The 72,089-nt window shown below is 34.5% G+C and overlaps 3 protein-coding genes across 3 annotated transcripts in view; 2 read left to right on the top strand and 1 right to left on the bottom strand.

Annotated features, from left to right (window-relative positions):
* The first annotated feature begins 35,373 nt into the window (after positions 1 to 35,373).
* On the top strand, positions 35,374 to 35,802 carry LOC123642711 (keratin-associated protein 6-3-like). Its single transcript, XM_045558102.1, has one exon. It carries the CDS (start codon positions 35,401 to 35,403, stop codon positions 35,722 to 35,724), a length of 324 nt encoding a protein of 107 aa, XP_045414058.1. The 5' UTR covers positions 35,374 to 35,400; the 3' UTR covers positions 35,725 to 35,802.
* Positions 35,803 to 46,793: 10,991 nt separating this feature from the next.
* LOC123650777 (keratin-associated protein 6-1-like) lies at positions 46,794 to 56,095 on the top strand. Its single transcript, XM_045569917.1, has 3 exons — positions 46,794 to 46,827; positions 46,879 to 47,022; positions 55,986 to 56,095. The coding sequence occupies exons 1-3, from the start codon at positions 46,794 to 46,796 to the stop codon at positions 56,093 to 56,095; spliced, it is 288 nt and encodes a 95-aa protein (XP_045425873.1).
* A 7,073-nt stretch (positions 56,096 to 63,168) lies between these two features.
* LOC123650719 (shematrin-like protein 2) overlaps positions 63,169 to 72,089 on the bottom strand; it is a 19,561-nt gene continuing 10,640 nt past the window's right edge. The window contains exon 2 of the mRNA XM_045569789.1: positions 63,169 to 63,477. Coding sequence (XP_045425745.1) covers positions 63,169 to 63,477 — 309 coding nt within the window. The remainder of the gene's footprint in view (positions 63,478 to 72,089) is intronic.

The raw sequence follows: 72,089 nt of genomic DNA, 5'->3' as shown, positions 1-72,089 counted from the left end.
AACAACCTGGGGTTCTTCTTTCAACAGTACAAGTAGAGGTGTGGAAAATCCTCCATCCATTCTCCCACTTGGTTCCTTAGTGTTGACAGTTGTTCTAGGGATCTGAAGTCTTGGAAAAGATAGTCTCTTGCTTGTAGTCTTTTGACCTCCCACTGAACCCCATACGAATGGGTCTGGAACATTTTCCTTTGGTCTGGGTCTGGAAGATTTTCCTTACCAAGAGATAATGAGCCTACAAAGTTGGTGCTGGGCTTATCACCTAGTATGGAATATCTTTCCCTGTTTCAAGCTAAGTGTATGCTCCTTTGTTCTGCCCAAGCTGTTAAGTGAATAGCTCTCAGGCAAGGCACACTCTCAGCTTTCAATTATTTCAGACTCCATGAAGGAGAGAGAGGGCTTTTTCTACTGTGGCTCCAGAAGGATGGATATAGTCTAATTGCCCCATGTCAGCAGCCTGGGACACACTAGCCACGATGGATTGGCACATACTATTGGAGATGATCATGCTGTCTCTACATGAGGAAAAGTATTGCTCCATCCAGTGCTTGACGGTGTTGTGTTTCCCTTGGCAACTTCGATACCAAGATGCAGCAGCAGAAGTGTTTGGACTTCTATTTCTGGTGTCTGGCATAGTGATGATCTTTGCTATCCTCCAGGTGGTGGGAGTACTCCTCTGGCATTAGTAAGTGATGCACAGTTTTCTGATCAACCCAGAATGAGGTTTCCCTACAAGACAGCTGAGAATGGACACAGGGAACTCATAATTACATATCCAAATTTTGAATTCTGTTCAGAGGGCACCTGGAGGAAGCTGGTGGAGGAGAGAACACTTCTCACTAATGAAAGAGCTTAAATTCTCTTCTAGAAGAGTCTATGAATAAGGTTAGACTTTAAGATGAACATTTAAATTCAGTATTTGAAGTATTTTTCACTTACATAGGCTGGAAATTAGATGGAAGAAGCAGAAGAGGTTGGTGTGTAATGTTCCATTCTGAGTACCCCACAGAGAGCATGTAAAGAGACAACCACTGCCTTTCGGGCAAAAGAACAAGATCTGTGCACCAAGACCCAGGAGATAGTTTATATTCCTACTTTCTCACATTCTGGTAAAGTAAAATATGAAATTCCAGGGAAGCATGAAATGTTCAACATTATTCATTATCATTAATTCATTTATTCAAAAATATTTATTAAGCAGCAACTCTTCTGGCTGCAGGGCTATGATCCCTTAATGATATTGTGTGGAATAGTATATTTCTTGTTATTCATCACTTGAGGATGTGTCAATTAGGCAAGCACTTTTGAGAAAAATCCACCGTTTCAGAGGAAAAGTTGGAGAAGAATATTTTGAATCAGGTGCTGAGATAATGAAATAGGGTTTCCTAAAATGTGAAGGAAACACATTTCCTGCATTATGCTATTAAAAGTTTTCCTAATATGAATATTTTTCAAAATATCTGGATTGCTTCCAGGCATATGTGCTGATATCTGAGAATATTGTCTGGACTGTGCATGGGATTTTCAGAGACATTGCTCCTAGCTGGATGTTTTATGAATGGAGATTATTTTTCTTTTATGTATTGGCTTGGAGAAGAAAGCTGTAAAGAGAATAATTGAGAAAAGAAGTTTTATTTTCTTCAAATTAGAAGTTGGAAGTATAATTTCAAGTTTATCAATCAACATTTATGTGTACATACTGAAGTAAAACTCAACGGAAATCAAGTAGGTGGAGGGGGAGAGGGGGATGGGTGAATTTACACCTAACAGAGACAATGCACACTATCTGGGTGAAGGACACACTTAGAACTTTGACTCAAATTGTATAAAAGCAAACTATGTAACCAAAACATGTGTACCCCCAAAATATTCTGAAATTAAAAAAAGAAGCTAGAAGTACAAGGTTAATACCCCTAATGTAAGTGAGAACAGTAATATAGCTTGCTGAAACCTTTTTTTCCAAGAGGGGAACTAGATGGCTTTTTTGGGTAGACCTCATCACTAAAATGAGAACAGACTCATCAAGAATGCAGGTACCATACCTGGGGTATGTGTTGTTTTTTTTTTTTTTTTGCTGTTGAATTGAGAGCAGCACCAAGTATGGGAGGCAGAATAAACCACTTATACCTACCTGAAGGCACAGATCTGAATGATAAAACCTAAATGTGGGTTGAGCAAAGCAGCCCTAGCATATGTTAACAGGAGATGGGACTGCTATCGTGTGAAATGACATTTAACTTGTTCATTTATGAATTAAAATTGAACTTAAATTTTTCCCATATGAAAGATATTGATTGAAAATAGAAAAGAATATTGAAGACAAAACTTGCCTATAATTTTTGACACATTTTTGGGTATTTATTTGAATGAGAAGTATACCAGATCTGAACTTTGTGTGTTTTTCAGGTTAACCTCAGTGAATTTATCAGAATTCGTATAGAGAATGGAATTACTCATGTGAAAAATCTTGGAAGCGGAATCAAGAAATCAAGGTGAAGGAGTCCAGTAGGCTGAGCTGCTCTGGACATTCCTTGGTAGAATCTGTAGTGCCTGCATCTGCTGAAGCAAGATGGGCAGAAGCTGTGTCCTTACCTACCGTACCCACAGCCATGGCCACAGCCACGGCCCAGGCTGCTAGAAAGATTGTTGTAATAGCACTTGGTATCAGGAGTAGACATTTTGATATTGGAAAGTAGACCCCAAAACTGGGGTCCAGCCTGAAGGCCATATGGGTTTTGGCTTTGCACAGAAAAGAATTCAAGAGCCAGCTGACAGAGGAAGGCAAAAGCAAGTTTACTGAAGTAACAAAGAAACAGAAGGAAGTCTTGCTCCATAGGCAGAGCAGCGGCATCTCTCAGAACAACAGAGTGTAGACTTTGTGAGTTTCTGGGGTTTTAATTTATACTTTTTATGTAATTTTATGTTAAGTGGAGAGAGGATTGTTCTTAAGATTTCTGGGAAAGAAGTGAGGAGTTCCTGGAACCAAAGGTTCCTCCTCTTTTTGAACTATGTAAATTAACTTCCAGGAGTTGCCATGGCATTTTTTAAACACTCATGACACTGGTGGGATTTTCTTTTAGTATGCTAACACCTTATAAGCAGGGCATAATGAGTGTTGTTTTTCATGGCAATCTTAGTTCAAGCTGGTTTTGGCCGGCTTCTGCACCACCTCCTGTTTTATCAGAAAACTTGGTTCAGATTTTGTAACTCTTTTTTTGAGCAGGGCTTGCTGGTTCTGTATCTCAGTTTTAGTTGTGGATCAGGGAATTATTTTCCTCAATTTGAATGTTACTATCTGCAAGTAGGATTTTATGTACCTACTGTAGTGTATGAGGCAGGGTGGCTTCATATTTCATAGTAAAGCTTTATGACATGTTTCAATAAGTAGAGATGTCCTTGTAGCAAACATAACTATCTTGTCTGGAATTCAATAATTATGTTACATGCCCTTAATTAGAGATGCTTCTTATATTTTAGGGGTCTCATCAGTCTATATTTTGTAATTAAAGTCTATGCTCAGTTTCCTTGAAATGTTATCAATATTCAAGCTCTTTAATCCAATTTTCTTTTTTTATGATAATGATTTTCATTGACTAATCAGATATGCAGTTGAGGAACTGGGACTATACCTATTTGAGTAAGGAAGTGATAAAAATGGGAAGTTATCTGAACCAAAATTATCTTTTAACTTACATAATTCTTCTCCTTCGGGCAAACAACTCTTCAACCCAAATAATGTTTTCCACTGATTACTGATAGTGAGCTGACTACATTTACATTAAAATGGTAATATAAAGCCACATTTTTTAAATTTTGATAATTTTATTTATTTATTAGCATAACTGAGTGTTTCTATTAATATATGAGGTGAACGTAAGCATTTATTTAGAAATCCATACACTGGTATGAGATCTCCTTCCATGTCTTACCTCTTGTATTTCTATATTTTTGACTTGGTTTTAAAGTTGTCCTTGGGCTTCTCCAGGAAGGTGTTCTGAAAATAGTGGCAGAGAAGTATTTGACATAGTCAGAGTGGTGATTAAAGAATGGGGAGTAAAGAGTATTTGGTGCAAGTAAGTGAAGATTCCACACATGTAAGTATTAGGTCATTAAATATAAAATGTCCAATATTGAATAAAAAGTTTATTATATCTCAAACAAGAAGCAGTATAATTAATCAAAGTATGTGCTTTAACTATTGACACAGTTTTGCCATCTTAAGAGTAGCTTGTTTATGCTAGCAGTGAAGAAGCCTGGAGAGTGAGTGGCAATGAAATCTTGAAAGGTGTTTTCCACAGCTTGTTGAGAATTGAATATTTTTCCTTGCAAGAAGTGGTCTAAACCCTGGAAGAAGTGGTAGTCAGTTGGTGCAAGGTTGGGTGAATACGGTGGATGGCAGAGAGTTTCCATGTCCAGCCTCTGTAGTTTGAGCAGCTTTGTTTGTGGGATATGTGGTCTAGCATAGTCTTGCAAGAGGATTGACCTGTCTCTGTTGTCAAATCTCAGCTGTTTAATCATAAGCATCCTCATCATTTCACCCAATTTGTTGCAGTAGTCATCCACTGTAATCTACTGACTAGATTTCATGAAGCTGTAGTGGATAATACCAGTGCTGGACCACCAAACAGTCACCATTAGCTGTTTGTGATGAATATTCGGATTCAGACAATGTTTTGGCACTTCATCTTTATCCAACCATTGTACCCAATTCTTGCAATTGTCAAAAACATCCATTTTTCATCACACATAACTATAACGTAGAAATGGGTTGCCTTTATGAAGTGACAACAAACTTCACAGTGAAAATACTAAACATGAAAACACATCATATTTGCAAAAGATTAATTTATTGAAAGTATTTAGAAATCAAAGGGAAAATTTTGTTGCATTTTAAAAGACATTCTTTCTCATCTTGCACAACAGAACCGGAGAAATGATGAGATCTGTAGTTCTTTCATAATAACTTAGATTTAGATTTTTGCTATTTTGAAGAGACAGGAACAGATGAAAAGGACCAGCATCAAAATCCAGGTTTCACAGGCGAAGAAATCAAATGGGCTCTAGAATTTTTCAGTAGAATCCATATGACCAATATCTTCCATAGCAAGATGGACGGTAGAAGCCATATCCGTAGCCGGGATAACCACAGCCATAGCCACAGCCAAGCCCACCATAGCCATAGCCTCCATAATAGTTGCCATAGTAGATCATGGTGTCAGGAATGTATGGTCCAGGTGTAAAAGAGGAAGACAGTTTCTTGAGTTTGAACACCCTCATCTTCACCAGGTCTTTTATACTTCCTCAGTAGTAGGTGTGGCAAATCACAGGCAATGTTGCTGTCATTACACATTATTTTGTGTTAACCACGAACGCCACCAACAGCAAAGCTCTCATAAATTTCTTACTTCATTAGGCATAGTGAAGCCTTCATAGCCAAGATTCCTCTACTGTGTGTCAAGATTTTCACAAAGTACATGCTTTGTATGACGGAATTTTTACTTGTTATTATAATTCTTCCTTTTTGAGAACTCACATTTAAATTTCATGAATAGGTTTTATGCTTGCAATTGTCAAAAAAATCCATTTTTCATCACACACAAAGTATAGTGTAGAAATGGGTTGCCTTTATGTCGAGACAGCAAAGAAAGGCAAGCTTTGAGATTTCTCTGCTGATGCTTGTTTAATTCATGTGGCACTCATCTTTTCAGCTTATGTACCTTGCTCATTTGTTTCAAATGGTCCAATATTGTTGGAATAGTAACACCAAACCTTGCTGCTAAATTACGCATAGGCTGAGATGGATTCGCTTCCACTACAGTTTTCAGGTCATTATTATCCACCTTGGTCTCAGGTCAACCACTGGCATTTTTAAGATTAAAATCACCAAAATGGAACTTATCAAACCATCGGCGTACTGTGCGTTCATTAGCCACATTCTTCCCAAATACTTTGTTGATATGTTGAGCTGTCTGCACTGCATTGGTTCCATGTCTGAACTCATATTAAAAAATAACATGTACTTTTGGCTTATCCATGGTTTCACAAAAATTGCCCCCCAATTTTTTTTGAAAGATAATTACAAGCCAAGCCATGCATTTGAAAGAATGAGGATGTACTTTCACAACAAAAATACAACAAGAAATGTCAAAGTGAAATGTCAGAGATATCAACTGGCAAACTTAATACTTAAGGAAATAGGACATTTCATACTTAATAACCTACTAAACTTGATGTAGAGGACTCTCTACTTTAACTCTTAGTTTAAGTATTTAAATTTAATAGCTCTGGGTGGTTTTACTGACATTCTTGGACCCAATAGATGTTATGTAAAAGAAAATTGAAGCTTAGTATCTCTCTTGTTGCCTAAAGAAAATCACACGCTAATACATAGTAATAATTATGTGGACAAACATGTTATGTATATAGATATATACACACATAACATTTTAAAAAGTATGTATGTTGCATACTAAAAATAATTTTATAATACATAATTATATCATGTATTAAAAGAATTAAATTCTATTTATCACAATGTTTTAATGACTCATCTGAAATGCTCATTATAGTACTAAGGTGGTTACCAATATTGTTTGCCTAACTTGATGTACTCTATTTGTAATAAACATAAGTAATTGCTTTGTTGTTTCTCTTCTCTCCTTTCAATATAATAATTCATTTTTTGCTGGGCATTCTCATCTCAGAAAAAAGTCTACATTTCATAGGCTTCATTGGAACAAGATGTAGTCAAGTGATAAAGTTCTTACCAATGGATATAATTTGAGGCATTATATAAAAGCTTTCTGGAATCTTCCTTAATATTCAATTTGTATGGAGCCTTTACCATCATCTGTGTATATTCCTTGATCCTCTTGCCTAGGATGGGAATGCCACCATCTTTGACTATGAAGATAAAGATCCCATCTTGAAAATGACGAAGTAATGATCTAGAATGAGTCTGGGTTACTGGGGACTACAAACCAGCTATAGGTAATTTAACTCTAGATTTTGTTTACACGAGAGAGAAACAAATTCTTAATATGTATACTATTTCTGATACTTGCAATAAATTCTACTCCTAACCAATACAACAATATAGAAAAGGAGATGAGAAAATTCTACTAGGAACCAAATTTTAGACAATGTTTCCACTTAAAAATTAAATATATCCCTAAGAACAATGGAAGCAAAAATAAGAAAAGGAAACCTCTGGGCTGTATTATTCTCTTTGAAAGAATGTCAGTTATTCTCTGGAGATTAATTGTCACTAGGAAGTGAATTCAAAATGGGAGCAGTCACTTGATTTCTTATGTTTGAGGTACTGATGAATGACTTAGTCACATTTTTTTCCAAATCTTGTTAGAATATCCACCTATCATCGAACTGTGCTTTTTAAAAATAACACACAGATAACCAAAGAGCATAGTGTTATTTCCTAATTAAATAACTCCCATTTTTGATACTTAAACCAAAATATTTCAGCTACGCTTCTTCCTGGGAGTGACCTACTACCATGGCGTGATGGTGAGGAGAGTTAGTTTTTGTTTGCTATAGTGATTCTCAAACTCTTGGACCATAAAAATATATTGAGAATCTCAAAATCTATTATTTATGTGTTACATTTATTGATATTTAACTGTTTTAGAAGTAAAAACTGATGATTTTTTAATATATGAATTAATTCATTTCAAAATGGCAATCATAAATCTAGCTTATTAATAGCAATGTCATATTTTTAGAAAAACAAATATTTTTAAACTAAAAGATTATTAGGAATACTGAAATGTTTTACATTTTAGTCAATCTCTTTAATGTCTGGCTTACTGGAAGATAGCTTCTCAAATATAAGATATCTTCCAGTAAGCCATCTGAGAAGCTATCTCATATCTTTTCATTCAATCTGTTGTGATAACATGTACCTAAATAGCATATATCTGGAAAACTCTACTGTTTATTCATTAACATATAGGAGTAAAAAAGGGAAATATGTTGTAAAAATAATTTTGACCTTATGGTGCTTTTGAAAGGATCTTTTGTTCCAGGAGGTGTCCCCAGACCACACTTTCAGAAACCCTGGTTTAGAGAGTGATCTTCAAACCTTTCCAGTAGGAAAACCAATACTGCAAATATTTTGAGCCAGCATCCCCAATTTGAAATTTAACAATTTATTTATGTATTTTGTACATGTATTAATTACTAATGAATAATCATTAAACATAAAACATATAAAATTATTTGTAATAGTAAATATATTTTGATAGGTATGCTTTAATATTTTAGAAAATTTTGGTTTAAGAACTTGCAATACATAAGATTTGGAGCTGTGGTTCTAAATTCAGTTTATTTTAATTATTGGAGAAAAGTTATATTGTTTGCTACATTCACCAAATCATGATACTGACTTCTAATCCCATCATTTCATTGTTTAATTTGTTTTTAATTTGGCTGATAAATTTACATCTTCCTTGATGTCAACAGTTTATTTTTACAGATTAATTGAGTGGTTTTGTTTTTGTACGAATCTGGTCAAAACATCCTAAACTCTTTCATTTGGAAAAAATTTAAAATCCAATTAGAATATTCTGTTATCAGGTTTAAATATCACATAAATATCAGAGTTTTATAGATAGTACATCTGTATAAAATTTAGTAATGTCACAACAGAAACAATCTAAAATATCCATGTACAAAATGTACTCTTCCAACACAGCAGTGTGCCTGGAATACTTTAGAAGCTATGTGTTGAATGAAAGAATGAATGAATGAATATAAAATGGGCTTCATAATCAAAAAGGTCTATCAAAAAGAGACTTACTAAAAAGACAACCTGATTCTGAGGAATGGCACAGCACTCCCTGTATCCCATTTTAGGCTGAATACAGGATCTATACCAACAGTATCAGGCAACCGAGAGGATTTTTTTGTGATGAAGCTATTGGAAAGCAGACAACTTTGAAGACTCACAGAACCATCACTTAAAATGTGTATATGCTTCTCTTTGCTCTGGGAAAACTAGGACAGCCAGCCAGCAACATGCAGATATAAGATTTAGATGTGTTTTGAACTCTCTTGCTTGTCAATTAAAGAGGAGAAGGCAAATTTATATGAGAAGTAAGCAATCAACTATGTCCTTATGGAAGCTCAGCTTTAAATAGTATGAGACATACATAGGGGGACAGAAATAGAAAAAAGAATGGAGGAAATAGTGTCAACCCCTTGGGATAGTAATTACACATGGGTTTCCATTTTACAATCATCCACATGCAAACTTCACAGTGAAAATAATAAACATGAAAACACATCATATTTGCAAACAGATTAATTTATTGAAAGTACTCAGAAATCAAAGGGAAAATTTTGTTGCATTTTAAAAGACATTCTTTCTCATCTTGCACAATAGAACTGGAGAAACGATGACATCTGTAGTTCTTTCATAATAGCCTAGATTTAGATTTTTGCAATTTTGAAGAGACAGATCAGATGAACAGGACCAGCATCAAAATCCAGGTTTCACAGGTGAAGAAATCGAACGGGCTCTAGAATTTTTCAGTAGAATCCATATGACCAATATCTTCCATAGCAAGATGGATGGTAGAAGCCATATCCGTAGCTGGGATAACCACAGCCATAGCCACAGCCAAGCCCGCCATATCTGTAGCCGGGATAACCACAGCCAAGCCCACCATAGCCATAGCCACCATAATAGTTGCCGTAGTAGATCATGGTTTCAGGAATGTATGGTCCAGGTGTAAAAGACAAAGACAGTTTCTTGAGTTTGAACATCCTCATCTTCACCAGGTCTTTTATACTTCCTCAGTAGTAGGTGTGGCAAATCACAGGCAATGTTGCTGTCATTACACATTATTTTGTGTTAACCACGAACGCCACCAACAGCAAAGCTCTTATAAATTTCTTACTTCATTAGGCATGGTGAAGCCTTCATAACCAAGATTTCTCTAGTGTGTGTCAAGATTTTCACAAAGTATGTGTTTTGTATGATGGAATTTTTACTTGGTATTATAATTCTTCCTTTTTGAGAACTCACATTTAAATTTCATGAATAGGTTCTATGAAATTACAGAAACTATGCAAACCACAAATGATTCAAATTGTTTCTGATTTATTAATATCCTCAGATTCATCTACTAGTTGCATTTGAGGAAGTCAGTCTGTATAGCTTTGGGGAAATAGAAGTGCCTAAGGGGCAAGTATGAGCTAAAAAGTATGAGCTCTGTAATATTGTCCAATATATCTTCAGCTATAAAGCAATTTACTTTACTTTAATTACATAATCCAGATAAAATTTTTATAAGATATAACTTTACAAGTGTACAAATATCCTTTATTATAACAAATTCTATCTTGATTCATCATTTCCACTTGGTGGCAAAACATTTATTCTTGTTCTTTCCAGGTAAACATAACAAAATCCAATGACTCTCTCATTGTCAATATTAAAATACAATTCCAGTAAAGATGTTACCATTCCCTCTTCTCCTCCTGAGGGACATCAATGTGCAGTGGTATGCCATTGATTCTGAGGTAGTAGCTTTATCTACTCTATACTGGCATCTGAGGACGGCACAAGGCATATTGCCATTTTCCATTGTCAAATAAAAAAAATTCTGCTCAGTCCATTTCCTAGTATTCAGTGCTACATCCTTGGGCTCTATAACCAGAAAAGCTTTTGGTTGTGGAAGGGAAACCAGTGAGTCTGCACTGAGATCTACCTGGATGGGCACCAGTCATTTTATCTCTACCTGCTTGTGTTAAGTCTGTTGTGGAACTCAGTGGGACTTGCTGCTTCTCAGTAAAACCAGAAGGTGCCTTTCTCTATTTGTAGATGCACAGTCTTGAAGCAAGATTTCTCTTCCTTTAGTTTCAATGAGGCAAGGCTCCTAAATGAGGATTTAACCATGTTTGAATTCTCTTGTTAAATTCATCAACCCTCCACTGAAGTTTATATCCAGGAAAACAGTTATAGGATGCAAAAATAATAGTAACAGCAAACTTTATTCTAGTACCCACTCTGAGCCAAACACTATTTTGTTTGATGTGTATTAACTGATTTGAGTCTTAAAATTGCCTTCTGTGGTACCTATTATTATTACTAACTCATTTGCAGATAGGGCAACTGAGGCACACAATTCATATTGATTACACAGATATAAGTGATAGAGGTAAAACTTGAGCCTAGAAAGCTGATTCTAGAAATTTTACTCATATCTAGTAGTTCTACCATCTCCTTGGTTATTGGCAAAAATATCCTAGGATGCATGAAGAAATAGCTTTGCCAACATTATTGTTTTTAATTTTTAAAAATTCCTATATTCACCATTAAGCTAGAATACAAACATAAGGAATGTCTAAAGTTAAAGAAAACTCTTTCACAAAAATGCCAGTTTTATAAATAAAATGAGGTCTCATAAATTCCCATAGTTTGACTAGGGCTTCATGATATAAATTATATAAATTTTGATAAAAATATTTGCTGTTTTAAAGAGTCATTAAAAAAAATTGATGTGACAAAGAAAAGTCTAGTTTGCTCAACACCTGATATATCAGAATTTCAAACTATTGGCTTTTTTTCAATAGTCTTAGGAAGCTAAGTGACATTTTTTGGCTTTTAGTAGTCAACCATCTCTCGTGTAGAAATAAAGATAAACCATAAAGAAAAAAAATGGGTTTAGGGCAGCAGGGAAGAGAGGGAGACACTCAAGCTAAAGGGAGATCACCATGATCTGTTGAATGTCAGCAAAAACACAGTAAAATTATTGACTGCCCACAGCTGGTAAAGTTTATCTACTAAAATGCTATTTCCGGCTATAAAGAGTGGATAGAAAATGGTAATTTGAATGTGTGGTGTGAATAGGGTTTTAAAGATAAGACAATTAATGCTCATTAGGGACCCACGAATGATTCAGATGTGGCTAAACAATAGGAAGTGTCCTCAAGGCCACAGGGCCATGATTTAACCAAGAGTCAACAAATTACACTGGTCCTGCAAATTAGCCAATGGCATGACACCTGTGGTGGTTCTCACCCACACTGAAGGAGTATAAAAGGCCCTCTGTAGAGGAACTGTCCAGACTGAAGTCACCTACCCTCCTCCTTCTCCACCCAAGGACAACCTCAACAACCAACACCATGTGTGGCAGCTACTATGGAAACTACTATGGCGGCCATGGCTATGGCTGCTGTGGCTATGGAGGCCTGGGCTGTGGCTACGGAGGCCTGGGATATGGTTGTGGCTCCTGCTATGGCTGTGGCTTCCGCAGACTGGGCTGTGGCTATGGCTGTGGCTATGGCTATGGCTCCCGCTCTCTCTGTGGCTGCGGCTATGGCTGCGGCTCAGGCTATGGCTCTGGCTTTGGCTACTACTATTAAAGACACCACAGGAGACTCTCACCTTGTATCCTGTGACATTAGGGTTCATCAATTCTGAACCCCACATATTTTGAGCCTCAGGGTTAGTTGATGATTATCTCACATCATAGGTTTCTGATGTCCTTTTTTTGAAGACTTGCCCTCCAGTGGCCTCTGAATTGAACATTTCCAACCTCTCCTTTCCTGGATTTTGCTCATGAAAATGAAAAGAATATGAAATCCATCTCATGAACTCCTATTTGGTCTCTTATCAAGATGATATTGTCACAGGTCTGGTATTTTAATTTTCATACAGTAACTTATTCTCTGTTTTCTTAATAAACTTGTTCAACCTGGTGATATTATCCTGGCTTCTCTTTCATTTAATATCTACTAGCCAATCTGCATGTGACTTACTGAGTGCCCTACCTCACTCTCTTAGTTGAGAAAAAAAAAAAGGGCCCCATCAGTTCAGAGGAGTGAGAGGGAGTTGGGTCTCACGCCCACTCAACTGGATTGGGAGCTTGGGCTGTCCTTCTCTTTCCATACAAGAAACTTGGTGCAGTGGTGGTTTGTCTACTCCTTGCCCTGGTATATCTCCAGGTGTTTGGTGACTACTTCCTGGACTACTGTTGGAACTGGTGCTTGTGCTTATCTTTGGGGACCTGAGTACATGCTTGTCTAGTCCAGTTCTGCCCAGCTTTGCCCTCACAGAGGCTGAATGCAAAAGAAAAACCACTTTGCTTTTCATAGTCCAGCCCATCACCTGGGACACTGGAGAGCTCCTCTTAGTAAACAAAGATCAGGAATAAACTTGACTGCTACCACTGCAGCTGTCTCTTACCTGCAAGTGGCACCTACTGGCCTGGAGGTCAACCTGCATAAGCCAATACAAAATCTGCTGATACAAGTACACAGTACTTGAGAGTGATACAAGCTTATCATGACCTCCACCAGCTCACCTTCTTTGGAGGTCATAAGCCTACTCATATCCCCATCCACTGGTACTATGATTGGCATTTGAGAAAGCCACCACACCAAGGCTATCTATAGCCAAAGTATTCATAAGAGTCTTTGCCATTGAACATGCCCAGAAGCAAAACCAAACAGCTTTACTCAACATACATTATAGTCACATTCTCAAGGAAATAAAAGTCCCATCAAAACAAAAGTAAATTCAAAAATAAGAAGTGATAGTTTCTCCAGATGAGAATACATAAGAGTAACAATATTGAAAGTATGAAAAACTAAAGTGTTATGACAGCTCCAAATGGTTACACTAACTCTTCAGCAATGGATCCTAACCAAAATGAAATTTTTGAAATGCCAGTAAACATTTCAAATTATTAATTTTAAAGAAGCTCAAGGAGATTCAACAGACACCTGAAAACCAATACAAAGAAATCAGAAAATCAACTCAGGATATGAATGAGAAATTTACCAAGAATAGAAATCTTAAAGCAAACAAAAAAACCAAAGCACATCTTCTGGGAATGAAAAATTAATTGAAGGAACTACAAAATGTTGTTGAAGAGAGAATTTAAAAACTTAAAGACAGGTCTTTTGAATTAATCCAGTCAGACAACAATAAAGAAAAAAAAATACAAAGGCATGAACAAAGCTTTTGAGAAGTATGGGACTACGTAAGTGTCTAACTTATGAATTATTGTTATTCCCAAGGGTAGAAAAAAAAGCAAAAAATTTGGAAAACACATTTAAGGAAATAATTGATAAAATATTCTAATCTTGCAAGAGATTTTGATGTCCATATACAGGAAGCCCTGCAAACACCAGAGAAATATACTGTTAAGACTTTCTTCACCACAACCTATCAAACTGCCTAATGTCAACATGCAGGAAAAAAAATCCCAAAACCAGCAAGGGAAGAGCATCTAGTCTTCCATAAACAAAAACCATCAGAAAAACAGTGAATAACTTTTTTATTTTTATTTTTATTTTTTTGAGACAGAGTGTTGCTCTGACACCTGGGCTAGAATGCAGTAGCATCATTGTATCTTACTGCAACCCCAAACTCCTAGGCTCAAACCATCCTCCTGTCTTAGCCTCCCCAGTGGCTGGGATTATAGGCACATACCACATGCTTGGCTATTTCCTATTTTTTTTCTTGTAGAGATAGGGTCTTGCTCTTGCTCAGGCTAGTCTCAAACTCCTGGCCTCAAGCAATCCTCCCAACTCAGCCTCCCAAAATGCCAGGATTACAGGTATGAACCACCATGCCCAGCAAATGGGGAACTTCTCAGCATAAACCTTACAAGCCAGGAGATATTGGGAACTTATCTTTGGAATTTTTAAAGAAAAAAAATTGTTAATAACAGATCTTGTATCCTACCGAAATAAGTTTCATTAACAAAGGAAAAATAAAGTCTTTTCCAGACTAGCAGATGCTGAGAGAATTAGTTACCAGTAGAAATACCCTACAAGAAATGCACAAAGAAGTTCTAAACATGGAAACAAAAGGTCCATACTTACCATCATAAAAACACACAAAAGTATAAAACTCATAGGTCTTATCAAATAATTACACAAAAGAGAGAAATCATATGGGAATATGATAGAACTCCACCTAATTATAAAGACAAAGATAAGCAGGAAGGAGGAAAAATAAGGAAACAAAGAAACCCTCCCAGTAAACTAAATAACAATTAACATTATAACAGGAAAAAACCCTCACATATCAATGTTCACCTTGAATATAAATGGTTTAAATGCTTCACTTAAAAGACATAGATAAAAAAGAAAATGAATCAACTAACTATATGCTGCTTACAAAAAATTCGCCTTACTAGTAATGACAGTGATAGATTGAAGGTAAAGCAATGGAAAAAGATATTCCATGTATATAGAAACTAAAAGCAAGCAGGAATAACTATACTTATATCAGATAAAACAGACTTTAAATCAAAAATAGTAAAAAAAAAAGACAGAGAAGTTCATTATATAATGGAAAAGGGTCAATTCAACAAGAGAATATAAAAATCCTATAATCCTACATATATATGCACTCAACACTGTAGCATACATATTCATAAAACAAATATTACTAGACCCAAAGAAAGAGATAAATATAATAGGCAGATACAGCAATACAATAAGAATGAGGGGCTTCAAAACCCAACTCAAAGCACTAGACAAAGCATCTAGACAGAAAATCAACAAAGAAGCCCTGGACTTAAAATTGACTTTAGACCAAATGTTCCTAAAGGATAGTTACAGAATTTTCTATCCAACAATCACAGAATACACATTCCTCTCATCAGAACATGGTACATTTTCCAGGATAGACCATATGTTAGGCCATAAAACAACCCTTAATAAATTTTAAAACATCAAAATCATATCAAGTATCTTCTCAAACAACAGCAGAAAAAGCTAGAAACCAATACCAAGAGGAATTATCAAAACTATAAAAATACATGGAAATTAAACAATGGCACCTGACTAATCTTTGGGTCAATGATAAAATTAATATGGAAACTAAAAAAGTTCTTGAAAAGAATGAAAATGGCGACACAACATACCAAAACCTCTATCATACAGCAAAAGCAATGCTAAGAAGAAAGTTTATAGTGTTAAATACCTGCTTCCAGAAAGTCAGCCAGGTGGGGTGGCTCATGCCTGTATTTCCAACACTTTGGGAGGCTAAGGTGGGAGGATTTCTTGAGGCCAGGAATTCAAGACCAGCCTGGGCAACATAATGAGATCCAATCACTACAAAAAATATGAAAAGTAAGCTGGGCATGGTGGTGGGTACCTGTAGTCCTAGCTAATTAGGAAGACTGAATATAAATTTCATAGAGAGAATGAATTTACAATATCTCTCTTGAGATCAATTATCATTACTTTTCTAGGGAACTCTTCCAGGGAAAACAGATAAGTGACCTCTTCTAATCTTGTACATATGCTAATAATGGGACATTCTAATAAATAGGCCAATGGTTTTTTGCTAAGAGAAGAGTACTTATCCATGAGATACATTCAGAAAAATAGTGCTACATTAAAGACAACAATAAACAGAGACTATGGACTATAACTTAAGGCTTATTGGAAAATATGTAAACTAAACAACCATCTCAGGAATGAAATGGATTTTGCTCATAAACTAAAGTCCTTCTCTCTGATAACCTGTGAAACACACACAAAAAAGAAACATTATATATTACTATAGACATAATAGAACTTAAGAAATACAGTAATGGAAAACATTGAAAGCTGTTCACAATCTTTCAATCTCCTTTCTGCTCTTCCTGTACATTTGTTTTCTTGTACCATTGAACTCCTCAACTATGTGTAAAACTTGACACTGGGTAAAATTTCTGATTTGATAAGTTTAATTTATGGTAGTTAATTGTAATAATTAAGATAATATAGTATTGGCATGAGGAAAATCAGATAAATCAATGGAAGTGAAGAGTCCAAAAATAGATATATGCATATATATAGGAATCAATGGGTTATGGGTAAATATTCCTGGACAGTTTAATGATGTCAGAACAAGTAAACATTCATGTAGAAAAGCCATGTTACTTCACACAATGCAGAAAAATTAACTTAAAAAATAGCATAACCAATAAAAAAGATAAAACTCTAAAATCACTAGAAGAAAATATAAGAAAGCATTTTCACAATTTTGTGTTAGGCACAGATTTCTTAGGATAAAACATAATTAAATATAGAAGAAAGTGGAAAAATTGGACTTCAAGAAAAAAAAACAAAAGCATTTGCTATTTCAAAGAAACTATCAAAAACTGAAATGGTAAGTCACAAACTGATAGAAAAAAATATATATATTGGAAAGGATCTCTATCAAAAATATCTTGATAACAATGTAACTAAAAAAATCAGAAGAAATACAATTCATCAAAAGAGCACAAAAGACTTCAATAGGTACTTTACAAAAGAAATGTGCGTGGCCATTGGGCACGTGAAAAAATTGCCCAACATTTTGAGTCATCAACTTAAAACCAAAATGAGATACTACTAAGCACTTTACAGAATGACTAAAATTCAAAAGAATGATAATACTAAGTGTTACGAGAATGTGGAGGAATTGGCACCTTCATATATTGATTATGGAATATAAATTGTACATCTTCTTTGCAAAAAAATTTTGACAATTTCTTTTAAGGTTAATCATACTTTTATCACATGACACAGCGATCTACTCCATGTACCCACACCACAAAAATGAAAGAATGTGTTCATCATATCCATATTTACTCTAATAGAACATTGAGAAAATGCTTCAGGACGTTGGTCTGGGCAAGGACTTCTTGAGTAGTACACTCAAAGCACAGGCAGCCCAACCAAAATTGGACAAATTGAATCACATCAAGCTAAAAAGTTTCTGCACAACAAAGGAAACAATCAATAAAGAGAAGAAACAACCCACAGAATGGGAGAAAATATTTGCAATCTACCCATCTGACAAGGGATTAATAGGAGGATATATGAGGAGCTCCAACAATTAAATAGGAAAACAAATCCACATAATACAATTAAAAATGGGCAAAGGATTTGAATAGACAATTCTCTTTTTTAAAATTTTTTTTTATTTCAGCATAGCATGGGGGTACAAATGTTTATGTTACGTATATTGCCCTTGCCCCACTGAGTTGAATAGACAATTCTCAAAAGAAGACATGAAAATGTCCAACATCATTGAAATAATGCTCACATCATTAGTCATCAGACAAATGCAAATCAAAGCTACAATAAGGTATCTCATCCCACTTAAAATGGCTTTTATCAAAAAGACAGGCAAACAAACACCATGTGTACTCACTATTAAATTGGAACTAAATGATCAACACTTATGTGTATATATAGTAGTAAAATTCAATGGGAATCAAGCAGGTGGGAGGGGGTAGGAGTGGATGGATAAATTCATGCCTAACGGGTACAATGCACACTATCTGGGTGATGGACACAAGCATATAATTTTGATTCAGACTGTACAAAAATAATTCATGTAACCAAAATGTTTTCTGAAATAAACAAAACAAAACGGAACAAAAAATAAGCAATAATGAGTGCTGGAGAGGATGTGGAGAAAGGTGAACCCTCATACATTATTGGTGGGATATAAATTAGTGCAATCACTATGGAGAACAGTATGGAAGTTCCTCAAAAAACTGAAAATAGAGGTACCATATGACCCAGCAGTCCCATTGCTGGGTATATATCCAAAGGAGGGAATTCAGTATATTGAAAAGATATCTGCACTTCCATGTTTATTGCATCACTAGTCACAATAGCCAAGATATGGAATTAACCTAATGTTCATAAACAGATTAATGGATAAAGAAATTGTGGTACATATACACATTGGAACATTATATAGCCACAAAAAGAATGAAATTTTGCCATTTGCAACAACATGGATAGAACTGGAGAACATTATGTTAAATGAAATAAGCCAAGCACAGAAAGATAAATCTCACATGTTCTCTCTCATATGTGGGAGATAAATATTAAAAGAAATTGATCTCATGGAGACAGAGAGTAGAATGATGGTTACCATAGGCTGGGAAATGTAATGTGCATGTGTTGGGGGGATAAGGTAGGTTAATGGATACAAAAGTATAGTTAGATAGTTAGATAGAATGAACAATATTTAACAGCACAATGAAGTAACTATAATCAACAATAAGTTAGGCTATATTTTAAAATAACTATTAATACAAGAATGGAATTGGATTGTTCCTTACACAAAGAAATGATAAATGCCTGAGGTGATAGATATCCTGATTACCCTGATTTGATTAGTTCACATTGCATGCCTATATCAAAACATCACTAACTAACTAACTAAATACATAAGTAAATAAATAAATAAAATTTTAAAAAGTCAGAAACAGGTAAATGGATAAATCACTTATTATTTAATCTATTCAATGAGATGCTTCTCAGCAATAATAAAGAAGGGACTACATATACACACAAAAATAAGAATAAACCATGAGAATATACTATATTATTACATTTGCTGGATGTTTTAGAAACAACCAAAGCAATCTGTTGTGGTACAAATCACATCAGTGGTTGCATGTGGACTGGTTTTGGGTGGGGATTGCCTTTTAAGATGCAACAGAGAAACCTGGGGAAAGAAAAATTTTCTTTATCTTGATTGTGGTGGTGCTCACACAGTTATACACTTATATATTAATATATATATTATAGTTATATATTATAGAGTTATACAGTTATATATTAATTGCCAATGTTCAGCAAAATATGCTCACAAAGTGCATTTTATTTTATGTAAACAATATATCAATAAAGTTAATTTTTAAAATAATAGTATTTTCTTAAATGGATAAGCCACTGTATATATACTTAATGTATAATGTGTATATATATACATGTTATATGTGTCTATATATGTTATTTTTATTTCTTGTTAACACTGCTTTAGAATGAGTTCCTATTTAAAATAGCTATAATTAATGGCAATTGACTATACATGTTTATAAAATTTAATAATCCTAAAAATGCAATATAACATCCATTTTCCTCTATGTCATTACATAGTATCAACCATTTTTACTTTTACCCAATCAGTAGATTAAAAATATATTATGATTTAATATCAGTATATTTTATTACTAGAGAGAATAGAAACTTTTGAACACAATTGTTTATTTGTATATAATGTTTTGTAAATTTTACATATTAGAGAGGTTGTCTATTTCAATTAGATGACATAAATGACTTTTACCATCTAGGTTTCCTTTTAGTCTTTGTAATTGACTTTTGCAATGAAGAAAAGTATTAACATTTTTATAAGATAAAATCAATCAAGAAATTATATCAGTGGGATTTTACCTTTTCAATATACAGGTCATTCCAATTCAAGATTTTTACCATTATTAATATTCATCTTTTTATGTTTATATATCTATTACTCCTGACTATCATAGTTGTTATTGGAATAAAAATATGTATGTGTGGAGATATATGTAGAACCATACAAATATAAATACAGACACATATATACACACAAATCTTTCTCAAAATGCTAAGCAGTTTTTCCAACATAATTTTCCAAAATGTTCATCTATTTTTTTCTCAGAGTTTCAATACTGTTTAAGGTATTTATTTCTTTGTCCTATAATAGTAGTATAATTTTTATCCTATTTGTTTCATTTCAATTTTTATTTTTTATTTATTTTTAACATGCAAAGAGAGCACTAATCTTACATATGCAACTTAATGAATTTTTATAGATGTACATGTAACCATCAACCAAAGATATAAAACATTTCCATCACCCAGAAGATTCCATTGTGCCCTTTCTTGGCCCATATCCTCCCACCTGGTGGAACCACTGTTCTCATTTTTATCACTGATAATTTATTTTGCCTGTTATTGAACTTTGTGTAATTTCATATAAATAAAAACATATGGTGTGAATATTTTGTACTAATATGCATAATTTGTATCATTTTTGATACAAAAATTTTGGTTTACTGACTTAAGGTCCTGTGTTGCAAACTGCTGAAATAAGTGCATTGATAACTTAATAATTATAAAATGCTGTGCAAAATGATAATGGCTGTCATCATTCTATAGTGCTGGCTTGTATCATGAGTCAGAATTGTGTGCAGGATGAAACACAAATGACTTTCAATCCTGCATAATTTCACCAATAATCCTTCAGATTTACCTTTTGGACAGTTGATTTAATTTAGTGTGACTGCAAAGATGTTACAATGTTTAACTTATAAACTCATTAATTGATTAAATGGGATGATGTATGTGAATAATGAGCAAAGATCAATATATATTTCAGTAAAAGAAATCATTTCCCTCTTCTCTTCATGTTTTCCCAGAGGAATGATCACCAACTTCTCTGCCCAGTCACTGGTTGGACAAGTCATATGCAGCACTGCATAATGGATTGATCTTTTCACATCATGGAGGAAGGACTAGACAGCAATACAAGGTTCCCACTTCTGTTTGCTTTCAGAAAGCCTGTACTTGGGGGCTGGGGAGATGCTTGGCCAGTTTCGTGTTGATCTATAAAGTGTCATACCTAGGTTGATCATTGGTAGGTCCACTACATTTAAGAGTAGTGAATGAAAGAATAGTAACTATGATTTCTTTATATTTCATAGTCATTGCTATTACCACTATTAACTAATAATTAATAAATAGAGTAAAGATGAGAAGTCATCACAGGGAGCTTCACTGAAAGTCAATGAGGCTACCTGAATTGAGACCATATTACTCAGCATTCATTTGGGCCAGATATGTACTTTGCATGATGTTATCCCACTTAAGTTAACACTGTTTATAAGTAGTAACAGGAATTTTTCCAGATGACCAGAGTTAGACAAACCCAAAAGACTCACTGAGACAGACCTCAAAATGAGATAATCCTTGCTGCGAGAATATAGGACTATCAGACACATCAACCAATTGCATATAGAGGATTCTTATCTATAGGGGTGAGTGAAAAAGTCAGAATACTCCATGCAGTGATGGAATTATATCTGTCCAGAAGCACATGATTAAATGTAGACCTTTAGGACAGAGAAAATTGCAGTAGAAAATAGAAAGGCTGATGAGCAACATTGCTACAGTTTTTTGCCCATTACCTGGGTCAAACATTGAATTTTCCTAAAATGAGGCAAGTATTACATCAATGTAGACCATAGTATTTTTGGAACTACAGATAAAAATACTTTTACATATATAGTGGTTGGAAAAAACATTAGTCATGCCTTGCCTGTTTTGCTACATCATTAGCTAATGTAGTCACAAGGGCAATAATTTCTCTCTTTCTCTCTCTCTTTTTCCCTCACATACATACACACAAAGTACTCATAAGTGATGAAGAGAAATGAATAACTATGATAAGCAGCACATACTGTGAAAGTGATTAGCTTTATTGGAGAGCAAAATTAGAAAGTTTCCTACATGAAAATTGTTAATATTAGATGTAGAAAAATATAAATGTAACAAAATATCAAAAGATTTTTCTTGTAAGTGCTTTGGAAAATCCACCAATTCAATGCAAACACAAGCTATGGAAGTCAATGATTGGACTTAGTCAAATTTGGGTAGAAAATAATGAATCTCTAAATGTATAATTGACCCTGTTGATATACTTAGTACCTTACAAAATAATAACTCAAAGTGAACAGAAATCAGAATCTTAGTAGTAGTCAAAAGACAAGGTATCTTCCATAACAGCATGGACGGTAGCCAGTGCATCAATGTCCACCATATCCAGAGCTGTAACCACATCCATAGCCACAGCCACAGCCCAGGCTACCGTAATAGTTGCGGCAGTAGCACATGGTATCAAGAATGGAAGGTTCAGCTGAGGCAGATAGTCAGCTTCTGAAGTTTGAATTGCCTAATCTGCACAGGCAATTCAATACTTTACAAACTGAGTGGTGAGGCAAAACACAGTCTACATTGGACTCATTCTCCAAACAAATTGTCATTTAGATTAAATAAAATAAAAAACCTTAAAAAAATCCTAACTTGTATGCATTAACAAAATTGCTGTGTGTCAGTATGTCTATAAATAAAATCATGAGCCTTAAGAAGATGCCCATGTCTAAGTTTTGTGGTCTCTTTTGACTTAAAATCCCAAATTTAAATTTGATGACTAGCCCCCATGTGATTACATAACATTTATATTCCTTGCCTCTTGATTTTTTTTTCCTTTTTCAATATACTTCTCTTTCTCTATAAATATAGTCTCAGAACAAAAGAGTAGCCTGGGGTGTTTAGGAAAGTATGGAAATATAGTAAAAAAGCCAGTAGAATCTTTGGATTTATTTGTAAATATGTCAGTACATTTTATTTTTGTTTCAGTCTTTTGCTTATTCTATTGGAATAACAATTTCATCCCTAGTATATACTTAGTTTATATTCTTAGAGTGGTAAAATTTTACATCTTCCATCATTTTCACCTTGCTTTATTAGTAATTGTGATATTCTTTTCATATCTGGGAAAGCTTTCTATTAGCAATTTCCTCTGTGCCAAACCAAAATGAATGTGCACACAGAGACAAAAGCAAATCTGAGATTCCTTCTTGGTGTCCAGTTACTCAAGAAGAAACAAGGTTTTTGTTCCACATATATATTATACATAAACACTTATTCATACTTTTGTATTTTTTTCCGTATTTGATAAAGCATCCAAATTCCCCACTATCAAAATCTTGTAGAACTTACCATCTTCATGAAGATTTTTCTGAATCTCTGGATCTCCATCTCTAGTGACCTCCTAAACATCTCAGAATGCATTTCTCTTCTATTCTTACTGACTCTTGGATTTCTCTTCTCCAATAGGAATTTGTAGTAACCTACCATGTCTCAAAATTCATGTTTTTCTGTACTAGTACATAATAGATAGTCACTTACTTTAGCTTCTCATTATATTTAATGAATTTCCTTACTTTATAATTTATAACATTGAAAATTTCAAAAAAGATTAAAATGACTTCAATAAGGAGAGTAGAACATATAGTCAGAGAGAGATACGGAATTATACACAGTATTTTATGAACTTTAGTGAATGTATACCACCGTAACAATCAGAAAGAGACATCCATGCTGAAACCAGAAAAAATTACCATGATAAATTAATCCAGTAGTTCATATATGATCCAAAAGTATCCCAGAGTGTATGGATTGATCCCCAGGTACCCCATTCATAGAACAAAGGTCTGATTATTCTATACAAAATTTGAGTGTAGAAAGTTAGAGTATCTTATTTGTTTATTTTTTCACTTTTTCATCAAATCTTTATGAAGAAACTATTGTCTCAGGCACTGTTGTAAGAAATGCAGATGGAGCAGATGAACGAAACAGGCAAAGTCTCTACTTTCTGGAGGTTACAATTGAGATAGAAAGGATAAGGGGACAGATTTTTAAAAAGTGAATAAAATAGATCCTAATAGTGAACAATGCTGTGAGGATAATCAAACTCAGTGAGTTACATTAAATTCAAAAAGTTACTGAAGGTGACTAATTAACATAAGGTGGCCATAAAAGGTGACTCTGGGGTGGTAACATTTGAAGTGAATTGGAAGAGAAGGAAAACATTCCTGGTGTTATTTTAAGAAAGGGGAATCAATAAGTGCAAAGGCCAGGGCTTTATGGTGAGAAGAAACTTGGTGCATTCAAGAAGCTGAAAAGCCAGTGAGGTTTGAGTATTATAGATAAGTGGCGGAGTGTTGTAGGAGATGAAATCAGAACAATAGGTAGGGACCAGCACATTTATGGTCTCATGGTCAGGGCCTTCTCAGCACAATGGAAGGCCCTAGGGTGATCTTTTTTTTCAGGGGCATGCCATGCTCTGATTCACGTTATATGTTAAAATAGAAAAATAGAACAGGATAGATCAGGGTTATGGGGAATCATGGGCTGTGTGTTGGCCACATGAGGTTCCTGAAGATAATCAGTGCCCAAATTGAGGTGATAAATAGTGGTACACACATTCAAAATTCAGGACTGGACATATAACTTGGGATTAGTGAAGAGAAGGTATTTAGATTGAGATCTATTAAAAAGGTGCTTGAATAGAGACTCTAAAAGAGATCAACACTGAGCCCTAGACACTCCCTCATTTTGAGGTCAAACTCTACAAATAGACGCAAGCAAAGAAGAATGGAGAGAAGCAGCTTGTGAGGTTGGTGGCAAATGAAACAGGTGTGCTGTGAAGGATTCCAGAAAAGTACAGCATAGGTTTGAAGAGAGAAGTAGTCAGTTGTGCTGATTGTTTCTGTGAATTGCACAAATGAAGACAGAGAAGTAATCTGCAGAGGTTCTCAGCCCTTCTTTAAATTTTATGTCCTTGATAATTTTTGAAAGTACAGGCTGCTTGTTTTGTTAGAATGCCCCAAACCTTAGATTTCTCTGTTGATTCTTCACAAGCAGATTTGGGTTATATTTTTTGGCAGAAATAGCACTGAAGTGATGTTGCTTGCCTGTTAGTGCGTCATATCATGAAGCATATGATGTTGGTTCATCAAAATTTTGGTAATGTGAACTTTAGTCATTAGGTGTTTACCAGGTTTTTATAGTGTTACTATTTTCCCTAATTGTGGGAGATTCTTTGAGATGATGTAATATCCCATTCCTTATCAAATCTTCACTTGTAAGTTTAGAATTCATTGATCATTTTCTCACTCCTAATTCACACTATACTCATTGATATTCAACTTACTAAAAAAGAGCTCCCACTCTCCTGCATTTACTTATTTATTATTTAATTTATTTATATTAGTATAACTCATGAATACTTATTTTATTCAATGTGTTATAATCTCTGGGGAAATTGATTTATATGCCCAATTATCCCAGGTTTGTCCACAGAGTGCTCCTTCCAATTTTTTGCCATATCTTTATCAGTCTTTAATCACATTTTTACTTTCTGTACAGTTTTCCAAAATCATCTTGTACTTTCCATACTTCAGCACCATTAGTTTTGGTGCTGGGAACATTTTGATATAAGATAAGCTATGATGTGCACAAATATTTAAATTTCAACCACATTATTTACTTAATTTAAAAAAAAACACAAATTGGACTCCCATTTTGCCTACTATATAATATTAACAAGTAGAACTTACATAGTCTGAAAGAATGTATTGCTCTTACACTACTGTAACTAGTTGTCATGAAATCTATTTATCTTTTATTAATGGCGGATGGATGGATGGATGGATTTGCTGAATTATCAGTGTGAAATGTCAGGCCAATTCACTTTCTCTAAGAAAAAAATTACAGTGATAAGGTGAAGATCTGTTAATACTGTTTCTATCAAGAAGGAAACTGGATACAATTTTGTGCCAATTATGTATTCATACATTTTGTTTACCAATAAAAACCCTCCAAGCATACATATATATAGGAAAGAAGCATTTTGATTGAATTAGAAATGGATTCATTTATCTGTCTGGTTGTATTGAAATCCTGTTTTCTTACTTAAATTTCCTATCAAGGCAGAAGAAGTGAGTAAATTCTGTGTCTTCACACCTTCTGATCAATAGGGGTGGTTGATTAAAATGCAGGATCTTCCACGTTACCTTCTGGACTTGAGTCTCATCACTGTTGCCTGAGCCACCCTGACACTCCACCATTTGACCTGGGACTGAAACAAGAGTTAAAAATCTTTCATAGAGGGGAGTATAACTGTGCAAGGTCAGGGAAAAAATATTATTTGTGTTTGAAAGCAAGTCAGTTGAAATGGTTGAGAATGCTCCCTGTTTACTTTTTATTGGTTATAGAACACTAAAGACTTGGTATGAAAAGTAGCTTTAATCTGTGTCTGTACCATGTTATTAAAGGGCATCGATTAGGTAAAGTAAGCTTGTTTAATGCCTTAAGGCATTAGCCTGTGCTCTTGAAAAAACACACACTAATTCTATTAGTCATAAAATTAGCCATTGGCATGACACCTGTGGTGGGTCCCACCCACGCTGAGGACATATAAAAGGACCTTCGCAGGGAGAACTGTCCAGACTGAAGTCACCTACCCTCCTTCTCCACCCAAGGACAACCTCAACCACCAACATCATGTGTGGCAGCTACTACGGAAACTACTATGGCGGTCGTGGCTATGGCTGCTGTGGCTATGGAGGCCTGGGCTATGGCTCCAGAGGCCTGGGCTGTGGCTATGGAGGCCTGGGCTGTGGCTATGGCTCCTGCTATGGCTGTGGCTTCCGCAGACTGGGCTGTGGCTATGGCTGTGGCTATGGCTATGGCTCCCGTTCTCTCTGTGGCTGTGGCTATGGCTGTGGCTCAGGCTATGGCTCTGGATTTGGCTACTACTATTGAGGACACCACAGGAGACTCTCGCCCTCTGCATCTGTGACATTGGGATTCACCAGTTCTGAACCCCACATGTTCTGTGCCTTTCCCTTAGGTTATGATTATCCTGCAATGGAAGTTTAATATAGTCTATTGTTAACCTACCATCTAATGTATAAATTCCTTGAATTTCCATCATGGAGTGGGATAAGGTGAAATTCACCTGTCAGGTATTCTCTCATCTGAATGATGGTGTCACAACAATTGCCTTGGTGACTTTCATGTTGGAACTTGTTTCTCTTTTGACCCAATAAACTTATTTAAATGAGATCAACCCTGATGTCAGTGTTTGTCACTTAATATCCAAAACTTCTTACTGACAGTGTTTTGTGTTGGTTTGCAAAAAAGCTAACAATTACATTCCTTGCCAGATATTTTCTCTTCTTATTTCTAGGTATGTTTCTTTACCAATTCAAAATTTAGTTGTCTTACGAAAGTAACTTTTCTTGTGTAAGTTTCACTTTCCTCCTCTGCTACTGAGGAAATAATATATGTTGTGCTGGGTAACTCTCAACACTAAATCAAGTGCATATTATTTATGTGTTGAGTTAAGCATTGCCTGGTATATGATACATAATAAAGAAAAAATTCAATTTTCCCAAACTTCACATACATATCTCTTAAAAAATAAATACTTGTTGCTCTAATTCTCCACTTTTAATCTTTCATTTTAAAGGAACTATTTTTTTTTGTGAGAGATATAATCTAAGGGACAGTTTTATAAGCTAGTATATACTAAGCTAGTAATAGATTATAAAACTATTTGGCCCACATGGTGGGCCATAGTGATTACATAAAAACACTATTTCAGATATAGACTGAGATGCTTTGACCTCACAAGGCTGCAATTCAAAATGTTAGATCAGGCTGTCGTTGCATCCAAGGTCTCACTGGGAAGCATCCACTTCCAAGCTCATGTCGCTGTTAGCAGAATTCAGTTCCTTGCAGTTGTAAGACTAAAAAGTGCATTTTCTTGCTAGCAGTTCATTGCAGCCCCTTACAGGCTGTCTCCTGGGGGCCAACCTCAACTCCAAAATGATGCTCACAGTTTCTTGTCAGGTAGGTTCGCAGACATAGTTCACTATTTTCCTAAAGGAGGGAGAGAGACTCCAGCAAAACAGGTGCTACAAGCATACCTAACATAATTATACAATCATTTACACATAATCCTACACATTCTCCGTGTTCTATTAGATAAAAGTGAGTCACGAGTTTCACCCACATGTACAGGGAGGTCCTCACACAAGGACATTGATGTCAGGAGGCAGGAGTCATGGGGCATGCTAAGAGTCTGCCCACTGCACATTGAACCCTATACACCAGTGCTCCCTTATCTGTGATTTCTCTTTCCATTGTTTCAGTTACCCATGGTCAACTGTGGTCTGAAAACATTAAGATATTTTGAGAGAGAGAGAGAGAGAGAGAGAGGGAAACAGAGAGAGAGAGAGATCATATTTACATTACTTTTATTACAGTGTACCTGTGTAATTGTTCTACTTTGTTATTAGTTATTGTTAATCTCTTACTATGCCTATTTCATCACATGTAGGTTTGTATAGAAAAACACATAGTGTATATAGGGTTCAGTATTTTCATGGTTTCAGGCATCCCCTAGGGGCTTGGAACATGCACCTTCTGGATAAGGGAGACTGCTGTGCATCCTTCCTGATGGGAATTAGGGACTTGTCTTTCATTTTCAGTGCTCTTCCACAAGTTATAGAATAATGGGATTATTTTGCCTTTGAAACTTTGGTAGTATTCTCTTGAGAAATCATCTGCATCTACGCTTTTCTGTTAGTAATTTTCTTCATTATTTCTAAGGAAATTGGTGTGTTTGTGGTTTCTAAATCCAGCAGTGTCCATTTTGGTCAATTTCCTGCACTTCCCTAGGAAATTATGCATTTTATCTAGAGTTTCAAATTTATATAGCGAGAGCTCTGAAAAGTAGTCTCATATAATATTTATTTCAAATTTCTTCTGTTTTAATGTTTATTTCCCCCCTTGCTATTAATATTTATTCTGTCTATGGTTCTCCCTTTTTTCTTGATTCTGTTAGCAGGTAGTTTATAAGTTTTGTTAATTTTTTCAAATAATAGCATTTTGGGTCATTATGTAATTCTATTTTCTCCATTCTCTCCCTCATTAATATTTGCTTTTCTGTTTATTATTTCAATCCTTGTGCTTTATTTGGTTTACTTAGTTGTCCTTTATGAAATTTTTTAAACTGAAAAATTAATGTTTTTTTCATTTTTACTGATAAATCATTCAGTTCTATGAAATTTTTTTCTCTACCTACTTTAAATATTCCTCATAGGCTTTGTTATAGGTAATTTTCATTACCGTTAACTATAAAAATATATAATTACATTTGTGTGTGTTCTTTAACTCAATAATTTTTTTTAAGATAAGACTTCTTACTTTCCAAGACAAAAGGCTTTTTTGTTCTTTGTTCTTTTTAGTAATTATTAGTTTTGTTGTGTGACATCAAAGAGTATTTTTTTTCCCATTATTTCTACTTTATAAAATTTACTAATTTTTTCTGTGTGACATAATATAGGATTTTTTTTTTGGGTGGATGTTCTGTGGGAGCTTGAGAAAAAAGATCTATTCTCTATTTTCATGGTATGATGGTCAATATTTATAAATAAGAACCACCTTATTGACCATATTGTTTAGGGCTTATGTCTGTTTACTTATGTTTCCCACTTGACCTATCTTGTTTTGAGAATGCTGTTCAAAGTCTCTTATTATTCATGTTTCTATTTATGTCTCCCAGAAACATGTATCTACATCTTAATAAAGAGAGTTTTTGTGTTATTTGGTGCATAAATATTCATAATTATAATGTGTATCTTGTGATTTGTATGGCTTTTGCTTGAAAAGTTCTCTTCTTTATCACTTTTAGTGCTTTTTGTCCTAAATTATATTTGTCTGATATCAGGGCTTATGTCTGATTCAATTAAAGTTGGATGCATAGCAAATTTCAAGTATAAAATACATTGTTATTATTATCTATAGTAACTGTGCTCTACATTAGGTCTCTTGAACTTATTCATCTTATAACTGAAAGTTCATACCCTTGGACCAACATTTTCCATTTCCTCCAAACTCCAGTCCTGGTAACCATCATTTTACTCTCTGTTTCTATGAGTTTGCTAACAGAGTAGATCTTAGAGTGTTCTTATAACATGAAAAAACAAAAGGTAACTAAACTACGTGAGGTTACGGATATATTAACTAGATTGATGTGGCCATCATTTCACAATGTATACGTATATTAATTCATCACATTGTGTGTATTAAATACATACATTTTTATTTGCCAATCATACCTCAATAAAGCTGGAAAAATACATAAATTTGGACTCTTTAGCAAAAGTAGATTCTTTTTGGGTCCCGTCTTTGAGGTTTGTTCTTAACCCAGGAAGGCTCTTCTTAGATGTCTTTTCTGGTTCTTTCTGGTAAACATGTTGGCCTACGGCTTAGCTGGCTGCTTTCAGGGAAAAACCAGTTTCCTCTTAATTGCTTATTACCAAAATTGCCATTATTTCAAGTATACCCTTAAGCTTAAATTTGCTATATACTCATCTAAATAAACTAGTTCATTTGAGGGAGAATTAGAGCCTTCTGTTCTTATTGCTTGCTTTTTGTCTGTGCAAAACTTCTGAGCAACTATGCCAGAACTGGGGGTAGGGATAATTGCCTGCTTGTTCTCTCACAGAGATTCATTAGCATCGCTGGCAGTCTCTGGGCTTGGGCAGTAGCCTCTGGTTTTTTAAGCTTGCGACACCTATAATGAAATGTTTCTCTTATAAATGACCTAGGATGGTGGGGAGGATAATAGAACCTTAAGATAGTTGGTCTCTTGTCCCATGGGTATCCTTGGCACTGCAAGTGGGAACTGGGTGGAGTAAGGGAGCCAGATACTTCTTGAACACATTCACTTGGAAATTAGCCACTGCAACACAGAACTAAGGAGCTTGTGATATGCTAACAACCTGCAGAGAAAGGAGAGGTACTATAGTCCTTGAACTGAGAAGAGAGGAAGCACTGTAACCTTGGCCTCCATTAGCCAGAGTGGAGTTTCTGTCATGTTGAGCTGGAGGAGGAATGAAAAGAGCCAATTATGGCTCAAGTGAATCAAGACTCTCACTAAACCAAGACTTATAGATTTTCTTGAATAAATATTTCTTTATTTGCTATGTGTCTGATGAGGACATGATATCTGATAACCACTTTTCTGAACATGGTACTTCATTGAATCAAAAGTCACAGCTTTTATCATGCTTCCACTCTGGCTTTTTTGACCCGGCTGAGACAGGTCCTTCTGGTGACCTGCCTCTTCAGATGCCTGTCCAATATGGAAAGACAAAGCCAAGTCTACTAGTCAAGAGCTTTCTTCAGTCTCTTTCCCTTCAGTATCACTGCCTGCCAATACCTGGAGCTGTTAGGGTGGCGCAGCTCTATGTGTTGTCTGTTTTCACTTGATGGAGCATTGAAAAATTCTACATTATTGTTTCATCTAGATATCTTAAAAATCATGTATTTGGGGGCTAGCTAAGAGTTTAGCCAACATCATACTTTGATAGCTGTTAATACAATAATATTGTATGAATATTTTATCAATTGTAGGGACCCCAAATTCTAACATTAGTCACTGAAAGTTTTGAAGAGATTATTACCTTATATTTTATCAGTGTTGATGTTATGATTAATACTTGCTAATAATAAAGTGAATAAAGAAAAAAGTTATTACAAACAGCTTCACTTAACATGAACCAGTCTAACAAAATCAAGGCTGTGCTTTTCAGTCTATATTTTGGATCAGACTTGTGTTTTCATGAATTTGGTCTACTCAAGCCAATGCTTTGTTAAGAATGGTAAAAGGTTTTTGGCCTGAAGGCAAGCAGACATTGGCCCTGGTTAAAGGTTCACAGAAACATACTTAAATTTGGTGGTTGTTCTGTGGCAACATGGGAATGACAGCCAGGATGTGCAGCCACCATGCACAGGATGAATTTGAGAATACATTTTGCCAGTGAGTAAATAGAAATAGCTATAATATAGGATTTAAAGAAAAAATACAGTTCCCCAGAGTCGTAAATTCAATGGCTAAGTATCAAGAAAAAAGTATAATGTATGTAAAAAACAATAAAGTGATGAGAAATGGGGTACTGTTTTCACCAATGACCTTAGTCAAACACTGGATAATCCTGAAGATGAGGCTTTGGCAAGACCAAGCTAGATTATAGTACCTTTTGGATCTGCTCATGAAAATACATTTTATTAAAGTACTGGTTGAATAGAGCTGTTGGTGAGACTTAATACAACCACATCATCAAGCATAGATTACCAAAAAGGGTCAGCAACCTCACAAAGGTGCTCAAGCACACACAGATACATTCACAAATAATCTAGAGAATCTAGATAGATAAAATATAAGTATGAAGATGTTGTAGGTTTGCAAAAAATGATTACCTTTAATGAAAAATGAATTTAGATATTTTCCCAAATGAAAATAATTAAGACTGTACTTAATAATATACTAGTTCTTTTGGATAGATGCCCTGTAAAGGGATTGCTGGATCAAATGTTAGTTCTACTTGTAGCTCTTTGAGGTGTCTCCATATTGCTTTCCACAGAGGTTGTACTAGTTTGCAGTCCCACCAGCTGGAATCCATTCTACTAAATGAAATATCACAAGAATGGAAACACAAGCACAACATGTACTCACCATCAAATTGGTATTAACCAATCAACACTTAAGAGTACATATGGTAATAACATTCATCGGGTGTCAGGCAGGTGGGAGGGGGGAGGAGGAGATGGGTACCATTAGGGTACACATCTAATGGGTGCGGTAAGCACCGTCTGGGGGATAGACACACTTGAAGCTCTGACTCGGGTGGGGCAAAGGCAATATACATAACCTAAACATCTGTACCCCTGTAATATGCTGAAATAAAAAAAAAGAAATAATAATATACTAGTAACACATCAAAGGTTCTTTGTTTGTGGGTTGGTTTGAATAAATTGTTAAAACTTCCAGATAATTGATCAAAGAATTTCTAAGGTGGCATTGTAAGCTTAGTTTTTGTTATCATTGTTTGAAAACATAGTGCTTCATAAGAGAATGACCTAAATACATCAGCAATTTGAATTTCTCAGAAGCCAGAAGACCAATATCTGCCATAGCAGTATGAGCAGTAACAGGCATATCTGTAGGTTCCATAGCCACAGCCCAGGCCTCCACAGTAGTTGTAGAAGCTCATGGTGTCAGCAAAGGTAGGCTCAGCTGTACAGCAAGGTCAGATTCTAGAGTTTTAAGTTCTTAATATTCACAGAGTCTTAAATACCAACTGAGTGGCATGTGAAGCAAACCACAGGCACTGTCGGATTCAAATTCCAAACTAATTGGCATTAAAGCTATCTAAAATGTTCCTCATATATCCAAGACAACTTTGCTGTGTGTCAGGATGCCTGCACTGAAATCATGTGCTTTTAATAAGAGATTATCCTCCTACTTTGATGACTTGTTTATTCCAGATGTCAAATTTGAATGATATTACCAGCTATCAAGAGATTGTATAACCCATACAGTTTTTGCTTTCTGAAAATCATTGTTGTTTTACTTAATAACATCCTTCTTCCTATCTGCATATATGCAGACTTGGAAATAAAAAAAATGTAACTTCAAAAAGGTAAGGAAGGATAGAAAGGTGTGGAAGAGAAGACACGGTGCCAAGATTCACTTGTAAAATGTTGAATGAGAAAGTTGTTTACCATCTTTTTGTGGAGCAATATATTCATTTTAGTTTATACTACACATATACATGTGTCATTATTTCATACATGATCCCAAAACATGGCAGAGACCTTGATGTTTAAACTTACTGACTCTGAATACATAGACAGGGAAAGACTTATACTATTAGAAACTTAAGTTTTAAAACAATTCCAGAATTATGCAAAGATTGATTGACGTCATGACTCCCTGATACAACACACTGCAAGAGTCTGATCTCTTGTGATATTCTCTCCCACAACATGTAACTTCAATCTAGCTATGAGAAAACTTTAGACAAATCCAAACTTGGGAATATTCTACAAAATATCTGACTCTTTAAAAATGTCCAGACAATGAAAGTTAAAAAAAGACTGAGAAACTGTTAGCAGTTGGAGAAGATTAAAGAGCTAGAACAACCAAAGGTAATGTGAATTGGATCCTGGAACAGAGAAAAGGGCATTAATAGAAAAAAATGGTAAAGTCAAGTCTGTGATTTAGTTAAGGATATTGTACAAAGTTAATTTATTTGGTTAGATAAGTGGATTATGGTTATGAAAGATATTAACATTGAGGGATATTGAGTGATGGGTATATGGAAATTTTCTGTACTATTTTGACAACTTTCTATAGGTCTAAAATTACTGTAAGATAAGAAGTTAAAAAAGAATATAAAACTACCCTTCCATTTCATTGATTTGGTCATTTATTACTTATTTCATTCATTAAGAGAATAAGGTACATTTTCTTTCTTCCATAGAGGTTGAACATAAATGAGAATTAGACTCATTGGTGTAAGTAGGAAAGAAGAATAAATTTTGGTCAAACCTGATTCTCTAGAATTTTTGATTAGCTGAATTATTAGCAACATGTGGTTTCAGTATAGAAAAGACACTAAATCCCTAAACGAAGTAATTATTTGGATAAAGAGGGAGAGAAGAAAAATCCAAGTCAAAAGAATGCTAGTCTTTGTGAAATCTTAAACAAAAAAGAGCAAAATTAGTGGGGTCCAAGAGCAAATAAGATTGTGACTAATCAGAGTCTTCCTTCTTGATATAAAGGATAGTTATAGAAGGTTAGAATGAAAGTCTAGTTTGAGACAGGATTGTATAAATGTGAACATGTGAGTGGCTCCTCTTAATCCCTCAGTCAGAGGAAGGAAATCTAAATGGAGTGGTCAAAGAAAACAAGTTTTCTTAATATCTCTGAGGCTTTGTCTTATTCTTGAGGATCAACAACCTAATTACATTAGTCACAAAATTAGCCAATGGCATGGCCCTTGTGGTGGGCCACACCCACACTGAGGGCATATAAAGTGACCTTTGCAGGGAGAATTATCCAGATTGAAGTCACCTACACTCCTACTCCACCCAAGGACAACCTCAACCACCAACACCATGTGTGGCAGCTACTACGGAAACTACTATGGCGGTCGTGGCTATGGCTGCTGTGGCTACAGAGGCCTGGGCTATGGCTATGGAGGCCTGGGCTGTGGCTATGGAGGCCTGGACTGTGGCTACGGAGGCCTGGGCTGTGGCTATGGAGGCCTGGGCTATGGCTACGGAGGCCTGGGCTGTGGCTATGGCTCCTGCTATGGCTGTGGCTTCCGCAGACTGGGCTGTGGCTATGGCTGTGGCTATGGCTATGGCTCCCGCTCTCTCTGTGGCTGTGGCTATGGCTGTGGCTCAGGCTATGGCTCTGGCTTTGGCTACTACTATTGAGGACACCACGGAGACTCTCTCCCTCTGCATCTGTGACATTGGGATTCACCAGTTCTGAAATCCACATGTTCTGTGCCTCGGGTTTAGGTGATGATTATTTCACATCACAGGTTTCTGATGTGATTTTATTGAAGACTTGCCCTCCAGTGCTCTCTGGATCTGATATTTATATAACTTTTCCTTTCCTGAATTTAACTCATGAAAATTAAGAGAATGTGAATTTCATCTGGTGTGGTCTCTTATCAAGATGATGCTGTCACAGACGTTGCCTTTTGATATTCATGCAGAAGCTTATTCTATGATTTCCTAATAAACTTATTAAATCTGGTATAACCACCTTATTTTCTTTTCATTTAATATAGTTTTATTTTTAGCATTTTTTACTATGTATATTATCCTGAAAATATTCCAACATAACACGTATTATCACTGCTTGTAGAAAACCAAGTATAGTTTATTTGTCGACTCTGCACATTAAAAACAATTTCTGTCATACTTGTTTTATGTTGCTTATGTAATTCATATGTCAAAACTCTATATAAATAATGTATATTTATAATCTAAATAATAAAGATTAAGTAGCATCCATGAACTATTTACAATAGAGAAAACATTGTGCCAGGTCCTTAACAGACATTATCTCACATGACCCTCAGAATGAGTCTATGCCATGTTAAAATTATTATCCCTATTTTAAAGCACAATAAAAGTGAAGAGAAATGAAGCAACTTTCTCATGGCATATTTAGCATGGCAAAAGATGTTTCATACCCACTTGTTTGTTTTCTGTTTGTATATTTATATAAAATATTTATTTTTTGCATTTTTTCTTTTGCTATAAGTTTAGTTGTTAGTATCATTCAATATTATTGACTAATATTAAAATTATCTGAAGATTATTTTTAGCCCTCCCCCTATAAAAATTGTCCATTACATTTTTCCCTACTCCTTTAATTTCTGTTTGCTACTTTATTGGTGAAATTCTAAGTCTCTCACATTAGACACTCATAATCATTTATTCACATCTCTCACTTTCTTGGCATAACACTTTTTTTTTTTTTTGAGACAGTCTCCCTCTGTCGCTTGAGTAGAGTACAGTGGCATCATCATAGCTCATCGCAACCCCAAACTCTTGGGCTTAAGTGATCTTCCTGCCTCAGCCTCCTGAGCAGCTGGGACTACAGGTGCACACAACCACACCTGGCTAAATTTTCTATTTTTAGTAGAGACAAAGTCTCGCTCTTGCTCGGGCTGGTCTTCAACTCCAGAGCTCAAGCAATCCTCCTGCCTTGGGCTCTCAGAGTGCTAGGATTACAGGTGTGAGCCACCACATCTGACTTTCTTGGCATCACCTTTTTATTCTTTTGCTCCAAATTCAAGGAGAGAATTTCTCAATCTCTTTCCCCCATTTCATCTCTTGTCAAATTTTCTGCCTTCAATTTTTTTCCTTTAAATCAACTTTACCATGACAAATATATACTTCCTTATTTTATTTTAGCTTATTATGTTTTAATTTTTGAGAGAGAGCCTTGCTCTGTTGTCCCAGTACAGTAGTGACATCACAGCTCACTGCAACCACAAACTGCTGGGCTCAAACTATCCTCCTGCCTCAGCCTCCTAAGTAGCTGAGACTACAGTCACATGTCACCATGCCCGTCTAATTTTTTATATTTTGTAGGCATGGGGTTTTGCTATGTTGCTCAGGTTTTGGTCTCAAACTTCTGGCCTCAAGCTATCCTCTTTAGGACTCTCAAAGTGCTAGGATTACAGGCATGAGCCATCATGCTTGGCCTTACTCTTTGTAGATTTTGCCATTTGCTTGTATGTTTGTCATAGCATTATGCATTCCATTCCTCTTAAATGTTATGAATTCTGTAATTTAAAATATGTATTAAAGGGTTTTCCTTCTTTGCAATAGTACTTTTTTAAAAGGTGAAGCCATTGTGAGTCTGTAGATTGGTCCTTTGATTTTTGTAGCTTGTTATTTTCATATGGTTTTGTCTTTAAAATAAATGACCTAGTACTTAGGATAAATATTTGTTCCATCAGTTCTTATATGTTCATATTAAAATCTTTCACACACAGACAACTAAAAGATGCTTAGATTTCTAAATTTATTTTGCCTATTTAGCAATATTCTTTATTTTTAAGGGTGATCATATAGTGTGAGCAAATGGAGGTAGTCATTTCCAACATCATGGAAATTATCTTGTTGTCCATGTTTATTGTGGCAGTCATACTGAGCTATGCTATGTGTTAGTGATGTTCTATTTCAAATTCCTTCAATCTTCTCCATAAGTGAATTTTTCTTTCTTATATAGAATCCTAAGCTATTAATTATTTTTTCTCATCCAGTCTTATTGTCAATATGATAAGAATAAATAATCTCAAGATTTTTTTTTAATTTAATGTATTAGTATTTATTTTATTCTATATTTAGGCCTATTGTATGTATTATAATTTATTTTCTAATATTATAATAATTTTTAGGCTTATTATTCTAAGTCTTTTAAACCACTTTATTGAGGTATGATTGACATACAAAAGCTACACAGATTTAATACATATAACTTGATGAGTTTGGAGATAAGTATAAATCTGTGAAAGCATCATCAAAATTTGTGTCCTGAATATATCCATCATCTCCAAAAGTTTCATCCTGCACTCTTTATTTTTTTTTTTTTTTTATTTTTATTTTTTTTTTTGAGACAGAGTCTCACTTTGTTGCCCAGGCTAGAGTGAGTGCCGTGGCGTCAGCCTAGCTCACAGCAACCTCAGACTCCTGGGCTTAAGCGATCCTACTGCCTCAGCCTCCCGAGTAGCTGGGACTACAGGCATGAGCCACCATGCCCGGCTAATTTTTTTGTATATATATTTTTAGTTGGCCAGATAATTTCTTTCTATTTTTAGTAGAGACGGGGTCTCACTCTTGCTCAGGCTGGTCTCGAACTCCTGACCTCGAGCGATCCACCCGCCTCGGCCTCCCAGAGCTAGGATTACAGGCGTGAGCCACCGCGCCCGACCCATCCTGCACTCTTTATTTAATATTATTATTGCTGTTTGTTGATAAAAACACTTAACATATCAACCCTATTAGCAGATTTTTAGGTAAGAGAATAATAGTCACAAATACATAAAAATTTAAAAACAACTTTTGAAATGCCATTAGGCAAAAGAAGAAATTAAAAGAGAGATGAGAAGATATTTCAAGACAAATGAAAACAAAAATATAGCACACTAAAACTTATGGAATTCAGTAAAAGCAGTACTAAGAGGGAGGTTTATAGTGATAAATGTCTACATTAAAAAAAAGAAGAAATAGCTCAAATAAACAACCTAACTTTGTACCTCAAGAAATTAGAAAAAGAGGAACAAACTAAACCCAAAGTCAGCAGAAGGTAGGAAAAAATAAAGATTATGGCAGAAATATATGAAATAGAGAATAGAAAAACAGTAGGAAAGATCAACAAAACTAAGAGTTGGTTTTATGAAAGACAGAAAAATAGACAAACCACTAGGTAGACTAAGAAAAAAAGAGAAAACTCAAATAAAATAAGATAGGAAAGAGGAGACATTACTACAATGCCACAGAAATAAAAGACTATAAGGGCCTGTTAGGAATAGTTGTACACAGACAAATTAGAAGAAATGGATAAATTCCTAAGACTATACAACCTATCAAGACTGAATCATGAAGAAATTCTGAACAGACCAATAATAAGGAGATCGAATCAATAATCAAAAACTTTTCAATCAAGAAAAGTCCAGGACCAGATACCAAAACCAGATAAAGACATCACAAGAAAAGAAAACCACAGGCCAATATCTGTGATAACAGAAATGCAAAAATTCTCAACAAAATATTGGCAAATTGCATTCAAGAGCACATTAAAAGGATCAGTCACTATAGCCAAATGGAATTTATCCCTGATGCAAAGATGGGTCAACATTCATAATTCAATCAAAGTGACAAACCACATTAACAGAATGAAGGGTACAAATCACATAATCATCTCAATAGATGCACAAAGAACATTTGATAAGTTCATGATAAAAACTTTGAACGTATTAGGTATAGAAGGAACTTACCTCAGCACAATGCACTACACGTGTGCAAAGCCCATGGGTAAGATCATACTCAATGGTGAAAAACTGAAAGGTTTCTCCTGCTAAGATTGGGAATAAGATAAAGATGCCCACCTTTACCACTCCAATTATCATAGTACTGAAAGTCCTAGCCAGAGAAATTAGGCAAGAAAAAGAAATAAAATGCATCCAAATAAAAATAAGAAATAAAATTATCTCTATTTGTAAATGGCATAATTTTATATGTGGAAAACCATAATGACTCAACCAAAAACAACTGTTAGGATGAATAAACAAAATCAGAAAATTTGCTGCAAACAAAACAGACAAAAATCAGTTTTGTTCGTATACATTAACAACAAACTATCTTGAAAGGAAATCAAGAGAACAGTCCTATTTACAATATCATAAAAAAGAATAAAATACTTAGAAGTAAATGTAACCAATGAATTGAAATACTTGTACACCAAAAATCATAAAACATTAATAAAGGAAGTTAAAGAAGTCACAAATAAATGGAAAAATATTCCATGCTAAAGGATTGGCAGAATTTGTTAAAATGCTCATACTACCCAAACCAATCTATAGATTCAATAAAATATCTATTAAAATCATGATGGCATTTTTTACAGAAATGAAATAAAAAAATCCTAAAATTATGGAACCTCAAAAGACCCTAAATAGCTAAGTAAATTTTGACCAAAAAAAAATAAAAAAAGAAAAATCTGGAGACTTCATGTTTCCTGATATCAAAACATATCACAAACTACATTAATCAAAAAAGTATGGAACTGAACAGACATAGAAAACAATGGAACAGAATTGAGAGCCCAGGAATAAATTCATGCATATACTGTCAAGTGGTTTTTGACAATGTTGCCAAAAATACACGATAGGGAACAGACAGTCTCTTTAATAAATGACATTGGGTAAACTGAATATCCATATGCAGAATAAATTGAACCCTTACCTTAAAATGGATTAAAGACTTAAACATATGACCTGAAACTGTAAGATTCCTAGAAGAAAATGTACCGGAAACCTTCTTAAAAGCTTCTTGACAATGGTGTTGGCAAAGATTTCTTGGATGTGATACTAAAAACACGAGCAGCAAAAGCAAAAATTAGACAAGTAGGATTACACAACTATTTTTGCATTTGCATGGTACCCTTTACCAGTTTCTTGCAGTATCATAGATTTTTAAAAACTATTATTTTCCTTTCTTTTCTGAACACATTTGAAAACTTGGTGAATTGCATTATTTATGGTCACACTTTTAAGTCAATATAAATGCTATGTTCTTTTGTAAATGTATATTTTTATTGAATATTTAATACATTTCTAAGAGATACTTGTTGGTACCTATTGATTTATTCTCTGCATTTATCATTTTACTCAGGCTGATGGCTTCCTATTGCAAGCCACTGTTATTCTTAGAATGTTTTTCTCCCTGAAAGTGCCAGTGAGTTAATGCCCCTGGGAATAGACCTTAGCTGATAAAAAAGCAACAACTGCACACACACACATACACACACACAAACATTCATTTGCACACTGAGAAATAGTAAATATATGTAAAAATATACTGTGCTTGCAAATGAACTGACAGTTCATGAAAAATTAAATTAGAATTTTTTCACCAAAACACTGATTGGATTTATGCAAACATATAAAAATGAATGTATTTTCCTCACAAAATCACTAGATATTGTAGATCATTAATGAATTTGTGACTCTTTTACCATGTGTGGTCTATGGTTTAGATGTTGGTGTTAACAAAGAAAATGACACTCATGTTATAAAGATTCCTTCTATAATAATAAGAAAGAACCAAGTGATCAGCAATTTAGGGTATCTAAATAAAAACCAGAAGACAATTATCTTCCAAAAATAGCACAGGTGGTTGTAGACATACCCATAGCTACCACAGCCAGAGCCACAGCTCAGGCCACTGTAGCCATAGCTGAGGTCTCCATCATAGTTTCTGTAATAGCACATGATGTCAGTAGTGGCAGGTTCAGTTAAGGAGCAGAATTAGTCTTGGAGTTTGAATTTCATAACCTGAATGGTATGTGAATAAAACACAAATAGATTGACTTATTTACAAACTAAATGGCATTTTAAAGAATCTCAAGAATTCCTCCTACCCAATATATGCAGTACTCGTGCCGTGGTGTCAGGATGCCTGCAATGAAATCATGTGCCTTTAAAATGTCTTCTAATTACGTAGTGTTTGCTTACTGGAGATCTTGTATATACTGTAAGCTTCACTCTATTTATTATTGTTATCATTGGTTTTAATTCTCATTTCCTCTTGATGGGAAATCAAGGAGTGGCATAGGGAGGAATAGGAGAACATCAGAAAGCTGTGAAGGAAGAATGATGAAGACAGATTAACAAGTGTATGTAGATTGCTATATTTTATGCCTGATACAATGTTTTGTCTTCTTATGAAAGAATTTCTACTGAATTTTATTTCACATAGAACTCTAGGTGCTAAAAGCCTACATATCTTCCACCATTAGTGCATCGTTACATGTGTTTTATTTACATTTGGGAAAGCTTTTCATTTAAGATTGAATACCTAGACACACAGAGGAACAACCAGAGAATTATAGCTCCAATTCCTAAGAATATGGACTGTGGTCCTTGGTTCAAGAATATTTCATGCACCCCATTCATGACCTTTTCCTGTTTATTTCAACACACTCTGAAGTATTTTGATTTCCTGATGCCTATCAAAATCTTGGTAATGCAAATATTTTAATCATGATTTTTCCAGTGAAGCTAGCTCTCTTCAATGAAATCTTAGATTTTCTTAAATATGCAAAAACTTTATTTTTAGCTGCCTGACATTACAGACTATTAGAACTGACTCCCCAAAATTATATCATTATCTGAAAGCAAATAAAACTATGTCTAAAAATTCATTATATTGCTCCTACTACATACAAAACTAGACTTCATACATTTTAGCTACTCATTTAGCTATCTAACATGTTCATTTTTCCAAATTCCCCAAACATTTTTAAGTAGCTTAAAGAAAGATATCAAAAAGAAGTGCAGAAACATATATTCAGTCAGAAAGTGATCTGAAATTATAAAGAGTGATTTTTAAACTTTAATGGGCATAATGCACACACGATAGTCCAAAATTTTTATAGGTTTCCAAGAATCCTAGAATCTGTGCAATTTATCTTCATGCTCCTTACACAGGGGAAGGAAATACCTATTCTAACAGAAATCTCAGTTTAGAAAGCTAGTCCACATTATAGATTTTTTTTCATTTTTAACTTATTCTTTATATCTCTATTATGAACCCACTCCATGTCAGGGATTTGTTTTAAGTATATAATATGTAGAAATAAAAAAGGATATGAGGTCCCTATTCTTATGGAACTTACACTCTTAATTGGAGAGAAAACAGGCAGTGAGAAATAGACAATAGGCAAGTAATTTCTGAAATAAATACAGTAACCTCTGATAGTAATAAGCACTTATAAACAATAAAAACCAATGAAGTGAATAAACTTTTAATCGTTTCTTGGGGGAGTCAATTTTAAGTTGGGTGGTCAGAGAAGACACATCTAAAAAGACGGCACTTTAATTGATACCTGACTGAGGAGAAGGATTCAGCCATTCTTGCCAGTCTTTTCAGAAAGAGAAATCAGCAGTACAAAGGTAAAGGTGTTAAGGATGGGAACAGCTTGGTCTGTCTCAGTTGCTGAAGAGCCACTGTGTTTGAAGCATGGTAAGTGAGAAGGAAAGTGGTATAAATGATGTCAGAGAGGTGGGACAGAGAATTGAAAGACATTCTTTCTAAATACAGTGAGAAGTTTAGGAAGGATATGCTCCAGGCAAAGGCTGTGATGTGATTTTTTTGTGTTCTGATATTATGACATCAAAAGGGAAAACATTTGGTGCTGGGAGGAATCATTGGCTCTGTCTTGGTGATGCTAAGTTTCTGATGGCTATGAAAGATACAAATTGAATTATTCAATAGACAGTTGAATATATATCTATAAAAGGGCAAAGATAAAGAATGTAAGAAGACCATGAGCACAGTTCTGAGATTGAGGTCAAGTTGTACAGAAGAAAAGAAATTCCTGAGAAGGTGAAGTTGGAAGCAAAATAAGAGTATATAGAGTAATGGATCCTGAGAGAGAGAGCCCATCAATAAAGGAGAGGGTTCAACTGACCTTCATATTGTTTCAGAACTTCAGTAAAATGAAGACAGAGAAACAAACCGTATTTGGATTAGGCAAGACTTTACAGGAGAACTTTCATTGGAGTGGTGGGTCAAAAGTTCAACTGACCGAGAGAAAAGGAGATAAAGTAGAGGCAGTAATCTTAAAAATACATCTTTTTGAAATTTTCCATGAAGAGGAATAGTGAATTAAAGAAGTACATTGGTAAACTCATGGGGGTTTTCTTAGGGAAAGAGCCATTTGTTGTTTGTTTCATTTTCATGGGAGATAATTAAGACTTAATGATATTTCAGAGCATCAAAGAAGCAAATTTAAAAACATAAAATTCCACAGTATAGAAATAGGCAGAGCACAGAGTATTTTTAAGGCATTGAAACTATTCTGTATAATACTACAATGTGAATACATGTCATATATTTATCAAAACTTGTAGAATATGAAACACTAAGACTGAACCCTAATGTAAACCATGAACTTTGTGTGATGGTTATGTATCAATGTAGCTTCATCTGTTGTAGCAAACACACCATTCTGGTGCCCCATGCTGATAATGGGGAAGGTCATGTGTGTGGAGGGCCAGGGGATAAAAGTGAATTCTCTGCACTTTCTGTTCAACTTTGCTGTGAACCAAAAACTACTCTAAAGAATAAAATTGATATTTTAAAAAAGTTTCCATGGTATATAAAGTACTCATTGTCTAATTTTAAAAGTAAATATCAGTCCTTCATGAAGATAAATAATTCCTGAAATAAATTCTAAGAGAATTTGACTCGTACATATTTATTTTGAGGATATTGAGTTAAATGATAGACTGTTTCTTATATAGTCATTTTAGCCAGTTAGAAAACTACCTGCTATATGATTACTTTGTTGATTAACTAATGTAAGTTAGTTATATGACTTTCTGGTCCATGGTTATATGACAGATTGGACTTAAGTCTAAAAAATGGCTATTACATTATTTCAACTAATGCTAATTAAAAATAATTCTAAGTTGAATGATAACTGATTGGTGGAATCTAAAGTATAACATTTGAGGTAACGGATATTTTCCTTGTGGAAAAATTTAAAGTGATATATTTGATATTTACTAATAGTTGTTATGTCAGTTAAGAAGGGACTAAAATAATATGTAAGCATAACTACATGTCTAGTTTACACAAATACACTTACCAGTGATAATAAGTATAAAATGTATTAAAATGCATGATGAATGGAGAAATGATTGCATTTGACCTGATTATTTATAGGAAAACTTTGTTCTATTATATTAAAAGACTATTTTCTTTTGAGTAATTTGAATTATCAAGGCAGATGAACTGATGAAATATAAAGATCTTGCATCCTGAATTCCAAAGAAGGGTTAACTGAAGGGCAAATGGTTTCCCTTCTTACACACTCTTCACTGCTGCTTAAGCCAATCCTACCACGTTGACCCTACTTGGAATTTATATGAAGAAACATGTATCAACAACCTTTGAAAACAGAACGTCATTGAAGGATTACCATCTTGGTAATTGATTCTGGATATTTGTACATAATCACATCTCCTTCCTACATCCTCTGAAAGATAAAATCCAAGTGCCTTTAGAAAATAACAAATTCTCTTGATTTTATTGTGTCTCCTAATAAACCTGGGTTATGATAGTGAAAAGGATGAAGTTATAAAATATTTCAACATTTATTCAAGAAAGTACCATGAGCCTGGTTAAAAATAGATTACCTACTTAACATTGTATGTCTTTACAAAGAAACTTACCTTCATCGAATCCATTGGCAAAATCAAATATATAAAGGAAAAAAAAAGTCAGAATATTAGCTGTTCGTTGTATATCCCAAATATCAACAGATCATTCAGTTGATTGGTGCAGAATTACAAAAAAACTGAGTCTTGGGAAGCACAGACATTTCAGAGATAGTAAAGCCCATATAACATAACTAGTGAAAATTCTAAAATTTCTAAATAACTAACAAATAGTATCAATTGAAAATGGCAATTGATAAAAATCTCAATAAAATGAAATTCATTCTTATTATAATTTCTGGTGGTAGGCTTTGAAAAGAAATTGAAATCCATAGCAAAAACTATTTTTTTATTGTTCTGAAAAAGAATTAGATATACAAAAATAAAACAATAATTTGTGTGAGTAAAATGTAGAGATGCTGCTGGCTCAGGAAGGTTGTTTAAGAAATTTTAATAAGCTGGCTCTTTGTTAATTATATTACAGAGATAAATTAACATTACAATTTTCTGTGCTGCACTCTTTCGTAGGTGCAGGGACAGCTGAAATAAGGAAGAAGAAAAAAATGTTTTGAAACAAGTTCTAGGCACAACTCATTGGTTAAAAATGAATGACATTGGCTGTGGAGAGACAAGGAGAGGAGTATAGATTTTATTTTGTGGCAAGAGTCAGTCAAAGTTGGCTTGCTTCAAATGCTACTTCTTGAATTAATGCAAGCTTATAGAAGTTAAAATGAATACATGGTGTAATACAGGAATTTGCGTGCATCACTGTCTCCTCTCATTATTGAATTGTCTCAGGAGAGTTCTGAGAGACCAAACAAAACAAGTTTCCTTAATACTTCTGAAGTTTTATCTTGTGGTTGAGAAACAACAAACTAATTAAATTAGTTACAAAATTAGCCAATGGCATTACACCTGTGGTGGGTCCACTCACACTGAGGCCATATAAAAGGACCTTTGCAGGAAGAACTGTCCAGACTGAAGTCACCTACACTCCTTCTCCACCCAAGGACAACCTCAACCACCAATACCATGTGTGGCAGCTACTACGGAAACTACTATGGTGGTCGTGGCTACGGCTGCTGTGGCTACGGAGGCCTGGGCTATGGCTATGGAGGCCTGGGCTGTGGCTATGGAGGCCTGGGCTGTGGCTATGGCTCCTGCTATGGCTGTGGCTTCCGCAGACTGGGCTGTGGCTATGGCTGTGGCTATGGCTATGGCTCCCGCTCTCTCTGTGGCTGTGGCTATGGCTGTGGCTCAGGCTATGGCTCTGGCTTTGGCTACTACTACTGAGGACACCACGGAGACTCGTCTTTAACACGAGACATCATGATTCGTCATCCCTGAATCCTCTGCCCTTGTGTCACCACATTAGTGTGGGATAATCCTACGTCAGTGATTTCTGATGTGATTTTTTGATGACCTGCCATGTGGTGGCCACTGCCTGGATCTGCCACTTCTAGACACTTATACCCATTCTCTCCCTCATGACAAGTGAATGAATGTGATATTCACCCTGTGAACCCACTTATCTCCTTTTACCAGAATGAAGCACTCACTGGTCCTACCTTGATGAATTTTGTACATCATTTTGTTTCTCAATGTTTCTAATAAACTTGGTTTACCTGGAATAAAAAAGTTTGGTTTTAATTCTATTTGTTACATGTAATAGAGTTTATCTTTTTGGACTCTTTCATTTGTTTGTTTCTAGGAAAGTTTGCAATTGCAATTGTTGACATATGTTATCTTAAAATTTCTACTTTAGTTGCTCTACCAGTTCTAGAATTGTGACCTTCAGAAAACATTTTAATATTTGTAAATTTTCTTCTTTTAAAATAGGAGGTTATACCTCTATTGCTGGGAGTTTTCAGTATTAAGTTAGAGAGCATTTGTCAATTTTAACTGATACTTAGCACTTAGTAAATATTCTGCATGATTTTTTCGCGTGCAAAACATCAGTTGCCAAGTTCCATGCCTCCCCAAATCCTATTAAAAGTGTTATTTTAAAATTATAGACAGAAAAATCCATTTGGTATACAGTTCTGGGAGTTTAGAAAAATGCATAGTGTTACAGTACAAACATCATAATCAAGATACAAAATAGTGCCATTACCCTCTCCCCCAAATTCCTCTTGCTGTCCTTTTGTAGTCAATCGCTCCCCACATCCCTAAACCCTGTCGATAGTTGATTGTTCTATATCCTATAGTTTTGTATTTTTCAGATGGTCATGTTTTGTTGGGGGTCCCCAAGACTACCCCACTATTGGAGATTTTCTAGAAAGACTTATATGGGACTCAGCCTATAATTGTGCTCATCTCTAAGATTTATTATAGCAAAGTAGTAAGGTTACATAGGTATATTATAAAAGGAAAAGCCACAGGCAGGTTCTGGAGATATCTGTGTGTGGATGGTTATGTTCTTTGACATACATAGCTCACTCTTTCCCCAGCAACACAAATGAAGCTATCTGTGTGCAATGTTTCTGCCCAAGAAAGCCCATTAGAGACTCAATGCCCAGGGACTTAATTGGCAATGGGTCAAAATGGCATAAGCAAAATTGTAGACTTCCATAAAGGAAAGTTTGTGTTCAGGAAAATCCCCATTATTTGTACAAATGGCCTAGGAACAGACCAAGGGTATTGCTGGTTTCATAAAATGAGTAGGAAAATGTTCCCTCCTCTTTTTTTTAAATCTCTCTCTGTCTCTGTCTCAACTTCTCTCTCTCCCCTCTCTTATTTCTTTTTTAGAGAGTTGCCATAGAGTTGGTATTATTTCTTCCTTGCATGTTTGCTGGTATTCACCAGTGAAGTCCTATGTGCTAGTTTTCTTTTTTGAATAAATTTTAATGACAAAACATATTTTCCACTTAGTTATGTGACTATTCAGATGTATTTCTTCTTGAGTAAGTTCTGGCACATTCTTCTTTTTACGGAATCAATCACATCTAAGTTGTTGATTTTACGGGTATGATATTGCTCTTTCTGTTCCCTTATTGTCCTTCTCATGACTGACTACAGGATTTGCAGTGATGGCCCTCTTGCACTCCTACTTTCAGTAACATGTGTCTTTTCTCTTGGTTTGTTTGACAGTCTTGCTAGAGGTTTATCAGCTTAGTTGACCTTTTCATAGAATTAGCGTTGGGTTTCATTTATGTTCTTTCTTTATTTTCTGCTTTAAATTATATCAATTCCAGATGTTATCTGTATTGCTTCTTTCCTTCATCTTTTTACAAAAATTCTTCACCAATTATTTTGAAAGAAGCTTGCATTACTGATTTGAGAACTTCCTTCTTTTATTTATTTATTTAATTAAAAAAAAGTTTTTTCAGACACAGGGTCTCGCTATGTTGCAGATCTTAAACTCCTGGCCTCAAGGAATCCTTCTGCCTCAACCTCCCAAGTAGTTAAGATTACAACCATGAGCAACTGCACCCAGCTCTTCTTTTTAATAGAAGCATTTAGTGGCATAAGTTTTCCTCTAAGCACTGCTTTATCTGAATCTCATAAATTTTGATTTGTTCTATTTTCATTTCATTCAGTTCAAAATATTTTTTACTACCCCTAGGATTCTCCCTTTGCCTCATGGGTTATTTATAAATATTTGGGAATTTTTCAGGTACCTTTCTGTTACAAATTTTGTATTTTAATTCTTTAACGGTGCGAGAACATACTCTGTATAACTTCAATTCTTTAAATTTTCTGTGTCTTGTTTTGTTACACAATATATTATCTATTTTGGTGAATGTTTTGTATGTACCTGAAAAGAATATGTATTCTGAGATTGTGGAGGTAGAGTGTTCTATAAATGTCATTAATTTCAAGTTGATTGCTGTAGTTATTCAGTTATCCTATTTTTTTCCTGAACATCTGTCTACTTCTTATATTAATTACTGAGAGGAGGGTTAAAGTTTCCAATATAATTGTGGATGTGACTATTTTTCCTTTTAATTCTATCATTTTTTGCTTCATGTATTTTGAAGGTTTCTTGATAAGTGCTATGCATTGAGGATTTTTATGGATTCTGGTTGAAATGACACTTTTATATTCATGCAATATCTTTATTTATGCCTGGTAATTTTTCTTGCCCTGAGGATAACTCATCTGATATGAAGACAGCCATTCCCACTTTCTTATGATTATTGTTTGTATGGAATTGCTTTCTCTATTTTACTCGATCTTCTTACTCTTTCTCTATGTTTTACTTTTATATTTGAAATGTTTTTCTTATGAATGATATATAGATGGATCTGATCTTATACAATTTGATAATCTGTCTTTTGCATATTTAAACTATTTACATCCTGAGTAATTATTGATGTGCATGAAATTAGATTTACCATTTTATTATTTATTTTTGTTTTCTGTTTCTCTCTTCCCACTTTCCTGCTTTATTTTGTATTTGAATAGTTTTAACACTGTGTTTTAATGTACCTGGTGGCTTTTTGGCTATATCTCTGTATTTTTAGAAGTTAATCTAGATATTACAATATACATAGCTAATCTTTCACAATATTCTCAGAGGTAATATTTTACTACTCTAGCTAAAAGAAATAAGCCTTATAAAAGGTATAAATTCCTTTAAATTGCCTCTTTTTGTTATAATTGTCTCATATATATCATAGCAACATACCTTCAAATCCCCTCATTCAATTTGACAGTTTTTGTTTTATACAGTTATATAAATTTTAAAGCACATAAAAGAAAAACATATATTCTATTTATCCAAAGGTTTACAGTTTTCTATTGCTTTTCTCTTATTAATGAAGTTTTCAGCTTCCTTTTAATATCATTTTCTTTTAGCCTGAAAAATTTCCTTTGGCATTTCTTTTAGAAAAGTTTTCCCGGACACCTTCATCTGAGAAAGATTTTATTTTATTTTTTGTTACTGAAGGATATAAAATATTGATTTCTTTTCTATTGTTTCTCATGACAAATACACAATCATTTATAAGTCTCTGTAAGTAATGTGTTGTTTATCTTTAGCTGCCTTCAAGAATTTTTCTTCTTTTGCTTATCAGAAGCCTGATTATGATATATCTGGACATAATTTCCTTTGAGGTTATTCTGATTGAGATTTGCAACTTCTTGGTTTTATAAAAGTATGACTGTTACTGAATTTAGGAAATTTTCAAACATTATTTCCTCAAATAGGATTTCTGTATCAATCTGTTTTTCTTCCATTTGAGATTTTAATGCCATGAATATTAAAACTTTTGATATGTTCTACATATTCTTGAGACTCTATTTATATTTTAAAATCTCAAAACAAACAAGAATATAGAATGTCATTAAATAATTTTAAACTTAAATACATAATGGATGTTAGAAAAAATGTCACCTTTTCAAACTAGTTTAAGGTATGAAAAAGTTAGGTGGAAGAAGGGTCAATTTAAACTTCCTTACCTATTGTTCTGGGCAAACAAAGAAAATACTTTTTATTTAAATATGCCCAAAATAAAGTTTAGAAGTAGAGAATCGTGTGTCAATATTCATATCTTCTAAAGGATCTTTACACAAATGAAGGCCTTGGTATGATAACATTTGGAATATATAATGTATTTAGGCAATGCTTAACTAAATTGAAAAATATTACTTTCTTTGATGCTAACAATAATCCCCTATGACATGTATCATCGCTTCTTTAGTAGAGCAGAAAATTGAGGGTTACAAGATTATTTTCTTATCACAAATCAAGGATTTCACATGATAGAATAGAATGTTCATTCCATGCATCTCTTGGTAGATTCATTTTTGTAAAATAGGAAACTATAAACATTATTATATATTTAAAAATGATATCCCCCAAATAGGACAATTATTTCCTTTAATTCAGCCAGAAAAAATTGATAAATACTGAACAGTATATGAAAAGAAAACCAGGTCTGTTGCTCCAGATTGAATAAGTTTATTAGGAAACAGAGAATAAGCTCCTGCATAAAAAACAAAAAGTAAGATCTGCAACATTGTCTTGCTAAGAGAACATACAGGAGTTCATGGGATGAATTTCATGTCATTTAAATTTTTGTGAGTTAGCTCCAGGAGAGAAAAGCTTGAAATATCAGATCTGTAGGGTATTAGTGGGCAAGTCTTCAAAAATCACATCAGAAACCTGTGCTGTGAGATAATCACCAACTAACCCTGAGGCTCAGCACATCAGGCTTTCACAACTGGTGAATCCCAATGACACAGGATACAGGGCGAGAGTCTCCATGGTGTCTTCAATAGTAGTAGCCAAAGCCAGAGCCATAGCCTGAGCCACAGCCACAGAGAGAGCGGGAGCCATAGCCATAGCCACAGCCATAGCCACAGCCCAGTCTGCGGAAGCCACAGCCATAGCAGGAGCCATAGCCACAGCCCAGGCCTCCGTAGCCACAGCCCAGGCTTCCATAGCCATAGCCCAGGCCTCCATAGCCACAGCAGCCATAGCCACGGCCGCCATAGTAGTTTCCGTAGTAGCTGCCACACATGGTGTTGGTGGTTGAGGTTGTCCTTGGGTGGAGAAAGAGGGTAGGTGACTTCAGTCTGGACAGTTCTTCCTGCAAAGGTCCTTTTATATGCCCTCAGCATGGGTGGGAACCACCACAGGTGTCATGCCAATGGCTAATTTTATGACTAATATAATTAGTTTGTTGATTCTCAGTCATAAGATAATGCCTCAGAGATATTAAGAAGTCATGCTTTGTTTGGCCTTAGTTTGGACTCCCCTTATCCAATTGAAGACTTCAGTGAGAGGAAACATTCTCATTCACACTTATATAATCCTGCCTCAAAATAGACCTTCATTGTAACCTCCTATAACCATTTTTTGTATATAACAAAATAACACTTAGTCACAATCTTATTTGTTCTTTGTCCCAATAGTTTCATTATTTTTAAAAAACCTTTTGCAAAAATAACTCTTCTTTTGATGCATGAGTTTTCCTCTTCTATTGAAGCAAATTAATTTCCTTCTTTTGATATTCAATTTATTTTCTGTACTGAATGTGCCTTTCATCCCCAATATGTTGATAATATTCCAACTAATTAATATTTTATGAAAACCAAGTCTGGGCAAAATGTATTATATTTTTCTACTTATATCAATAAGTATAATTTTTATTTATATTCAAATTGTACTGAAGTACTACAAAACAAATTATTTGTTGGAATCCAATTTTCCCCAAATAACTATACAGTGATTCTAATTAATATTAGAGTTATATTCTAAGTAACTATTCACTGGGCTTAACAACATCATATATTTATGTTTAGCAATGTATTAGACAGAGGCCTGTTCCTTCATCAACATATCTAGTCATTCCTTGTGATCTGGCCTGCTGAATTCTCTTGCATAGCTCTAGAATTACTATGGTCTTCATTCAAATTAGAGTGATAATTCTTCCTACCGGAGACACAAGAAAAGTGGAAGTGGTTTTACATTTTAGTTAAAAAAAATGTCCTTTCAAGTCTTTGAAATTGTGATTGTGGGATATGGCATTATCCACATATCCATGTGTAATCAGTTGATTTTTGGTGTTCTAATGATACTTCTGAGTAAAAATAATATATTAATGTACCCTTTTCTATAACCTTAGGCATGACAGAAAGTAGAATTTGAGGCTAGTTTCTGTAGCAGTGAAGAGAGACTACAAGATATTTTGGACCTCATGTATTTTAATCAACTTTCCTCTAGAAATCATAGGAATGAAACCAAATTTTTAAAATTTCCATGGTATTTCCATGGTAGATTTCCAGTTTCTCTTTATCTCTCTTCTCACACCTTTTGGTGTTTGGTCCCCACAACTCTATTATGACAGCTCCTACAGCAATCTCTATTAATTGAATCTTGCCAAATTTACAGTTTAAGTCTTCTTCATTTTACTGAGGCTCTGAGTAGCATTCAGATTTACCAAGCTCTGTTTTCATTCCTGAGAAATTCTCTACCTTTTTCCTCTGTCCTGCTACACATGGTTTATTTCAAGTCTCCCTAGTGGTTCTTTATCAATATCTTTTCTCTTTTCTCTTCTTCGAATTTTGCTCTCAAATGTGAGGGTGTTCCTCTTATAGACTATCTAAACTCCTTTAGATGGATTATTTTGGATAAATTGTGTTATGACTTAATTTCAAATCATACTTCCAATTCTGCTTTCCAGATATATCTCTCCAAATGACTACTACATCTACTTAGATTGTTAATAGTCATCAAAAATTATCAAGAAGAAACTAACTTCATGATTCTCTATACTCCCAAATCTCTTCCCTTCTTTATCTCTACAACTCTAAGTATGCAGGACACAAATCATATCAGGACCCTCCCAGAGGAAAATCCTTTAATGCCTTCCTACATTAAGGTTGCTAGATTATACCGGATACCCAGCTCAATTTGAATTTCAGACTATTGAATATCACAAATATTGAATGAGAAATATTTATAGAAAAAATATTTATCTGAGAATCATATTTATCTGCAGGTCCTGCATGGGTTAGGGTTAGGGTTAAGATTACTGTATCTGGCAATCTGAAGCTTAGAAAACAGCCTTCACGGTCTGTCCTGTCACAGCCTTGACTACATCAGTGAGTGCATCTTGGAACACCTTGCTTTTCGTTACAGAACAAAGAAAACAACAATTTTTTGGCTCTTCAGATTCACCAACTTTGTTTCCAACTTAAAGCCTCTGCCTTTGAGATACTACATTCTGAAGGTGATAGCAAAAGTGTTGGTATCCGACTCTTCTCCTCTTTCTATCAGAGGGGCATTCCTTAACCATCTATTAATACTTAGAAGTAGTCTCTCATCAGTACTCTTTAAATTTATCTTAGTCAACTTGATTAATTTTTTAAATAGACTCATTATCATCAGAAATAATCTCATTTACTTTTAATATTTACTTTTAAATGTCTGTCTGCATTGCCCACACTTGCTTAATCTGGAATGTAAGCTCCATAACAACAAAGGTCTTGTCCATCCTCTTCACTGCCTGACCCCTAATTCTCATAACAGTGTCCAATATAAAATTGATTCTTAAAAGTTTGATGCATGAGACAATTAATAAATAGCCAAATGAATACAAAAGATTAAGTAGTATTTTAAAATTATTCTTTCCAACTTTTAAATTTTGAAATAATTTTTGAATTACAATAAGTTGCAAAAATATATGGAACATTCCTGTATATTCTTCACCCAGTTATACCTATGTCCATATCTTTCATAACAAAGTACAATTATAAAAACCAAAAAATTAATCTTGCACAATATTTTTAACTAAGCTATAGACTTTATTTGAATTTCACCATTTTCCCCCTAATCTCCTTTTTCTGTTCCAGGATCCAATCCAGGACACCACATGGCATTTGGTTCTTACATCTCTTAGTTTCCTCCCACTGGTGACGTTGATACTGTTGGAAATTTTAAAGAGCTAAATGCCTTGTAGAATGCTCCCCAATTTGCATTTGTCTTTTTTCTCAGAAGTAGATTGAGGTTGTACATTTTGGGCAAGGATACAAGAAGAGATGTGCTTATTTCATTGTGTCACAACAGGAGGTACATGAGGTCAATAAATCTTTGAAAGTCTCTAAAATTGATTCCTAAACTCAAATTTCTAACAGAATAGGTTTTTCCCTTTTATATAGAACCATGGTCCATGGGTTTAAAGTTCAGGACCATAAACATTGCTTTGGAACATAGACAAAGTGATAGATGCATATATATGTGAAGGATAAATCAAAGTGAATAATATTACTCTGCAAGAAATAATAATATACTTTACCATTTAAGAATTTACAAATCAGCTCTGCCACCCTGTATTTTCTTCTATAAGATTTCCATTCTCTACTACCCTCTTTGAAATCATCATTTTGTTCCAAAGACTACATATACCCAGATAAGAAGAATATTGTTAAAGGAAAAAAAGATTTTCAAGAGGTGAAATCTATACAGGTTATATGATCTCATGGTAGCTGGTAATATAGTTTAAATTTGGCATCTGATATAAATTCTCTTATTAAAAGCACAAGATTTCATTATAGGCATCTTGAGACACAGCAAAGTTGTCTTGGATATATTGGTTGGGAGAAATTTTGGGGATAATTTTAATGTCAGTTACTTTGGAACATGATCCCTACAGGGCATGTGGTTTGTCCTACATACCACTGAGGTAGTATTTAAGGCCCTGTACAAATTATAAGTTTAAAACTCTAAAGTGTGATCCTGCTATACAACTGAGCCTACCTTTCCTGACACCATAGGCTTCTGCAGCTACTATGGAGGCCTGGGCTGTGGCTATGGCTGTGGTTATGGATATGCTTGTTACCACCCATTCTGCTATGGGAGATACTGGTCTTCTGACTTTTTCTGAGAAATTTAAAACCATAATCTCTTTAAGTCATTCTCTTATGAGGTACTGTCTTCTTCCTGCATTATTAATAATAACATTTTTATTTTTCTGTTCAAATAATGACAACTGGGTCTTAGACTACCATGTACCATCAAGACTTTTTTGTTCTAAATTACCAGGAGTTTATAAAAATTTAGAAGAATATTCTTTTGATGTTATGTTACTATTATATGATTGAATGTAAACAATTTTAACCAATTTTTAATGAAAGTGCATAAATTCATGTTTAGTAAAGATAATATCTTTTTTTCAAACCTATAACATTTTCCTGTATATTTTATTATTTAAATTTTTTATGAGTGCATGTGTGTGTATTTATGTGTGTGAGATTATTGACTTTGACTGTCTATAGTTGATAACTTAGATGTGTCTGTCCTAACCAATAGTTATATTCAACCAGTGCTTTTATAATATGTGTTTTCATGAACAGATTCAAGGGCTACTATGATCTGATCAAAGCCTCACCTTCAGTATAGTCAATGTTTGACTAAGGGCATTGGCATAGCAGTACCCATTTTCTCCCTACTTCATTCCATACCTTCAATATTTCATCCTTTCCTGATACTTAGTATTTGAATGTGCCTCTGGATAGGGATAAATTTTCTCCTAAATTTTATATCATTGCTATTTCTTTTCACTCACTGACAATACATTCTTGAACTCATGCATGGTAGTTACACGTATGACTTTCTTGTTTGTCATTCCCACATTGTCACAGGAAGATATAGAATTTGAGCTTTGTTTCAGTGAATCTTTCAAGAGATCAATGTCTGCTTGTGTTTGGAAAAAGACCGCTTGTCTTTCATAAGAAGATCATGGCTTGAATAGACAAAACAATAATATAAGTTTGAGCCAAAATGTAGTTGGCAAAGTGTAGCTCTGATTCTAGTAGTCTAAATAATATTCACTAAATGTATTTACAATAAATTCTCTGAATTCACTTCATTTATTTTTATTAAATAGTAATAATATCAATAATGAAAATATAAATCAACAATCTAACTAACATTAGTGACTAATCTTAGAATTTGGGGTGACCTATAGCGAATATATACAAAATTGCTTTTTGAACAGAGATAAAAATATGGCTGGTCAAAATCTTAACCAGCTCCCAAATACATGTTTTCTGAAAGTATCTAGAGGAGAAAATTATGTAAAAATGTCTGTTTCTCTCCATTAGTTGAAGAGAAGCAACACAAGGGGCTATGTATAATTTTAATCTTTTGAAATTAATGAATTCTTATTTTTGATTTAGCATGCGGTCTCTCTGGGTGAGCATTCTATATGTGAACTTGAGAGGAATTTGTGTTCTCTTGTACTTGGGTAGAATAGTCCATAGAAGTCTGTTGGGTCTAGTTGGTTTATAGTATTTTTTAAATCTTCTTTTTATATTCTGACATTTTGTTTAGTTGTTTTATCCATTGTTTAAAGTGGGATATTTAAGCCTTCAACCATTATTATTACATACTCTCTCCTTTCAATTCTGTCACTGTTTTGATTTGTGTATTTTATGCTTTTTTGTTAGGTATATATAAGTTTAGAATTGGTATAATTTCCTGATAGGTTGCCCTTTTTATCATTATAAAATGTCTCTATTTATCTTTATTAAAATTATTGCTTTTATAGTTTATTTGGTCTGATATTGTTATACCCACTCTAGCTTTGTAATGGTTCCTGTTTGCAAATATATATGTATATATGTATCTCCATCCTTTTACTTTGAAACTACCTGTTTCAAGAGAATGTGACTGTTTGTGTTGAAACATTTTTTGACAGCCACTTTAAAATCCTTGTCAAATAATTTGAACATCTGACTAATTTAGTGTTAGGGTTAGTTAAGTATCTTTTCTCATTCAAGTTACATTTTTTTAGTATGATGGAAATTTTCTTTAGTAAGATAATCTTGATCCTATTTAGTTATTTTTTTAGCAAGTACTCACTTTGTTTAGGTTTAGCACAGGGATCTTGGTCTACTCCTATAGGCTATGGTTCAAAATTTTCAGAGCTGTTGAAGTGTTATTTTGGTCTGCTTGATTTGTCTTGTGCCACTGATTTCCTACTGGTTCCTGCTAGTGCTGTCTGAGAGTATGGTATATATTTCACCAGACCGTCTGCTGTGTGTCTTTTGCTGCAGGTGGTGGCATGGTGAGATTCCCTGCCTATGTCTCTTGCTGCCAAGGTATCTGTTGGATGGAGCAACAGAGTCTCAGATATAAAATGACAGATTCTTCCTTAACTAGGATATAAATCACTTTAAATAGCACATGGATCAAAAAAAGTCACATGGAAAATTATTAATAGAAATATTTTAGACTGAGTAATAAAGAAAATACAACATACTAAATGTGTGGAATACTACTGAAGAAGTGATTAAAAAGAAATTTATAGCTTTAAATATTTATATTAATAAAAGACATTTTTTTAAATCAAGGCTTTAAGCTTCTTAGGCAAAAAACTACAGAGTGAGAGAAAAGTAAATACAAAGTAAGAATAATGGAGTAAAAGTAAAAATAAGAGAGGAATTAATTTAGTAGAAAATGAATAAACTGTAAAGAAAATAAGTAATGCTCAAAGTTGAATACTCAAACTTTGAACAGATTAATGAAATTGATAAACTCTAGCTAGATTGATCAATAATATAAGACAGAAAAGACAGATTACCAATAGGAAGAATGAAAGAATCAACATCTTCTAAGAGCATATGGACATGAAAAATGATAAGTAGATATCATAAATGTTATGCCAAAAAATTCCTCAAAATTGCTGAAATGGAAGATATACTAAAAATATACAAGTTACCAAACTGACTTAAGGAAATTTGGATAGCCCTATGTCTAATAAAAACATTCAGAATTAAAGACCTTTCCACAATGAAGCTCTAGGCCCAGATACCCACGCCAGTAAGTCTTGTTAAATATTTATGCAACACACTTATGGGTAACTTAAGGAAATGGCAACAGCCTAGATCCCTGACTCCCAATATTTTTCTGCAAAAATAATACTAGAAAAGAAGGGAAAGAAATAAAACTACTTGAAAATCACACCCTAAAAAAGAAGTAAATACACATACCCCAATTTAATAACAACAGCAAAATCCCAGAACACACACCCACACTTCTGCCCCACTTCTCGTTTTGCTGCAAAGCTTTGTGGTAAATAGAAACAAACAGAAGAATTGCAGATAAGAGAAGAAAGCAGCTAGAAACAAGTTCTAAATTTTATGTAAAAGCACTGCCAGAAAGACTAACTCTATCCCGAAGATGATAATATGAAAAAAAGATATCTAGGTAGATTAGAGAATAGATGATAGAGAAAAGGCTTAATATATGTGTGGTTTGAGAAGCAGTCTTTAAAACTCATAGCTTCTGGGGAAGGAAAAGGATAAGAGGAAGGGAGAAGCACTCTTGGTAATTGGATAATTGAAGAGGGAAAAAGGAAAAAAGACACAGGGAAACACTTAAGGGACCAGAAAATAAAAGAGAATCAAGTAAATTGGAAGACATATAGTCTGTTCCTTCTCTACTCCAAAACAAAGAAACAAAAATTCACTAAAGTACATGGATACCCAACTACCACACACATGAAAAAATTTAGTAGATGTGCACAGAGCTAGTGCAAAACAATCAGACAATGACATTCAATACATATCAATAAGGATAATTTTCTCATGAAAACAATGAAGCTGAGAAAAAAACAGAAGAAAACAATTCAATCAGAATTAATTATACTCAAACAAGCAATGGAGAATATGAAAAATAATCTTGATTTAGAAATTTAAAAACTAGAAACAGAAATAGAAAATATAAATATGAATGAAAAGATAGTTTATTGAATTCAGGAAAGAAACAAAAGAAAAAGACATTATCTTATAAATGAAGAATAAATTACAAAGTGTCCAAAGGAGATTAAACATAAATAAAATTTAATAATGGATATTGAAGAAGTATAGGAAACCACAAGAGAATAAAAATGAAATAAAGAGTAAGAAATTACCAGAGAAAAAGGTCTTAGAATGAACAACCAACAAATAAGAAATAACACTGATGGTGTTGAAGTCCGTAAAGATAAAAAGCAAAATGAAGAAGACAGCAAAACAAAGAAGAAAAAGAGAACTAATATTTAAAACTGTAAATCAAAAACATTGTTCCAGAAAGTAAAAATAGAGGTTGAATTACTGATTGATAGAGCCACAGTTACCTGGGAATATCAAGCCAGAATAATCAATTACAAATTACTATTAATTAAAATATTAGAATCCTAAGATTAAAAAAGGTCTTTCTTTATGATTCTAGGCCAAATCCAAAACTAAACAATTACAAAGGAAAACAATTAGTGGGACAATGAGGATTTTCAATAAAACATTCGAAGAAAGAAAAAATGGAAAGCATTTGAAAGGACTTCATGAAAGAAATCACGAACCAAGGATTTTATATGCGGTAAAGCTGTCCTTAATGTATTGTTAGGTAGGGATAGGGTGTGCAGGTGACAGGGCAGGTGATATAAGGGGAAATGGTCAAAGGTTGAGGGTGGGGACCAATAGAAATAGAGGAAAGAAACCACAACAGCAGGTACGTGAGGTTAGGGACCTTTCTCAACTGGGAGCATCAGCAGAAGTTAGGAGTCTATGGCCAAAGGTAATCTTTTCCTCATTAACATACATTAACATGGTAAAAATCACATCCCCTAGTGCTATGACATTTCCAGAACCAGCCATACAAGATAAAAAATGAGGGAAGAGGTATCAATTCTAACAATGCTCCACCCCTTTCTCAGAAATTCATGAATATTCTACTCCCAGCTTAACATAAATTTAGGGAACCAACATAAAAAGGGGAAATTTTGTTAAACTCAGTGTCTTCTCCACTCATGGAGACAGACCTGTTCCTCTTTCTGGAATGTATTCTTGCTTTACTTTTGCTTTGTAAGCTTCCTATTTCCTGTAGTAAAGCTGCTTGTGTGGAACTACTCCATGTCTGTGACCACTCTGTCACTCTGGCCCTGCTTGTGATTCTTCCAAGCAAGGAGCCAAAGAACCAAGACAGCAGCTCTCTCATAAAACCAACCCTGACAGTATCAATGCATTAAACAGTTTCAATATATAAGAAATCAAGGCATTCTGTATCTACAGATCCATACTGAGCAAACTAATAGGGGATGATCTTCTAATCAAATAATGATTAGGAAAACTTTAGCAAAATACTGGTAGTGAATATAAATTGAGACAAGGTGGAAAATTGATATATGAATAATACATGTTGTGACAAAGTAATAAAAATTTAATTAAAAGAAAGAGGAGGTGAAGAGAGAGTGAAAAAAATAAGCAAACGATAAGTTAGTAATTGTTGTACAGAAAGTAATGGGAGTTAAAGAATATAGATATAAACAGATCATAAAAGGTTCAATAAGAAAAGAGGAGACTAAGGGCTTTAAAATTATTTCTTAATATACTACAGCATAAAAAATATGACCAAATATATTAGTCACATGTAACTGGGCTTAATTGACCTATCAAAACAAAACATTTTTAATTTGTTTCATATGGGAAGACCTATTTATATGCTTCATATACACACCTAAAACAAATGATTCTGAAAAACTAAAACAAGACACAAAAATGTATCTGGGCAGAAAGACACAAAAAGAAGATATGAGTGGTATTCATGATATTGGTCAAGGTAGAAGAGAGGCCAAAAAGCAGATAATTGGCAAAGGGCACTTTTCCATGCTAATTGCCACAATAACCAGAGATATATTACATTAATGAGCATTTCATTTGTAGACCAAAAATGCATAAAACACCACTGTGAAGAATACACACACACACATACACATATACACACATATACACAAAATGCTTAATGATGCATGGCAACAATTCAGCCAACAACAGACCACATATAGAACAGTAGTCACAGAAGATTATATTGTTTACTGTAGTTTTTTTATGTTTAGATACACAAATAATAATTGTGTTACAATTGTGAACAGTATTCAGTACAGTAACATGCCATACAGGTTTGCAGCTTAAGAGTAATAGGCTATACCATATACCACGGGTACGTAGTAGGATATACCACCTAGGTTGTGTAAGTACATTCTATGATGTTTGCGGGTGACGAAATTGCCTATGCCCTTCTCAGAGTATCCTTGTCATTAAGTGATGTGAGGAGACAGTAGATAGAAACACACAATAATTGGTTTGTACTTAAAAATGTTATGTTATCCAATAATTATGGCCCGCCATGCAGGCCAAATAGTTTTGCAGTCTACTACTACCTTAAAGTAACAGACTGCAAAACTATCCCTGAAGTAGTTTTTCCTTAAAATATTTTTTAAAGAAGTTAGAAAAAAGAAAGATATCACAACATTCATTTATTTTAAGAGATGTCATAAATATGAAAATTATAGAAGTTATTTTTCTTTAATATTTACCATGTGCCATATAATGCTTAATCTAATTTGTAGCTAATACTGCACTTAGTGGTGAGAATTACTCAGCTTAACAAATACTATTTCCTCATTAATGAGAAGGAAATCAAGGTTTATAAAAACTATGTACCTTTCCTAACACAATTGCCCTTGGACTTACTTGTAAAGAAGCTGACCTAAAGACAGTAAGAAAAAATAACTCCTAAGGGAAAAATCATTAACTTTCCTACAAACTAAAACCAAAAAATGTCAGTAAGAAACTTTGGACATCAAATGGCTGAAATAAAGACCAGGGCTGCTGTTCCAATTAAAGAATTTTATTAGGTCAACAAACAAACTCCAGCATGAAAGTCATCAAGGCAGTTGCTGTGCCACCATCATTGAGATGAAAGAAGATCAATGGGTGTCAGGTGAATTTCACCTTATCCCACTCCATGATGGAAATTCAGGGAGTTTGTGGGTTAGATTGTAGATTAACAATAGACCATATTAAACTTCCATCGCAGGATAATCATAACTAAAGAGAAAGGCACAGAACATGTGGGGTTCAGAACTAGTGCATCCCGATGTCACAGATGCAGAGGGCGAGAGTCTCTGTGGTGTCCTCAATAGTAGTAGCCAAAGCCAGAGCCATAGCCTGAGCCACAGCCATAGCCACAGCCACAGAGAGAGCGGGAGCCATAGCCATAGCCACAGCCATAGCCACAGCCCAGTCTGCGGAAGCCACAGCCATAGCAGGAGCCATAGCCACAGCCCAGGCCCCCGTAGCCACAGCCCAGGCCTCCATAGCCACAGCAGCCATAGCCACGGCCGCCATAGTAGTTTCCATAGTAGCTGCCACACATGGTGTTGGTGGTTGAGGTTGTCCTTGGGTGGAGAAGGAGGGTAGGTGACTTCAGTCTGGACAGTTCTCCCTGCAAAGGCCCTTTTATATGCCCTCAGTGTGGGTGGGACCCACCACAGGTGTCATGCCAATGGCTAATTTTATGACTAATAGAATTAGTGTGTGTTTTTTCAAGAGCACAGGCTAATGCCTTAAGGCATTAAACAAGCTTGCTTTACCTAATCGATGCCCTTTAATAACATGGTACAGACACAGATTAAAGGTACGTTTCATACCAAGTCTTTAGTGTTCTGTAACCAATAAAAGGTAAACAGGGAGCATTCTCAACCATTTCAACTGACTTGCTTTCAAACACAAATAATATTTTTTCCCTGACCTTGCACAGTTATACTCCCCTCTACGAAAGATTTTTAACTCTTGTTTCAGTCCCAGGTCAAATGGTGGAGTGTTGGGTCGCTAAGGCAACAGTGATGAGACTCAAGTCCAGAAGGTAACGTGGAAGATCCTGCATTTTAATCAACCTCCGCTATTGATCAGAAGGTGTGGGGGCATGAAAGTTACTCATTTCTTCTGCCTTGATAGGAAATTTAAGTAAGAAAACAGGATTTCAATATAACCAGACAGATAAATGAATCCATTTTTAGTTCAATCAAAATGTTTCTTTTCTACATATGTATGCTTGGAGGGTTTTTTTTTTTTGGTAAACAAAATGTATAAATACATTATTGCCACAAAATTTTATCCAGTTTCCTTTTTGATAGAAACAGTAGTAACAGAGCTTCACCTTATCACTGTAAATTTTGCCATAGAGAAAGTGCATTGGTCTAACATTTCACACTGATAATTCAGCAAATCCATCCACCCATCCATCATTAATAAAAGATAAATAGATTTCATGACAACTAGTTACAGTAGTGGAAAAGCCATACATTCTCTCAGACTATGTAAGTTCTACATGTCAATATTTTATCATAGGCAAAATGGGAGTCTAATTTGTGTTTTGTTTTCTAAAAAAAGCTTTAAATAAATGATGTGGTTGAAACTTAAATAGCTGTGGAAAGCATAGTTTATCTTGTATCAAATGTTCCTGTAAGGTTGGTAGGGAGGGCCGTGTAGCCCCTTCCCCTGCTACAAACCCCTCTGCCCTAAGCAGTGAGTCAGCTCCACTTTTCTGCTTGAACAAGCACCTGGCTTCACCAAGACCCAGCCACATCCTGTGACTGGCAGCACACCCAGCCCCTACACTGTCTACCCAACCCTGGAGACATCCTGTTGCAGCCCCAGAGACATCCTTCTTCCTGAGAACTTAATAATCCACTTAAGCACCTAAAAAGCAAGCCCCCTCTGCTTATGCCCTTCATTGCATATAAATACCCTTGCCTCAGTCCCAGAGGACTGCAACTTCCTGAGCCTCTTTGCTTTCTCCCAGGGCCCAGGAACCTCATCCGGGTCCCTCCCTTGGGACTCGTTACCCTTACCCTGGAGCACTCCAATAAAGCCTCTTTACTTATCCCTTTCAACTCTGCTAGTGTTTCTTTCTCTGGTGCCGACCATCCAAAAACCTTACAGTTCCCAATACCAAAACTAATGGTGCTGAAGTATGGAAAGTACAAGATGATTTTGGAAAACTGTGTAGAAAGAAAGGATGTGATTAAGAACTGATAAAGATACGTCAAAAAGGTTAGAAGGAATTCTCTCTGGTCAAACCTGGGATTATTGTGCATATAAATAAATAATTTTCACATAGGATTATAACACATCAAATAAAATAGGAACTTGTGAGTTATACTAATGTAAATAAGTAAATGAATAAATAAATAAATGCAGGAGAATAGAAGTTTTTGGTAAGCTGAAAATTAATGAATTAGGAATTAGGAATGGGTATAGTAAGAATTAGAAATGAGAAAGTTTTGAATGAATTCTAAACTTACGAGTGAAGATTTAATAAGGAATGAGATAATTACATAGTCTCAAAGAATCTTCCACAACTGAGGAAAATAGTGACTCTATAAATAACCTGGTAAACACCAAATGACTAAAGTTCACATTACCAGTATTTTGACAAACCCACATCATATGCTTCATGATATGATGCACTAAGAAGGAAACATCATTTCAGCGATATTTCTGCCAAAAATGCATAACCCAAATCTACATGTGAAGACACAACAGACAAACCCAGGTTTTGGGACATTCTAAGAAAACAAGCAGCCGGTACTTTCAAAAAATATCAAGGTCATAAAATTCGAAGAAGAGCTGAGAACCTGTACAGATTACTTTGTCTTCATCTGTGCAATTCACAGAAACAATCAGCACAACTGACTACTTCTCTCTTCAAACCTGCACTGTACTTTTCTGGAATCCTTCACAGCATACCTCTTTCATTTGCCACCAACCTCACAAGTTGCTTCTCTTCATTCTTCTTTGCTTGACTTTTTCAGAGTTTGATCTCAAAATGCCAGTGTGCCTAGGGCTCAGTGTTGATCTCTTTTATAGTCTCCATCCAAGTGCTTTTCTGGTAGGTCTCACTCTTAATACCTCTATTCTCTTATTAAGCCATATATATTATATATGTGGAATTATATGTGGATTATGAAATTATATATGGAATATGAACTAATATATATATATTCAGGCCTGAATTTTGAATGTGTGTACCACTGTTTAACACCTCAATTTGGACCCTGATTATCTTCAGGGACCTCATATGGCCAACACACAGCTCATGATTCCCTATAACCCTGATCTATCCTATTCTACTTTTTCTATCTTGAAATATAACATGAATCAGAGCATGGCATGCCCCTGCACAAAAAAGTACCTTAGGGCTTTTGCTGTGCTGAGAAGGCTCTGATCATGAGGTCCTAAATGTGCTGGCACCTACCTATATCTCTGATTTCATCTTCTACCACGTTCCTCCACTTATCTAAAATGCTCAAACTCCACTGGCTTTTCAGCTTCTTAAATATACCAAGTTTATTCTCACAATAAGACCTTGGCCTTTGCACTTACTGATTTGGCTTTCTTAAAATAATGCCAGGAATATTTTCCTCCACTTCTAATTCACTTTAAATGTTAACTCCCCAGAGACACCTTTCCTGGCCACCTTATGTTAATTAGTCTATCTTCAGTAGCTTTTTGAATTTGATGTCATTGACTGAGTTTGATTATTTTCATAGCATTGTTCACTATTAGAATTTATTTTATTCATTTTTTAAAAATCTGTCTCCCTATCCTTTCTATATCAATTGCAACCTCAGGAAAGTAGAGACTTTGCCTATTTTTGTTCATCTGCCCCATCCACATTTCTTACAGTGCCTGAGACAGTAGATTCTTAATAAAGATTTGATGAATAAGTAAAAATAAACAAATGAGGTGCTCTAACTTTCTATATTCACATTTTGTATAGAATAAGTCTGACCTTTGTTTTATGCCTGGGGTACCTGTGGATAAATTCATCTACTCTGGGATCCTTTTGGATCATATGCAAACTATTGGATGAATTTATCACAGTAATTTTTTCTGATTTCAGCATCAATGCCTTCTTCTGATTGTTAAGGTGGTATACATTCACTAAAGTTTATGAAACACTGTGTATAATTCCATTTCTCTCTCTGACTCTCCTTATTGAAGTCATTTTTATCCTTTTACAACTTTGGAATCTTATGAATTATAAAATAAACACATTCATTAAATATAATAAGCCAAAGTATGTGAATATCTATTATGTCTTAGTACATAAAAACATTAATTTTGAGACATAGAGGTGACTGTATGCAAATTCCTACTGGAGAAGAGAGATCTAAGAGTGAGTAAGAATACCAAGAGGAGAAATACATTTTGAGATGTTTAGGAGGTCACTGGAGATAAATGGGGACCCAGAGATTAAAAATGTTCATGAAGATGATAGGCTTAATAGAATTTTGATAGTGGGGACTTTAATTCTCAAATTAAAATTCAAGAAAAGTATGGCAAAAGTATAAATGAAGGTTTAAGCATAAAATACACATAGAACAAACATTTTTTTCCCCCTGAGTAATTGGACAAGAAGAAGCAGTCTCAGACTTGTTTTTGTCTCTGTGTGCACATTCATTTTGGTTTGTCGCTGAGGAATTTGCTCTTAGAATGATTTCCCAGATACAGAAGGAACATCACAACTAATAGTATAACCAAAGTGAAGATGTTGGAAGAGGTAAAATTTTACCACTCTAAGAATATAAACTAAGTATATACTAGAGTTGAAATTATTATTCCAGTAAAATAAGCAAAAGACAAAAATAAAAATAAAATGTACAGACATATTTGCAAAGAAATCCAAACATTTTACTTGCTTCTTTACTATATTTCCATTCTTCCCTAAACACCCCAGGCCACTCCGGCTCCAAGACTATATTTATAGAGAAAGAGAAGTATATTGAAAAAGGAAAAAAATTCAAGAGGCAAGGAATTTATGTGTTATGTAATCACACGGGGGCTAGTTATCAAGTTTAAATATGGGATTTTAAGTCAGCAAATACCACACAACTAAGACATGGGCATCTTCTTAAGGCTCATGATTTTATTTATAGGCATCAAGACACACAGCAATTTTGTTAACACATGTAGTTAAGATTTCTTCTGAGGTTTTTATTTTATTTAATCTAAATGCCAATTAGTTTGGAGAATGAGTCCAATGTAGACTGTGTTTTGCCTCAGATACCACTCAGGTTGTACTGGACAATTAGGAGATTCAAACTTCAGAAATTGACAATCTGCCTCGCCTGAATCTTCCACTCCCAACACCATGTCCTACTGCCACAACTATTACGGTGGCCTGGGCTGTGGCTGTGGCTATGCTTACAGCTCTGGATATGGTGGTTGTGGCTACACGGGCTACCATCAATGCTGCCAAGAGAGGTACTGATTTTCTGACTTCTACTGAGAAATTCTGATTGCTGCTCACTATGAATCATTTTTTTGTCAGACATCAGGCCTTTCAACAGGGTGATTTAAAGATTTATACATCTATAGATTCATTGTTGTCTGTACAGATTCAGCTAAATCTAATCATTGACTACTATGGATCTTATTTGCATTGGATTGGGGGAATTTTCAATACATTTAGAGGAAAATCCTTTGATACTTTTCCTATCAAATATTTTTTATATGTTTATTTACATCTAACATTAACAATTATGCACAAAAGTTTCTAATTTTCTTTTCAGTAAAGCTACTCACTTTCACAGTGTGCATTTCCTATCATATATATTCATTTCTCTACATCATTTATGTATGATTTTCTGTATGTGTATACATGTATGTGCCTATGTGTGTGTGAGAGAGAGGGAGTGAGAGAGAGAGGGAGTGAGAGAGAGAGAGAGAAGAGAGAAAGAGAGAGATTATTGCCCTTCCTTGTGGCTATTCTAGTTAGTGATGTGACGAAGTGGGCAAGGCACAACTAATATTTTTTTTCCAACCAGTGTTTGTGTAAAAGTATTTTCATTTGCAGTTCCAAGAATCCTATGCTCAACATTGATTTAATGCCAGTCTCATTTTAGAAAAATTCAATGTTTGATCCAGGTAATTGGCAAAAGCAGTAGCACTATTGCCCTTCAGACTTTCTATTTTCTACTGTAATTTGCTCTGTTCTAATAGTCTACATTGAAACATATATCTCTGGACAGATATAATTCCATCCCTGCATGGGGTATTCTGACTTTTTCACTCACTCTTATAGATAAGAATCCTCTATATGCAACTGATTGGTATGTCTGATAGTTGTATATTCCCACAGCAAGGATTTTGAGGTCTGTCTCAGTGAGTCTTTTGAGTTTGTCTAACTCTGGTTATCTAGAAAAAATCCTGTTATTATTTGTAAAATGTGTTGACTTAGGTGGGATAATATCAGGTAAAGCACATGTCTGGCCCAAATGAATGCTGAGTAATATGGTCTCCATTCAGGCAGCCTCGTTGACTTGCAGTGAAGCTCCCTGTGATGGCTTCTCATCTTTATTCCATCCATTTATTAATTATTAGTTATTAATAATGGTAATAGCAATGACAATAATATATAAATAGTTCATTCACTGTTCTTAAATGTAGTGGACCTATCGATGATTTACCTAGGTATGACAATCTGCAGATCAACATGAGACTGGCCAATCACCTCCCCAGCCCCCAAGTGCAGGCTTTTTGAAAGCAAACAGAAGTGAGAACCCTGTGTTGCTGTCTAGTCCTTCCTCTATGACATGAAAAAGTCTATCCATTATGCGGTGCTACATATGACTTTTCCAACCAGTGACTGGGCAGAGAAGCTGGTGATAATTCCTCTGGGAAAATATGAAGAGAAGAGGGAAATGATTCCTTTTGCTGAAATATATGTTGGGCTTCTACTCATTGTTCGCATACATCATCCCATTTAATCGATCAACAAATTTATAAGTTAAACATTTTAATTTCTATTGCAGTCATGCTAAATTAAATCAACTCTCAGAAAGGTAAATCTGAAGAATTCTTGTTGAAATGAAGCATGATTGAAAATCATTTGTGTTTTTTTCTGTACATAATTCTGATTCATGAATCACGTTAATGCTTTTGAACAATAGAAACCATAATAATTTTGTATAGTGTTTCATAATTATTAACTTATTGTACAAATGAGTGTCAATGTGTTTATTTTTGCAGTTTGGAACACAGAATTGTACTGTGTATGTGTGTGTACAAATATATGTACATATATATTTTGTCTTTCAATAACAACCATGATTTTCAGGGGCAATAAATATATAAACATAAACAGATGAATGTTAACAATGCTAAAATCTTAAATTAGAGTGCCCTGTACATTGAAAATGTAAAATTCAATTGGTATACCTTCTTGATTGATTTTATTTTATAAAAATATTAGCACTACAGGTCATTGCAAATGTTGACTACACAAGACTAAAAGAAAACTCTACACTGTAAATAGTTATTTACATTACCTATTTTAAAAGATTATCTTCATAAAATGTAAAATTTATAGAAAAAGAAAGAAACGAAAATAGCTGACACTTGCATGCAAAGGTTTGTATGTATTTTCTGTAGTAATAAAATATACTAATATTAAATCACAATGCATATTTTATTTATTGATTGAGTAAAAATGAAAATGATTGATAATATGTAATGGCACAAATAGAAGAAAAGGGGTGTTGTGTTGTGTTGTGTTTTTGGATTATAGAATTTTATAAACATGTATAGTCAATTGCCATTAATTTTAGCTGTTAAAATAAAGTTTTAATGAACTTATTCTAGAGGATAGTAACAAAATGTTAAAATTACATATTTTACACACACATATATATGTGAATATATATACACATATACTACAAAGAAATAGGCTTATCCATTTAAAAATTACAATTTTAAAAATCAACTTTATTGAGATATTATTTACATAAACTAAAATGTACTTTAAAAGCATGTTTTTCAGACCTTTGAAAAGTATAAAACTATATATTTGCATCACCACCACCACAATCAAGATGTAGAAAATTTCCACTATCCCCAAATTTCTTTGTTGCATCTTAAAAGGAAATTCTCACTCAAAACCAATCTCTAAGCAACCATTTATTAATATATGATTTGTACTATGATAGACTACTTTGGTCATTTCTAAAAGGTCCTATAAATGGAGGAATGGTTCATTTTTATTTTTGTGTTTATAAGTAGTCCCTTCCTTACTATTGCTGAGAAGTATTCCATTGAATAGATTAAATATTAAGTTACTTATCCATTTACCGGTTTCTGACATTTTTTAAGGCTAGAGTTAATATGAGTATGGTGGACATATACTTTCATTTCGGGTGTGTAGGTACGTGGGAGTAGAATCGCTGTGTCATGGTAAAAGTAGGACTAATTTTAAAAGACATTGCCAATTTTTTTTCAAAGAGGATGTAAAATTTACAATCCACACTTAATGGACAAGGGTTCCAATTCCTCCGCATTCTCACAGTTGTTAATGTCATTCTTTTGAATTTCATCATTCTGGAAAGTGCTTAGTAGTATCGTATTCTGGTTTTAAGTTGATGACTATAAATGTTAAGCATCATTTTATGCACACATTGGGTGCCCCCATTACTTCTTTTGTGAAGTGCTGTTCAAATATTTTGCCCTCTTTTGTTGAATTATTTTTCTTCTGGTTATTTAGTTATAAAAGCTCACTATACTTTTGAAAGAAGTCTTTTTCCAATATAGGCATCATATTCTATCAGTTTGTGGTTTGCAATTTCCCTTGTTGACAGTTCCTTTGAAAGAACAGATGCTTTTGACTTTGTTGAAGTTCAACTTTTTATTTCATATTTAATTATATTTTACCATAAGAAATCTGTGCCTAACACAAAATTGTGAAAATACTGTCATACATTTTCTTTTAGTGACTTCAGAGGTTTTTTTTGTTTGTTTGTTTTTAACACTTATCATTCATCTTAAGTCAATTTTACTGCATGGTGTGAGCTAACATGGCTTTTCTACATGGATGTATACTTGTTGTAAAACCATTAAATTGCCTGGGAATATTTATCCAGGACTAATATATATGAACCTAAGAATCCTGGATTCATATATATTTATACATATAAAATATATTTCTGGACTCTCTATTCAGTTCCGTTTATTTATATGATTTTTCTTATACCAATGCTATATTAACTATTGCAATAA

Source organism: Lemur catta, chromosome 1, assembly GCF_020740605.2.
Source record: "Lemur catta isolate mLemCat1 chromosome 1, mLemCat1.pri, whole genome shotgun sequence".
NCBI classification, from domain to species: Eukaryota; Metazoa; Chordata; class Mammalia; order Primates; family Lemuridae; genus Lemur; species Lemur catta.
This window is presented reverse-complemented; position numbering and strand designations above follow the sequence as displayed.

What these genes read in the sequence shown, in the direction of transcription:
- LOC123650777 (XM_045569917.1), top strand. Translation starts at nt 46,794, where the DNA reads ATGTGTGGCAGCTACTACGGAAACTACTATGGTG. An exon ending in CTACGGAAACTACTATGGTG is followed by an intron (nt 46,828 to 46,878) that starts GTCGTGGCTACG and finishes ATGGCTATGGAG; the next exon opens with GCCTGGGCTGTGGCTATGGA. An exon ending in TGGCTATGGCTGTGGCTCAG is followed by an intron (nt 47,023 to 55,985) that starts GCTATGGCTCTG and finishes CTGACACCATAG; the next exon opens with GCTTCTGCAGCTACTATGGA.
- LOC123642711 (XM_045558102.1), top strand. Translation starts at nt 35,401, where the DNA reads ATGTGTGGCAGCTACTACGGAAACTACTATGGCGGTCGTGGCTATGGC.